The sequence below is a fragment of the Atractosteus spatula genome, chromosome 13 (assembly GCF_055471065.1).
Source record: "Atractosteus spatula isolate fAtrSpa1 chromosome 13, fAtrSpa1.hap1, whole genome shotgun sequence".
Lineage (NCBI taxonomy): Eukaryota > Metazoa > Chordata > Actinopteri > Semionotiformes > Lepisosteidae > Atractosteus > Atractosteus spatula.
The window spans coordinates 27,898,347-27,952,731 of record NC_142718.1 but is presented as its reverse complement, the minus strand read 5'-3'; the positions used below and the strand labels follow the sequence as shown (position 1 = coordinate 27,952,731).

General features: G+C 37.1%; 3 protein-coding genes across 4 annotated transcripts; 1 reads left to right on the top strand and 2 right to left on the bottom strand.

Annotated features, from left to right (window-relative positions):
• Positions 1-593: 593 nt before the first annotated feature.
• Positions 594-5,785, top strand: LOC148822023 (glucose-6-phosphatase 2-like). The gene is made up of 5 exons (XM_088930568.1): positions 594-1,257; positions 1,658-1,767; positions 2,268-2,379; positions 4,070-4,191; positions 4,649-5,785. Exons 1-5 carry the CDS (start codon positions 1,040-1,042, stop codon positions 5,158-5,160), a joined length of 1,074 nt encoding a protein of 357 aa, XP_088786694.1. The 5' UTR covers positions 594-1,039; the 3' UTR covers positions 5,161-5,785.
• Positions 5,786-6,755: 970 nt separating this feature from the next.
• LOC148822022 (bile salt export pump-like) lies at positions 6,756-33,184 on the bottom strand. 2 transcript variants are annotated; one of them, XM_088931201.1, is made up of 29 exons: positions 33,039-33,184; positions 30,769-30,875; positions 30,371-30,392; positions 30,243-30,272; positions 30,108-30,159; positions 29,152-29,396; positions 27,579-27,666; positions 27,035-27,168; positions 26,620-26,791; positions 26,399-26,523; positions 25,688-25,862; positions 24,836-24,949; positions 24,005-24,115; positions 23,637-23,762; positions 22,020-22,223; positions 19,809-19,979; positions 19,338-19,539; positions 19,136-19,211; positions 18,402-18,531; positions 18,128-18,286; positions 17,896-18,000; positions 17,639-17,800; positions 16,247-16,450; positions 14,507-14,748; positions 14,254-14,410; positions 12,722-12,919; positions 11,536-11,742; positions 11,147-11,293; positions 6,756-10,772 (listed from the first exon to the last, which is right to left on the bottom strand). In XM_088931201.1, exons 2-29 carry the CDS (start codon positions 30,842-30,844, stop codon positions 10,572-10,574), a joined length of 4,035 nt encoding a protein of 1,344 aa, XP_088787327.1. In that variant the 5' UTR covers positions 30,845-30,875; positions 33,039-33,184; the 3' UTR covers positions 6,756-10,571. The 2 variants fall into 2 exon arrangements, with proteins under 2 accessions (XP_088787327.1, XP_088787329.1); XM_088931203.1 differs by lacking the exon at positions 24,836-24,949.
• A 1,912-nt stretch (positions 33,185-35,096) lies between these two features.
• On the bottom strand, positions 35,097-53,971 carry LOC148822021 (bile salt export pump-like). Its single transcript, XM_088930456.1, has 26 exons — positions 53,893-53,971; positions 53,748-53,805; positions 49,940-50,181; positions 49,135-49,219; positions 48,279-48,412; positions 47,421-47,592; positions 46,372-46,496; positions 45,634-45,808; positions 45,232-45,345; positions 45,034-45,144; positions 44,744-44,869; positions 43,952-44,155; positions 43,088-43,258; positions 42,164-42,356; positions 41,990-42,071; positions 41,517-41,640; positions 40,781-40,921; positions 40,592-40,696; positions 40,297-40,458; positions 39,577-39,780; positions 39,228-39,466; positions 37,982-38,138; positions 36,716-36,913; positions 36,211-36,417; positions 35,826-35,972; positions 35,097-35,567 (listed from the first exon to the last, which is right to left on the bottom strand). Exons 1-26 carry the CDS (start codon positions 53,910-53,912, stop codon positions 35,367-35,369), a joined length of 3,897 nt encoding a protein of 1,298 aa, XP_088786582.1. The 5' UTR covers positions 53,913-53,971; the 3' UTR covers positions 35,097-35,366.
• Positions 53,972-54,385: the final 414 nt, after the last annotated feature.

Genomic DNA, 54,385 nt, shown 5'->3' with positions numbered 1-54,385 from the left:
CTTTTATTAAATTAACTAAACATGCTAGGATTAGATAAGATATATGCATGTGAAATATGATTTTTCACATTCATGTCTCTATAAAATGTTGAAAATACTGAAACACAAAGTACTTTAAATCTATTTTCTAAACAATGGATATTCCCAGTGAAGTGAAAATTGGACTTGGAGACTACATCTGAGCCACGCTTTTCAAGTACAATAGGAATGTCTGTGGTCTTTTCAAGGCTGAGAATTGGGCATATTTATTATACCATCAGCATATTCCTACAAAGATCTCCAAAAGATAGCAGTTTCAAATGTGTAAAGAATTCACTTTAATAACTGCTCAGATTAATTCTGTTGACTTACGGTAAAGGGTTTGAAAGAGAAAAGAAAAGAAAATAATTCATTAGAAATAATAAATAAAAAGTAGAAATAATTCCATACCAAAAGCAGATCATTTGTTTTAATAAACATTTATGCATTCTCCTTATCTAATTTAGTAATTTGACATAATTCTGAGATCAAAAGACGACACAGAAATGATCAGACATATATTTGTGTTATTATTTTTTATTTCTTTGTCATTTAAAAAAAACCTGCAAAAAGTAAAGAACAATAACTAAACAACACCAGTGGTTGTTTTACCTCAGTAACAAACCAAAAATTATCAGCAATATATAAAATGGCTAATGTTCCACAATTAAAAGAAATGGCTTGTGCAAACATTACTCATCTGTAATCTCATCTGCTGAGGACAAGTGATGAGCTTCCAAATTTTTCCCCATGAATTATTGCATGTCAGCAGATGCCCTTATGTGTAGCCCTAGAAAAAAATACTTGAACTTCTTGAACCTGAGGAAACACTACATCCATGCACACACCCTATGAAGTGTAGTCAGGCCCCCTGACACCACAAAATGGACGTCTTACTTTCACGCGGTATAAAAGGAGGTACGTAATAAAGCCACAGATAAATACTCTTTACATGGTGCTACACAACAAGCGCATTTGAAAGGAACACTGTTTCAGCTGTGAAGGACAAACAGATCTGACGATGGATTTCATTCACAGTAACGGAGTGTTGGTTATTCAGCACCTACAGAATAACTACAGGGATTACCACAGTTTCCTCAATTTCATGTCTTCAGTGGGTGACCCACGCAACATTTTTTCAGTTTATTTTCCTCTGTGGTTCCAGTTCAGCCAGATTGTGGGTACCAAAATGATCTGGGTGGCTGTGATTGGAGACTGGTTCAATCTCATATTCAAATGGTGAGCAATGTTATGGTACTGAAACGATGTATCAGTGTTATATGCTGTACACCCGAAAAAAGTAATAATAACTGTGAAGATTTGCTCTACCATTTGTTTGCAAGAAAAAGGCCGAGCTTCAGTTACCCTAAGATTGGAATGTATGTAAAATTATTTAAACTTATTAAACAAACTTGTTTTCATACATATCCGGCAGACATTCTATTTTTCCTTTTGTGCTGAACTTTCTCAAAAATGCTTAAAGCACAACAGTTTAATAAAGTATCTTAGGAATTTGATTTTTCTTTTGCTATATTTATTTAGGATAAAGAAATTACCTTAGTTATTTAGTTAGTTATTAGTTTAATGTGAAATACAGTAATTGTTGATAAACTCACTGTTTATTATTTCTTGTTTTCAGGATTTTATTTGGTCATCGCCCTTACTGGTGGGTTCAAGAAACTCACTTTTATGAGAACAATTCCCTGCCAAAACTTGAACAGTTCCATATAACCTGTGAAACAGGACCGGGTGAGTGTTCATTTTGCTATTCTTTGTGCATTAAATACAGATATAAAAGCTCGCTTTTAAGTATGAAATTTAGATAGAAGCTTCTTAAATGATGATTTCTTATTTACTCACGTCCTCCTCTCTAAATACCACATGTTAGTGACACTTGAGAACTCATTTTTTGCAACACACATATCAATGTATGTTATTAGCTAACAGGTTTAACACTTAAGACATGACAGTAAAAGTTCATAAAGCATTACAAAAAACATAACTGAGCGGTACTACCACATGTTCTTTTGAATATTGATCTTAAACTATTTCTTTTTTGCGATGGCTTGTTTTAATACTGTAACACAGACCCATTTCTTGTGGAACTTCTGAACAAAACTGGAAACAGAATATGGAATAATCTGATTTCTGGTTGAGTTCGTTATTTTATGAGAGCGACTACGCAATTGCACATGAAGTTACACAGATCCGGAAAGTAAAATGTGTGGCTGAGAATACTTCTGTTTCAGGCAGCCCGTCTGGTCACGCAATGGGGTCTGCGTGTGTGTGGTATGTGATGGTCACTTCTGCGCTGAGCTTCACAAGACCGCAAAGTGATAAGTCCCCTCACAAAATGCAAAGGTAAGAGCATTTAAGGAGCACTTCCAGTTCATGTTATGTGCTAGCAGTGTGGAGAAGTGGCTGTGGTTAGTATGCTAGACTTTGGACTTGTGACGTGAAGGTTGTGGGGTCAAGTCCTGTGTACACTGTTGTTATTCCCTTGAGCAAAGAACTTCACAAAAAACTGTTTCAGTGAAATTCCCAACTGTGTAAATGGGTACAAATGTAAACTGTTTTGGCTAAAAGCATCAGCTTTATAAATGAATAAAATTAAAAGTAAGCAAATGAAATGTTTTAGATTAGTGTTGAATAACCTAGAAATACTGAGGTGGTGGATAAATGCATACTCATTCATTTAAATAATTTCTACTTTTTGTTGAAGTTGAAAATATTCTGTATACCTCCTGGAGTAAGAGTAAGTTACTAAAGAGTAAGTTACCAGAGTGTGCATATGTTTGGTATGGAAAACAAATCAAAATTAAATCAAAAGACAATGATTTTAAATAAATTTAGCTTTAATTTCTAAATAAAGGGTTAATATTTGTATTATGTTAATATGTATTTGACTTTTGTAAAACATATCTCTCATCAATGTACTAGCTTTATTCTTCCAAAAAATTAGAAAGTAAAACTACTGTAGCAATGCAGAAAACCTGCATAAATATTTGTTCCATAAATGTTCTTATATACATTATATACCTGATAAATGTGTGTCACTTATGTACTGTAATCCTTTTGTTTTAGCTAATGTATTTGTTGCTACTTTTGACTATGTGCATTTTTAATTCCACAATTTCATTTTAGTTTAGAAACGGTCTTCTGTATATAGCTGATAATTTGCCCAGTGGCCTGGATGTGAAGATTAACTCACACCCTTTTGGGATAAATGCATAATAATACTAATAATTCTCCTAAATTTATTAGAATGTGCATATTTTGATCTAAAGCAACCATTTTATTTATATTTGAAGAGTCTAATAGACTGCATGAACACTTTGCTAAAATGCTACTGCACACTATTAAAAAAGCCAACTCACAGACACGCTTAGGGTAGATAACAGATTCCAAGATGTTATAGTGTAAAATCAACAGGGCTGAGAATACAGTATTTTATTGTTTCCTGAGAAGAAATAACTTCATTTGAAGAAGCAGAACCAAACATCACCAGTCCATTTCCACTGTGTATTGGATTTACATGTACAGTGTTTACTGTGGCTAGAGCCGCAGAAGAAAATAATCTCGAAATTGATTTGATTTTTGTGAAGTCTTTCTTAACTGCAAGTACCCCCTTGTCCTGCTTGTCCTGTCCTAACCCCGCACTGCTTGATTGATAGGACACCCTAGGAGACACACTTCATTTCTGGCTCACCAAGGTACCTTTGTAGAAAACCCACACAATTCCAGAAATATTCCAATAACCAGGGGTAACCAGCCTGAGTGATGAAATACAGAGAACAAATTCTGACCTCTGCACTTCATGTGGCTTTCCATGAACTAGAAAGTTTAATCTCTGTGCACCAACATACGGTATTTATAAATTCTAAAAATGTTTTTTTTTAATAAATATATATATACAGTAGAACCACCCACTATATGTCGTCTAAAAATATAAAAATCTAAATATGCAAGGCCACTTGCAGCAAGCTATGCATCTGTATACAATTTAATTTAATTTAGTTTTTTTAATGTTCTCCATTTTGTATTTTCCCAGATTTTGGATTGCCTGGTCTTTTCTCTGGACAGCTTTCTGGGTTGTTCAGATCAGTGTCTGTATCTCTAGGGTTTTTATTGCCACACACTTTCCTCATCAAGTCATTCTTGGGGTGTTAGCAGGTAAGAGTAACATACTCCCAGATACAATAAGCTGTTTGCCTAAAGAATGCCTCCATCCAAACTTTTGAATAAAAACAGCCAGGGTCAATATACTGTAAATATATTTCATACGTAAACAAAGTCATTACAAGTCATTAATGAAGGATTTTGTTTACTTTTACTTTTTTTGTTGCCACATAATTTTTGGAATACTGGAGATCTTATGCTGGTACAGGCATTTTCATTTATCAGTCACCAGTTGTTAATCAAGAAGAATATATTATTTGGACATATTAATCCGTTATAAGTTAGTGTTTTTGTGCATTAAGATCCATATTAGTACATTTGGTGCATTGTGTCTCAATCATTTAATGGAAAAATATGAGGACAAATTAATCAAGTTAGAATCAAGTATTAGAAAACACACCAAGAAAGTGAAATCTGCTGATATCATTAATCTGTAATTCTTTCTCAACAGGAATGCTGGTCGCTGAGGTGTTTGAACACATCCCCTCAATCCAAACAGCCAGTTTGAAAGTCTACATTACAACCAATTTCGTCCTGTTTTCCTTTGCGGTAGGCTTCTATCTGGTCCTGAAAATGATTGACATCGATCTCTTGTGGTCAGTTCCAAAAGCAAAAAAGTGGTGCATCAACCCAGACTGGATCCACTTGGACACAACCCCTTTTGCGGGGCTAGTGAGAAATTTAGGGGCTCTGTTTGGGCTTGGCTTGGCTATAAATTCACAGATGTTCCTTCAGAGTTGCAAGGGCAAAAATGGCTACAAGATTAGCTTTAAGCTGATGTGCATCACAACCACCCTGACAACTCTGCAGCTGTATGATTTCATAAAGATACCCACACACACAGAGGTTCTGTTTTACGCTCTGTCTTTTTGTAAGAGTGCAGTCATTCCACTTACTGTTGTTGCTCTCATTCCTTACTGCATTCACTTATTAATGGGAGACAGTGAGAAGAAATTGGATTAAATACTGTACATTCCAACACTCCTACAAAAGCCTGTTCGTACTGTAAAAGGAGACTACATCAAAATACCACATTATGCTTTTTTTTTGCAGATTAACCTAATACCCATGGCTTTGAATATAAAATAAGCATTCATTAATTCTAAAAATGCAGAACTATATGACAGAGTAAAACATATCTTATTTAAAGGAATGTGTGAATGACGTCCTCTCACAAAACTGCATGTCATGGTAACAGTTTTTTGAGAGTACTAATTATTTATCATATTTATAAAATGTTCCAAAATTTGTAGTTGTATTTTAATGGGATACATCTTTGCTTTCAAAATGGAAGAGCCAGTCAGGATTTTGGCTTCATCGCAGATCAGTGGCAGGATCATTGCTGTATCTCTGTTTTCCTTTTGAATTTGAATTGTGATTTAAGTCATTTTTTTTATTTACCCTGTGCAAGTGATAGGGGAAGAGTTTTATATATATGTGTGTGTTGTGATTTTAAAGTTATAAGTATTTTGAAGTCCTTTTTACAGTCCTAAGCTGTAAATAAAAAATACATGTACTTAAAATGTTTTTTGGCCATTTTAGTTCTAATTGAAATGTTCTTCCTTATAGTGAAGGCAACAAATTCAGATTTTGGTCGGTATGATTTGCACATATTTATTCTTTACTGGTGCTCATGATTGAAAGAGGTCTTTTCAACTTACAAAGATTAATACTCATAAATGGGTTATTGTAACTGGTGAGATGGCTTCTCTTTAGTACTCGTCCTGATACTACTGCACAATAACTTGATAACTGTTTCCCTAACTCTTGACGCTGTAAATTATAGAACAAAAAAGGCAAAGTGTGGAAAACATACTGTACCTTGCACTTCTGGGGAGCTATTAAAATGTGACCACTGTAAAGGTACTGTAGAAACAATATTGTCTATATCACCATTCATCTGAAACATTTCTAATGTACATGAAACTGCAATATGGCAGCACTGGGAATTTACAGTGCATTCTACTTTGGGGTTCTCTATAATGTAACTGTCAGCAAAGCTTTTTTGAGTGAATTTTTATTGTCGGAACTATACCTGTCACAAAGCTTAGATACTAATGAAAATCTAGCATAACTGATATACTGTATATTCTTTGAAATGTTAATCTGTTTATGGGTCAGGGTATTGCTATTAAGCAAAGCACTTTAGAAGCAGGACTTGTCTTTTGAAGCAGTTCAATAAAAGCTGAATGTAAGTGTGCCTGTGTTGTGTAATTATTTTTTGGTATGTTGCTTTAGTGTTAGATGAGTTGTTCATGTTGTTCTTAACTATTATGGAATAATAAACTCAATTCCATTCTGCTCTTGACCACTATATCATGTTTTCTGAGGAGAAATATTTTGAGAGGTCGATTTAAAATCTTTTGCTTCAACTCTGGAATGAGAAATCTTAATACCGATTAAAGATGTATTAGTTTCATGATTTTACTAATTTGGCATTTGATAACATTCTCCCTTGAGATGTATTTCAATGTCACTACCCTATAATTGATAACCTGAAACACTTGCACGGTTCTTTGACTGATATCAAGATAATAATTTAATCCTAATAAGGTCATTATTTAATTTTGGAGCTATTCTCTTAAATTCCTCAATGGTAGAGTGAAATGCACTGATTTTCTTTCAGATAAAGTGTACATCAATCAGTAAATCACACAGTTTTTGTCTGACAGTTTAGACAGAGAAGATCTTTTAATGATTGTCAGCTTAAGGAGATGGTTATTGCTGTATTAAACGACTGCAAGACATTCTTAGTCTGACGTCTGGTAAGTTAGCTTTGATGTTAACAAGATTTAATGAAAAATCTCATTGTTTCACTGTTTCACAGTTTTCAACTCAAAACTGAGTTGAAACCTCAATTTCTACTTTTGAATAACTGAGCATCAGTCAATGTAGAAAACGCCAATCTTTTGCCCAGTGGAGAAATATTATATGAACTAAGTGATGTTAATCACTTTTGTCTATCACAGCTCTTAAACTGAGGATAAGCAATGTCAATTTTTTTCCTTTATGAAAAAGTTTTTCCTTACTATCCATTAAATATCCTTAAATGGTTCCCAGCCCTTTTGCTACCAAAAAAGAGGGAGGAAAAACAAAAGTTACTCAGCTTCAAACAACATTATGAATGTTTAAAAAGTAGATTTTGGATTTACCAGAAAACAATCATGACTAAGAAGAAAACAGAAGACTTTCATACCCATGTGTTTTTGTCACTTGTGAGTTTTCTTTACTTGTTTTTGACATATTACCACAGTGGTTCTCAAGCTACATCCGTAATGTCACCATGTAATCCTCTAGGTCTTAACTAGCATGATCTTGTTGATCTCACTAATTGATCACTTTAATTAAAATCACAACTGTCCTGCTGCAGGTCTTTCTTGTGAAGCAGTTTAACAGACCAATCTTGAAATGTGATCTTTTCAACCTGCTTATTAGATCTGTGCTGTCTTACTAATGTCTAAATAAATGAACACGAATTAGAAACCAGTGGGAATGATACTGTATCATACAGATGTCCACCTATTCCGCTCCACACAACTGAATGAGAGTGGGAGTGAAACACAGAAATTGGATCAAAGCTCATAGTAATGACCAATCCCAAATAACATCTCAAGAGCAGCTGGTTTAACAAACACCTACAAATCAATTACCCTAATTAGCTCAGGTGAAACAAAAACCAGAATACAGACAGGTGCTCCAGGCTGACAATCCCTGTGTTTGAGTAAACAAGTACAATGAAAAATTTTCTATCATCAGATAAAAATAAATACTATTGTCTAACAATATAAAGTCTAATATTGATCTAATAATGTAAACCTCTATGGCAGCAGACTAGCATAAAATATAATGGATTAAATGTTTGAACACTTTTTTCCTTAATTTTTTTAAAATTCTAACATACTGTAGATCTCAGCACAGTATAGATAATTTATTATGGTGCTGGTTTCACATTTAAGGTCAGAGATGCTAGTTTAAATAGTTAATAGGGAAAAGGTTTGGAACCTTATAAGTTTTTTTTTCCATACATCTGATTCAGCAATTCTTTTAAGAGAATTTGTTCAGTAACATTTGTACTGTCTTATATAATAAAAATTACATGGTACAGTACATTTCAATCCTGCACAACAGGCTCAATGGATAATGTTAATATGTACAGCCAGACATCATTAATGATTCAATTTATGTTTCCTAGACAGTGACAAAACTGCTGTTGCCATATGTTCAGTTAACTCATGAATGGCATTTATGTAATCAGCTCAGTTATGCCTTGGCGTTTAGTCAGGTTAGTTTTACCCTGCCTTTGTTGCAATAGTAATCCTGCTCAGTTTGAGAGGATTAAAACATCTGGTGTGTATGCTTGGCTGAGGAGCCAATGACATGAAGCTTCTATACTCAGTAATTCTATAATTATAACTATATGGAGTCCTACTGTATATAATACTGTGAAATTATGACAGAAAAGTTTTAATTCAGAATCCCCTCTAAAAAACCAAAGCTCCTTAAATGATTGGTCTCTAGTCAGCAGTTGATAAATACAGTTTACGTACTGTAGATCAGTGTCATTAGACGTATTTCTTTAAGGTCTTTACTGAATGTATGTATGGTATGTACTCTTTAGCTAAATAAGGTCACACATCCATAACTAACAATATATATTATGTCCATCTTTAAATTAAACAACCAAAAATTAAAGATTTCAGGGTTTGTCCATTAAATTAAAAAACAAAACATTCCATTTCAAATGTCAGTTAAATTTAAAGATATAAACTTAAAAATATTACATTGTAAATATAAATGTTTCTCCTGTTTAAGAAAGAAATAAAGAGTGTAGTCAGTATATAATTTTAAAATATTGATATACTGTACATTTGACTCCAAACTATTCACAACCTTGGTACAATGTAATATGCTTAAATACGTTTTTAGGAAAAATGCAAATATTTATTTGGTATTGGTTGCAATTCAATTGCATCGTTTTCAGAATTGTTCACACAACAATAAGAATTTCATTGTCTCTGACATCCCCCTGTGGCTTTGAAAACATACAGAAGGTACTTTCTATAATCTTTTAATAAGTTTATTCTTTGATTCATTACCATTACTTTATGCAGCTCCTTCAGATTATGTGGTTTGTAAACATCTAACTCCAGTTGATACCATAATGCTGCATTGGATTGAAATGTTGGGATTTTAATAGCAAATAACAAAATGTGTTGCTTAATAATTTGGCAGTACATTTGTAGTTGTGCTGTGGGATCTCTTTCTGTGGGAAAATATATTTGCAACTATGTGTGAATATCAGAGCAGAAGATACTAGGTTTTTGGATGATACTGTGTATTAATTGGTCTGAATCGATTAACCTTCTACAATAAATTAATAATATGTATATACATACTTTGAAATTCAAGTGCCTTCAGTTTTAATAAGGTCCCCAACACCAGAAGATATAGAATAGAAACAATTTTCAACATACAGAATTCACTACTGGTAAAACTGTCTAAGAATTCAGCACAGTATATATTTCATCGAGCCACATAATGCAGTTCTGCTTTATAATGTCAAATATACAGTATGTTTAATTTATAATGTCATATATAAAAATACACGTCAAATTTGGCATGTATGTGTCTTTTCTTTTATATTGCTCTGTCACAGACATTAACCAGATTCATGCCATGATTGAACAGTAGTAATTAGAGACATTATCCCAATAGAGACACTTGCCATAGTTTTCTGTAGATTCACAACGGGTTGTTGCCCTCACGTTATAGATTTATATATACAGTAATAGTATGTACAGTGATTGAAGGAGATTAATCTTTTACCTTAGATTTTTTGACAGTTCCCTAATTTTCCTAGTGATGAGGCACTGAGTATAAGGTTTTACTGTTCATCTTTTGTTACCTTTTCTGAGCCTTTTGTGAAACGACCAGATAACTAAATAACATTAGAAGATTACATGGACAGTTATTATTTCCAACACATTTACAGGGAATGAACACATTTTGACATAGTGCGTTTAGAAAAACGGATTGTTTTTTTTAGTAATTGTATTTACTGTACAGTGTTCTGTACGCCTTTGTCTCCATTTTTAAAAGATTTCAATTCAGAGATACCGAAAAAATGTACCCACCTACATATTCTGTGCTAAATCAACTTTTATAGCTCAGTAAGTGTACGAATATATTTGGGGGCTTTTGAATCTGTCAACCATCACAATGAAATTACATCCTCTATAATGTCATTAATAATAATTGCTCATCACAGCCTCAGCAATTATGTATACACAAAGATGTGACGGACCTGCATAATATCACATTTTGTGGGTGCATAATTGTGTTATCGTGCGACCGCGACAATCGTAACAAAACGATTAGCTAATAGGTGCACCTGTTGTGACTAGCTTGTAATAAGCGCCTTTTACTGCCATGAGTTCATCATGGGTACCTTTCTCTATCACATATCCTCGAGACATCACAGCTATAATATTGGAATTCTGAATTGTCGACAGGCGATGAGCAATGACAATGCATGTCCTTCCTTGTCTGGCTTCGTCCAACGCGGCCTGGACAGTCTGCCAAACATAAAATGAAGGTTACTCTGATTATTAGTAACGCCCAGGTCTGAATTGGTACTGAATGCTTTTCGACATCTATAGCTTCCCCCTTACAGCATCTTAATTTTTAGATCCAAAACAGGACCTTCTAGGCTCCAATATGCTCCAACGTAGGTTGTATAGGTTGAAATAAACGTTAACACATCCATGCAGTTGCACGGTTTCACAAAGATTCTTGCACTTCATCCTGGTAAGGGATGGTGTCCTTTCAATAATCATTGAGTCTCAGTTTTTAAGTTCCATCATATTATAATCTTAAACAGTGATATGCTGTCATAATGGTATACCGTACCGCTCCTAGCAGTGGTAATATTCTAGAGAGTGATGATTACCTTTTCACTCTCTGTGTCTAATGCAGATGTTGCTTCATCCAGCAGTAAAATCTTTGGATCTCGAATGATGGCTCTAGCAATGGCAATACGCTGCTTCTGTCCACGAGATAGCTGTGACCCCTGGGAACCAACATTGGTGTCGTACTTCTGTAGAATACAAAAGGAGCCTTTAATTCCTTTAAAAATTAACATGAAGCACACTTTCCAGTAAGCGTGTACAGGGCTTTTTTCTCATTGCATTGCATATGTTTTGTCAAACTAATATGACATACTGTGGTTACCTACTGTAGTAATGTCTGTTTTGAAGGAAGCGGTGGATAAAGATCTTCATAGTAATGAATTGATATATTAATTTGACCTTTATTGGACAGTTTCCAAACATTTCTTACCTCAGGCAGGGACATGACAAAATCATGCAGCTGAGCTTTTTTTGCTGCAGAAATGACTTCATTCATGCTGACCTCAAGCATGTTGACGCCGTACTTAATATTTTCAGCAATGCTACAGTCAAACAATATAGGCTCCTGAGAAACAATTCCAATTTTGGACCTCAGGAAGGATACATTGACATTCCTGGTGTCATGTCCATCTATCCGCTACAATGACAAATACAAAAAAGCATTAAACCTGTAGAACTCGTATTTGTCCTTTCTAAAGCACATGCAAAATAATAAAATTAAGATTGTTCATACCTAAATCACTTTTTTAATTAGGGCTGGCAGGCTTTTTGATTTTCATGTCACCTGAATTATCTATGTAACAAACTATTGACATACTTTAACCTAATATGTTTTATGTCCAAGATTCCTATTTAATCATTTTCTTAGGTGAACTGTTTTATTTAACAATAATAATAATTGCTTACGTGCCAATGGGAAATTTGGCCAGGACACCAGGGTTACACCTCTACTCTTTTCAAGAAACACCCTGGGATTTTTAATGACCACAGAGAGTCAGGACCTCAGTTTTCCATCTGATCCAAAGGACGACACCTGTTTACAGTATAGTCTCCCTGTCACTATACTGGGGCATTAGGACCCACATGGACTGCAGGGTGAGCACCCCCTGCTGGCCCCACTAACACCTCTTCCAGCAGGAACCTTAGTTTTTCACAGGAGGTCTTCCATCCAGGTACTGATCAGGCTCACACCTGCTTAGCTTCAGTGGGCTGCCAGTTGTGAGTTGCAGAGTGATATGGCTGCTGGCTGGCTTAAAATTAATGTCAATAGAAGAAGATCACTTTACTGGCCATATACAATTTCTTGTATTAGGAATTTGTCTTTCCCAACTTGCTCTCCATGAGACACATGGACAGGGAGAGAAGCTTGGACAGGGGTTAAGGGGCCTTGCTCAGGGGCCCACCAAAGTAGGATCCCTCTGCCAGCCATGGGATACAAACCAGCAACCTTCCAGCCACAGGCTCAGATCCTTAGCCACAGAGCCACCACTCAGCCTCATCCCTAAGTGTCCCTAATCTACATCCCTAAGCGTCAGTTTTAAGGTCTCCTGTCTTATTGGATAATGGCTTGCCTTGTGTTAGTTTCATGTCAATAAAATCATCTTTATTGAACTTACTACTTTTCCCTCATCTGGATCGTAGAATCTCTCCAGCAGCTGAACACTTGTACTCTTACCACAGCCACTACTTCCTACAAAGGCCAAGGTCTGTCCAGGCTTCACAGACACACTCAAGCCATTGAGCACTGTGATATCTGGCCGGGCTGGATATGTAAATTTGCAGTCCATGAATTCAATGTCTCCTTTGAAGTTTGACTATTGGGAAGAAGAAAACTGTGAATAAGATATTTGACACTCATGAAGTTAAGTCACTGCCAATTTCTAGTGTATTACATGTCAAAACTGCCAAATCAACACAAATGTTATTCAAATTATTTAGCCTATACTTTACGACAGCTACTAAGATCCAAGGCAATCAGATGGTAAAAAGTAAAAATAGAAAAACAAAAACAGAATAGAATAAAAAACAAAAATCTTAATACAATATTTCACAATTATACTATAAATGACACAAGTTAACATTAAACCAAAATATTGTAATTCTGTATCAATCAGACTTACAGAACACATGATCTATTACTCTTAAGAACCAAATGTGTACAAAATACTTATTTTCATAAACCATTGAATAGATTGAAATACTGTAATTTTGGATAATGCAGTATACAGTAGTTCACATAACTATGTTTAAAGCGTAAAACATAAAATCAGAAAACAGATTATTTACTAATGTCTAAAATGCATGTCCTGTTCATTTCTGACAAGCATTGAATGTTCATGGTATATTTAACACAAGTCAGTTTGGATGCCAACCAAAAATAAGTACATAAAAGAACTGTGTTGAGGAGACTGTTTGCAGATTATGCAAGTGATCTAACCAGGCATTTTTAAGACACAAAAATCCCATATAACTGCTGCCTGGAAACCACTGGCATCTGCAATTTGGAGATGATAAATGCACTTCACTTAACACTACCCCAGCAAAGAAGAGAGTGACTTTTATGTTAATTAGTCCTTCAGAGACCATGAACGCTTTAGGCAAATTAACATGGTAGAATTCCTAATGCCATAGTAACGCACTTATAAACAAGCAGTTTATGACAGAGACACATTAACAACATCTGCCACAATAAGGTTAGCAATCTGTGTGCAATTTGCTTTGCAAATCAAATTTATCGCAAGTGACACTGTCTGACACCTCATGCTACAGAGATCATGTTGCAGATACAGTACACGTACAGTATAGTACCAAGAGTATGGTCCATCAGAGACCATGTTTAGTTATTTAGTTGTCTCCTATAGAACCTGATTCCACACAGCCCAGAAAAGCTAAAAACACTTTGTAGTTTGATATTATCAGAAACAAAACACTCCTCCACAGAACTGTGAAAAACTCTGGTAAATGTGTCTGCCATAATTAATAGAGATAGCAAATAATGGCTTATAACCCTTGTATATGTATCATATAAATTCACAGACTGTATACAGTAAATGTTTGAGTACTGTATAGTGCATTACATGTATATGCAATGTACACTATACACATACAGTACTGTATTTACTGTAAAACACAATAATACCAGTCTTACCCATTTTTCCCCTTCCTCGCTATAAACATTGATTTTGGGAACCTGGTCAAGAAGTTGAAAAAACCTTGCAGCTGAGATTTTGGCTTTTGCATAATCTGGTGTGTAGGACGAAGCTCTCCCCAGAGCAGTTCCACTTGTGACTATAGCCGAGATCACTCTAGAGCAAAGGGGAGGTAAAAAGAAAACATGAGCTTCAAACTGAAGTTGCCCAGTCAAAATCAGAAGGACATCAACTTCACAAAGAAACAGACACCTGAACACGTAGCTGAAGTGGAGTCCCTCTTCACTGACCAGGTATCCTCCAAACCTGTAAGATGCTGAGTTGGCCATGAACACCACACACTGAGCAAAACCATAGCAAGCTCCATATACATTGGCTTTTTTAATGGCCGCCTTATATGGAGCTTCAAGCTGCGCCTCGTACTTTTCGACAAACGCCTTCTCTTTCCCAAGGCCAGCAATTGTTCTAATGTTGTTCAACGCTTCTCCTGAAATCTGCAATGCAAAGAAAAAAAATGTTTTTTTTGTTGTGTTTTGGAGTCATAAAGGAATATAAGATTGTGGTGTGGGTGTTTGAGGCTCAGTATAAGACCTAATTTTGTTTCTGAAGACAAATATGAAGTATTTTTAATGCCTAATAAGCTTTTTGATTGGGTAATTTCAAACAATAGATTTGACTGAAGTCATTTTAAACTGTGAAAAAAAGCTTCTTAAATGAATGTTCACAAAATAAACACAATGTCGAGAGAGCGCCAGGATCAGAAGGATCATCTGGAGTGCCCTGTTCTGCCTGCTACTGTTCTGGGCCTTGGGAGGAAAACTAGAACAGAACAACAGGAAGAGACTCTAGAAGATCTTAAATGGGCAGATGACAACCTCAGCCCTGAAAACCGCAGCACTGAAAACAGAACCTCAGAGTCTGTGCACAAAAAATGAGCTCTTTGTCTTGATTGAGAGAACGTACTTGTGAAACTGGAGATTTTCTCTGTATTACTTCAGTAGCAGATTACTCAATGTGGGGTTTAGTTAGATCAAAGGTCAGACTGCTTGGACTAGGATTAGATTAGGGACCAGTGGGACTAGGAAAAAGTATTTTGCTTTACACGTAAGATTTTTTTTCTTTCTTCTTTTGAAGACTCCTGAAATCAGTAAGCTTATTGTTTTCTTCTATTTTGTACCTGCTTAGCCCTCCTTGGTATTGCCATATGAATCCTGTTTTAAAAGCTTGCCTCACAGATATGACCTTATCTGGAATCCAATCAACTAGTCGTTAAGGATCACCTTTGGAGCCTTCTCCAAAGGAATTAGCCTTGCAAGAGCATTAGGGGTGCTACACCAGCTCTGCCCTGGAGTCTTAGGGTTTGCCCCTCTAGGGGCAAGAGACTCAGTACAAGGCAAGCATCCACTCAGTGTCCTTCACAAGGTAACTCCTGTACTTTGCTAGTTGATCTTCAACACAGGCTTCCCAGGATGAACCCCCTGGTCTGGACCTCCAAGGTAGAGTGAGTCTGTGTGCCTCAGTGTAAACTCTCCCCTCACAACAGGGCGACACGATAGTGCAGTGGTTAACATTAGTGTCTGACAGCACTGGGGCCCTGGGATCAATACATCGGGTGCTATCTATGTGGAGTTTGTATGTTCTTCCTGTTTGTGTGAGAGTTTCTTCTGGGTCCTCTGGTTTATTCAAACAGACCAAAGACATACTGGTAGGGTAATTGGCTTCTGGGAAAGTTTGCCCTGGTGCGAATGCGTGTGCCCTGTGATGGATTGGCGATGGATCAAACATATACTGTAAAAGGAAGACTATTACCAACCATGAAGAATTTCCTAATATAATGCTGTTAAGGTGAATATTTCACTTTTGAAAAAAAGTGCAAATTAAATTAGACGTAGTAAACCCAACACTCACATATACTGTATTTGCTGCCGATTACTGTAGAACTCCAAAATTCTATTTCTTTTACAACGCAAAAAGAAATATTCATAAACCTACCCTTCCTGCTGCCTCCATCGCGTCCTTATCCTGCTTTGCAAAGCCTGTCAGCATTTTTGCTTGAAATCCACCAGATAATGCCAGGAATGGCAAGAAACACATGATGACTAAGCTGAGCTTCCAGCTGAAGTAGAATGAGATAATGATGGCAACTCCAACATTAGTCAGAGAGTTCACTATCATGCCTATCTGAGAGCCTGTGGCCTGGAATCAGAACACAAAATGTTACCACTAATATGTCTTACAATGCAGACCCTGCATATAGTGGGGAAACTGCAGTCATGTGAGAAAATACATAAAGAGAGACAGCAAGGGAAAAGGATGCCTTGGAAAAGTGTTCAGACCCTTGCAGAGTTTTCACATTCTGTTGATTTAAAGCATGTTATCACGACACTTTGAAGTAGCAGTTAATATGCAATTAATACGCAACCTACAGTATTACTTACTGTACATTCCAAGAAAAAATAAACAACAAAGAAAGAACTACTGTACAGGAAAGAAGTAATTAATATGAAAAAATGGAAAAGTCGTGATTGCATAAGTAGCAAACCCTTTGCTGTGGCAAACCTAAATCAATTTAGGTGCACAAAATGACCTTAATGAGCCACAAAAAGTTGAGCGACCTCTGTCAGTATGCAATAAAGTTGGTTCACATGATTTCAGAATAAATACATAAGGTAAGTGAATTTCATGCAAAGATTCAACCTAGAAGACTAAAGAGCTTTTAAAATAACTCAGTGCAATGTAATATAAAGGCACAGATCATTAGAAGAGTATATACTGTAAAAGCACACAGTGTCTAGAGTTTCAGTCTATTAAAGACTTAAAACTGAGAAATTGGAATGAGCATTCACCTTCCAGCAAGACAAACAATTGCAAAAAACAGGAAAAAACCTGTGGCTGTACTTGCTGCAATAGGTGTGTCTACCAAATATCGAATTCATAGGTCTGAATACGTCTGCATTTGGCATAATTCATAATTTGCTGGCGAAATCGTGAAAATTTTCATTTAAAAAATGTGTATTCATTATTTTGTGTTATATTCCCAAAATAGGACATCACAGGAAATGTCTGAATACTTTTGCAAGGCACTACAATTAAATGGAAAAAGGTATTGGACAATAGCAGAAACTGAGAAAGAAATACATTGCAACTGGAAGCAGCTGTGAAACACAGCAAGTTAGTGGAAAATGAATTATATCCTAGCATTTAATAAATGTCAGGCAACTCCCAACATTTGTTTCAAAGGCTAGTTGGGAACATGTTACCTGTATTTAAGTAATATTAATAGGTATTAAGTAATAGGTATTAAGACTTTACTACCACTCAATAAACTGTATTTCAGTAATACAGTAAAATCAAGGTTACTGGTATCTCCTATTATGAACTCACTCCCTGGACTTGGGAAGCATCTGTGGCAAGTCTTGTGGTCAGTGCTCCTGGACTGTTCCTGTGGTCATCAAACCACCCGATCTCCTGTCCCAGCATGGCTTGAAAGCCCAGCTTGCGAAGTCTTCTGGTAAGAAGTTCACCTGACTTGGAGAATGCATATCCCTGAGAGAAAGAGCGAGTCAGGATGTAGTAACTTGCTACAGAAAACTGCATGGAATTTTCAAATGCTAAGTTAAAAAAAAGGCTTTTCTTTTTACCTGCAGCATTTGTGTAAAAAACGAAATGAGTCCAATGAACACAAAAAACAAGCAAATTCCATCGATTTCTCTTTTCTGTTGTTCTGTATCAGGCATTGAAAATGTCTGCAACACAAAAGTCGAACCGTGGTTTAGAAATTCAAAGAGACAGGACAGTGCTTTTTGGCCAAATGGATTTCCTATCCTGGCAGAGGTCAACAGAGAGTTTTCATATCATTTAACCAGCACTTACTCCGAGAATCTGGCTGAACAGGAGAGAATACATGGGGCTTACTCCCCCATTCACGGCAGCCCCCAAAGTACCAAACAACATGTAGGGCCATTCTGGCGCATTGTACTTCAGTATCCGGGCCACAGGAGCTGGCTCCACTGGCTCCTCTTCCTCCTCAGTCTGAAGTACAAATAGGGGACAGGACGAGCGGGCAGATGAGTCTCAGTCACTTGAGAGAACTTGGGAGAACGTGGAGCATTTACAATTATTACCAGTCAGTACTGTTCAGACTAACCTTACTTTTGACATCCTGTGAAGCAACAGATTGAGTGTAGGATCTTGGTCCCAATTCACCCATAATAGGCACAGAGGACTCTGGTATGATGTTGGACATCTGCGATCTTGACCTCTGGCGAATTGAAGCTCTGAGGGGAAAGTAAGGGCTTACTGTATCAAGAATAGAAAACCCGCTGCAAGAACCTTCGGCCTTGTTTTTCTTTTGTGTCGTTTTCTCAAAGACGTTGAGCTAAAACTTTGTTCCACTGTGGTATAACTACTTACTACTGAGCAATATTATAATAGGTGCTGCTGAATAAACAGAAATTGTAGTAAAGGCAAGAATATATGTCTAATTACTGGGTAACACAATAATGTAATTACTAATGATACATTATGGTAATACAGTAGAGTGCCTTGCAAAAGTATTCAGACCATTCCTATGGTGTCCCCATTTTATGAAATTACAAAATAAAAGCATAAGTATGACCTATTTGTTACATGATTTTTTAAAGGCAATTCAACTATATGTCATTAAGGTAATTTTGTGCACCTAAATTAATTTCCTTTTGTTTGTTTTTTTGCTTTGAATGTGCGGAGAAAATCGTGTATGCAACATACTGTTTATTAATTGCTACTTAAAAGTGTCATGACTGCAAACTTTACAATGGTCTGCATTTTTTGGCAAGGCAGTGTATTTCACTTACTGTTAATGTAATGGGTGATTTGTTTGTGTAATTTTGCAGGACATACCGTAAACTAGCCCGGTAACTCCCTGCCCGCGACATACTCCTTGTCTCGCATTCTTCAGGCACTTCATCCTCAGCCACTTAAGACAAATTGATCAAGAAGTACAGAAGTAAAAGGATCAGCCATGGTGACACTGTATTATTAGTTATATACAGTAATTATCTTTATTTGCTGTGTTCCCTACAGTACTTGCCACAAGACTTACTTTGCCGAGCCTTCTGATTGAGAGCTTTGTCTCCTTGGGTTTGAAGAGTCACTAAAGTGAAATAAATCCCCTTTCTTTCCAGAAGCTCGTCATGCTTCCCCCTCTCCACAGCTTGGCCATGTTCAAAGCCCACGATCACATCAGCGTTCTTGATTGTTGAAAGACGATGGGCTATGGAAATAGTGGTGCGCCCCATCCGCACCTCAAAACACAAAATTGAAACTTCAAGTAAGAAAATCAAAAGCTTGAAGTTCAGAAGTCACAAAGTTACTAATTTTATATTTATGAACTTCTTATTGTGGTATTAATTAGATTCATACACATATTGATTTTTGCTCAAAATGTAGTTATTAGTTGCATCGTTATGTAGCAAATGATTGTGAACATAATTTCTTATGTTGTCTGATTTTCTTGGTTGTCTGCTTTGGAATGGTTTTGTGAAACACTGAATTTAGACAAAGAAGAGCAAACCTTGTCTAGTGCTTCTTGTACCACGGCCTCACTCTCGTTGTCGAGCGCGGAGGTGGCCATGTCCAGCAGCAGGATTCTGGGATTCCTGACTAGAGCTCGAGCGATGGCGATTCTCTGCTTCTGGCCCCCACTCATCTGTCCTCCGCCCTCCCCCACCAGGGTGTCAAATTTCTGAGTAACAAATGACGTTATGACATAGCACAAAATCATTCTGTGCCTTGCAAAAGTTTTCAGACCCTTGCACCATTTTCATATTCTGTTTCTTTAAGCAAAAAAAACAGAAAGAAGTAAATAAGGCTGGTAATATGAAAGAAAATGGCAAAAGGTTTGATTCCATAAGTAACCAAACCCTATGCAGTGGTAAACCTAAATTAATTGAACAAGTAATAGGTTTATTCCATGCTGAAAAAAAGAAGAAAGAGAACACAACGTTTCGGCTGTGGAGCCTTCTTCAGGTGTGACACCTGAAGAAGGCTCCACAGCCGAAACGTTGTGTTCTCTTTCTTCTTTTTTTCAGCATGGAATAAACCTATTACTTGTTCCTTTGCAGCCTACGCATGCTGACGCAGCTACCCACCTGAACTACTAAATTAATTGAGATGCACAAAATTATCCTAATGAGTCACAAGATGAGGTGAGTGGCCTCTGTCTGTGTACAATAATTGTTGTTCAAATGATAAATGTACTATCTCTGTAAGGTCCTTCGTGCAGGTAGTGAGTGTAAAGCAAAGATTCAATCATGAAAACCAAGCTACTTTCAGAACGACTGCGACAAAGCTGTGTTAAGGAATAGATCAGGAATAAGGTATACAAACTTTTTAAAAACCTTAATATTTCTTTGAGTTAAGTTCATCACCAAGAAGTGGAAGGCACTCAGATACTACCTAGATCAGGCGGTAACTTCAAACTGAGGGGTCAGGCCAAGAGGAAAGTGTTTAGGGATGCCAACTTGAGGCCAGTTCCATCTTTGACAGAGTTACAGAGTTCAGTGGCTGAGATGGAAGTAAATGTCCGTGGGTCAACAATATTCCAGTCCAGAATATAGTCACTACAGAAAGGGGGCTTGTTTGGAACTGGAAAAAGCATGGGATATTACAAAGATGTGACAAAAGGTCAGATAAGACAAAGTTTTAAAGTTTTGATCTAAATGCTAAGCGTTCCTGTTGATGTCAATGATAGGAACATAGATGCAGCAAAATACTGGCAAATCATAGCAGAAAATCTGCTTTAGACTTACTGTAAAACTGGGAAAAAATTTTACCTTTCAGCCAGGTAATGACCCAAAGCACAAAGTTAAAGCTACGCTTGAGTGGCTTAAGAATATGCCCTTGTGTCACGATCGTAAACCCCTCCTCTTTAGGACGCTCCAGCCCTTCCTTGTTTTATACTCATCTCCCACACCTGCCTCCAGTTCCAGCCTCCCGTGCTATATAAGCCAGATGTTCCTGCCTATCGGGGCTCAGCTTTGGAAGATGGACGCCTGGAAGCCTGCCTACCCGTAAGTCCAGGAGGGCTCGATGGCATAGGCTTCATCACGGCGTCCTGATCTACTGATTAGGGAGTGTCTGGTCCCGTGACCCCCCTTTTTATTCCCTCGACCCTCCGCCGGATCCCGCTCTGGCTTTTAACTCTGTCTGTCTGTCAGATTGGATTACCCTTGGACATTTGCTACAGTCCCGGATTTGCCTCGGACTCCCTTGAACAGTTTGCCTCGGCCACACCTCCCCCAAACACCAGCGCACCATGGACACACCCCCTGTTTTCCTTTCAGCCCCTAGCATGCCTCTTTCCCCATGTTTTCTTCACTCCCCCCCCCCGGATTGTGTTGTCTGCATAGGGTCCTGAAAGAATGCTTTGTGACACCTTGAGTGGCCCAGTTAACATTCCCATTGAAAATCTGAGAAAAGACTTAAAAACCACTGTCTGTAAGCAATTGCCAAGAAATTTAGTGAGCTAAAGCAAATTCTGCCAAGAAGTTTTTAGACTTAATGCAAAAGACTCGATTTTGTAATTGCTGCCAAAGGGACTTGCATCAAATATTGAGTTCACAGAGCTGAGTGCTTACGCAAATTGATATGTGTCAGTTTTTTTTTTCTTTTAAGTTCCAGCTGATGTTTACTGTAGCTTCTCTTACCCTTAGAATTCTTCAGTTTGAGCATTCAGGTTTTTGAATAAGACTTTCAAATTGGACTCCAAGGGAAGGGCCTGTACCTGTGGTAAGTCCATGATAAAGCTGTAAGCGTTGGCCTCCTTGGCTGCTCTCACAATGTCTTCCATTGACGCATCTTCCCTCCCGTAGCGAATATTCTCAGCAATGGTGGTGGCAAACAGGACGGGCTCTTGTTCCACTATGCCAATCAGAGAGCGCAGCCACTGGATATTCAGGCTACGTATGTCATGGCCATCCAGAGTCACCTTTCAACAGAGTATTACACAAGTGGTCAAAATTATGTGAATAGATCCATCCACTTTGTAACTCAACTAATAATAATTCAAATATGCAAAGCAATATCCACTAAAATTCACTGGGTGTATAATCTGAAAATTAAACTTAATGAAACTTAAGACAAATATAGTACATCACTCTTCCTGCTTTTATAATATCTTCTTGCAACAATGAAATTGGTCAAGTTGTATTGCTGAATTAGGGTTAGAATAACTATGAAATTATGTTTCAATTTTCATTATCTTTGCATATCAAGTGGCTAAAGAGAGTAAGACAAATAAATTATGGTTTCATTCAAAATTTTAAATACCCTGTATATTGAGTTATAGCTAATGCAAACCACATTACGATATCAATGAAGAGCTACACTGAAAATTAAATGTACTCTTAAACTCAGGATATCACTCTTCTTGAATTTCTCCTCCTTCCTAAAACACATTCATAACTTGATTGAATGTGTAGCTCTAAGGGAAGATGCAACACTGACCCTACCTCAGAGTTTTTTATGTCCTTTTTTCACTGTCTTCAATTATTCAGTTATTTAAATATACATTATTTAACATTAACATATGTTTGGTACACAGGTTGTTTCATTTTTAACTTTTTCATTTTATGTTTTTTTAAGTGTGAGGGAAACCTATTATAGTTCTTGTAAGCTATGTTAAACCATTATAGCTACATGGGAAATGGAGTTCTCTTAAACTAGAGCGTGTAATGTTCTTCCTTGCTGTTTAATATGTTCGTTCTGTGAATAATTCTGTTTCAAAACACTTGTATGAAGGCAAATTGGCCATGTACCTAATAAACATCTTCATAGGAGCTATCTCAGCCCAACTTCTAGTTCTATCACGAACCACCACAGACGTCTCTTAAATCAGGTATTGAGCCTACACACACTATACTACTACAATAAACTATTCATAAAACTGAAACTGATTTCACTGGGGACAAAAAATACATAAGAATTGAATGCTTTGTGACTGTTTGAAATACGTGGTGGAAAAGGTTTGGCTGGTTGGTTAGTGGGTGACGACCTGGTAACAGGATGAATAAGTTCGAACCCCACTCAGACTGAGTGAACCCAGGGGCAGCTGCAAGGTGGAGATGGGGTGGAGAATGGATGTTTGAGACAAATGTGAAGGGACATGTTTGTGTTCGATACATTTAGCTCATTTCCGTAACGATGGTGATTAGGAACAGCTGAGTCAGATTGTCGCTGTTGACCCTCCCAAACTTCACTTCTCTTCAAATACCAAAGGTACCATAGCTCTTACGCATAAAGTTCTGCAATCGATATACGGACACAATGATTTATATGGGTACAAATTTGTATTTGCGGTAATAACTTAGGTGTCCGCATCTGTGTGCTTGTATCACCATACCATGCCTTCCTTGGGGTCATAAAACCGCTGGATGAGCTGAACAGCTGTGCTTTTACCAGCACCACTAGGTCCCACGAAAGCTGTCGTTTCTCCTGACCTGATGACCATGTTCAGCTGATCTAAAATCTGTGGAAAAACCGCAATACCGTGGTTAAGGGAAATGATCATAGCAGCTGATCATAGCACTGCTAAGGGTGTTTGTTCAAAAAATGGGAAATACATTGCAAATCTTAAGTATAAACCATACAACGGGTTGTAATGTAACATCTAAAAAGACAAAATGTATGCTTAGCTTTCATACATATACAGTATAGCTGCATAGCTGGCACATAGAGGAGAAACTGTTGAAATAAACCAAAATAATGCACCTTGACATCAGGTCTTGAGGGGTAGTGGAAAGTGACATTATGGAACTCAATGTCTCCTTTAATTCTGTCTAATTTGTATCCAGCATCTGACATGCAGTCAATTTCTGGCTCCTAAAAATCAGACACACAGATCAAATCAAAATGTTACATTTATCTCACAAGAGGATTCATTTCCTAATTGTGAAGTTTTGTACGGCTAGGAGACAGCCTCTTCCCTTCGTGTGTGTGTTAGTGTAGGTGCAGCGCTGTAACCCCTGTCCCTGTGTGTGCACCTTTCCTCGGTTCTGGTTAATAAATGTGTTGTTTAGCCCCTTTTCCTGAGTCCTATGCCTGCTCCATTCCGTTCCAAAGCCCGTGGTCATTACAGATGTAATTAGCAATTAATAATGTTTTATACACAACATACTTCACACGCTCAAAGCAACAAAAAATAAAGAAGCAAAAAATTGATTAGCATGAAAGGGAAATCGAAAAACCACGACTGCATAAGTATTCAAACTCTTTGCTGTAGCTAACATAAATTATTTTAGGTGCGCAAAAATACCTTAAGGAACCACACAATTAGCTGAGTGGTCTCTGTGTATGATAGAAGTGCATGATTTTGGAACACCTGTCTCTGAGAGTTCCTTGCTCTGGCAGTGAATTTCAAGCAAAGAAGTAATCATGAAGACTGTAGCTTTCATAGAAAGTCAGGGAACAAAAAAATGTCAGGCTCTCAAAATCCTTGTAAGCACTGTCAAAACAGTGAAGAAACTGGAGGCCCATCCTACAGTACCACCCAGACACTACCTAGAAAAGGCAGTCAAGCAAGAAGGAAACCTGTTAGCTCACTCTGTCAATGGTCTCAAAGATAATTGTTGCTGCTCCACGTCCAGAAGCAAAGGCTTCTAAGCATGGGGAAGCCTGTCCCAGGTTTAAGGCCCCAATGAGCACTCCGAAAAACACCTGCAATCACAGCAGAGGAAACCCTATTTTCAAAATGTGGCAAGCATTGGCCATGTTAAAGAACATGAATTAGAAATGAAAAAAAAAGGTTTGATTTGTTCTCTACTATTGCAATCATTGAATTGCAAACTGATTTGAATATTTTTGGGAGAGTGTTCTGAGCGTTTGTAGCAGGAATGGATGACATTGTTCCTTGAGAGCCACAATCCAGTAGGTTTAATGATTCACCCTTAATCATCACTTTTTAAACTCTAGGGGCAATTTCATGCTAAAGAAGCTATATTGTTTTTATTGGAATAGTTTGGAATGTCTCAGGAATATATTGGGGTGGCCAACACCGGACATGTAGATTCGCAATCCAGCAGGTCTAAAAGGTCACCCCATGTCATCAGTTTTTAAAGATTTGAAACATTTGACTCTTAAGTAATTTACTAGTTTTGTTAAAATAGTTTGATTAAATGAAGAATGTGTTTTCCTTTCAGATCTCCACCCTTTACACAAGGGTAATTGCCTGATTCGAAGGTGTTGACTGAAAGCAAACATCTCAAAACACTTTCATAATTGCAACAAATTGCATAAACACGGTCATTTATGCTTAAACTGTGTTCTAACTAGGGATCGAGTGTACAGTTCTGACGAGTTCTGTTACACATGTTAGCACCATGTGTGGGGTCCAGTGAAGAAAATTACTGATATATCCAATGTTACTTGAAAAAGTATTAATTAAGAAGCAAATACCTGCAACAGTGTCCCTGGACTGTATTCTTGAGTGTCCACAACCAGATTGGATCCATACCAGAAAGCTAACGCATAGCAGAGAAAGATAATGAACCACATATAACCTGTGAAGAAGCCCATGATCAAGCCTTTCCGGATCCCCCAGGTCTGGGCGGAGATAAGATTCCTATCATACCTGCAGAGTGAAGAACACAGAGAAAAGAACAGGCTGTTGGCTATTCTCCAGTGGTCAATTGATGGAAGTGGACAAAGTACAATGAAATGTCACAAAGGAATAGTCAAGACTAGATACCAATGCATTATTTTTGCAGTCATTCGGGCATATCTGTATTAAAATTGAGATGATTTTAATGGTGAGTTTTGTGTTGTTGTGAGAACAATAACACGTCCATAAGGACAGATGTCATAATCACCGATATTAATAGGATGGAAGGTGAATATGGGTGGAGGCAGGGATTTTAAATTATATTATGAGTGATCCTACAGTACCTTACATCATGTAGTGACACCGATGTTTTCATGCCAAAACAGCCATCTTGCCTTTACCTGCCATCCTCATAATGTATTGATCAGAAGCTACAAAAGTTTATGCTTTTCTATAGTTTTGAGTAAACTAGTTCAACAGGTCTCAATAATGGGACAGATATGGCGATAATTCTCCTCAACTCCAAGAATAAAATAGGATTCGTTGATGTATTTCAAGTTGCTTACCTTTCAACCTCTTTCTTCTCCCCTCCAAAAGCGGCCACTGTCCTTATGGAAGAGAGAACCTCGTCAGCCACTGATCCTGCTTTAGCATAAGCTTGCAGTTCCCACCCAGTGAGTTTAGCAACAAACTGAAAAAGGAAAAACGGGGTGGATATGAGTGGAAAGTCTTTACATTAATTAAGATCTGTTGGTGCGTTTTCATGAGAAACTCGAGCTCTTCTTACCAAAGCCATGAGCGCTGCCCCTACTCCTAGCAGTGGACTGACAGCAAGAATCACTAGCGTGAGCTTCCATCCTCGGACAAACCCCATCAGGAACCCGCAAATAAAAGTAGTAAAGCGCTGAATGAATATCCCGACTTGGTCGGCAATGGCATCGTTTATTTTATTGATGTCACTGGAACAAACAGACACAAAAAATACACTTCAGGGTGCGTATTGTAAAACGAGCTGCTCAACACTATGCACGGACAGTAAGAAACAAAAGCTAATTGCAGTGTTTCATGATCATACAGGGTACAATGTAATATGTAGAAAGTTTCGATTAACACAACACTCAGTATCTCGGGGAATGTGAGTGCAAATATGATTGGCACCTTTGGCTCTTAATTGAGCAAGAGGGTTTGGACAGATCTCTTACTCTGACATCCTTGTGTTAAGCTCTCCCACGGAATTGCAGTCAAACCAGCCAATATCCATTCTCATCACCTTCCTGAAATACAACTTCCTGATTTTCTCAATCTGACGGGCGGCTGCCACAACCCAGAGAGAGATCTGGAAAAGAAATGCCAGTACGTGTCTTCTAGATTCATTATTTCGATTTTTTTAAAATTCAAATGGGATTTATTTTGCTTTAATCATGACAAATGCATAACAAAAATCATTTCCAAGATTAATCTTAATTCAATATTCTGGTTCTTGTAGCAACTGCAAATTGCCAATGGGATTTCCCTAGGGTTGGAGGAAGTAAATAAAAACTGCCACCAGTTGGTGGATTCGTGTTAAAACAAGAGAGGATGGGACAAAGATTTGCTTTGCCTGCATAGGTCTTCTGGAATTGATTGTATTACTTTCAGCAAAGCAGAAGAGAAACTCCTTGTAGCTCATTTAATAACACTTGGGCTCGCAAATTTAAAATAACACATTTACAACTTTTCCTTGTCTTGGGTATTACTGATACTTACTTGACAATATCCCAGGAGGAAGACCCCAGATCCAATGCCAGCATAATACAAAGCAAATTTGGTCATTTCTTTTTCAATGTCTAACAGCCTGTAATTAATACAGACAGTTAGGCTTCGATTTGTAAATTCACCACCACCAAGTTAACTATTTCTGAGAAAGTGTTTTAGTGTGGAGCTGAGTTAATTTTAAAGTTAACACTTTCATCCTTTCATTGCGCTTTTCAGCATGAAATTCTCCTCCTTCTAGTATTTTTGAGAAAACTACTTTTACAACTACAGAACGTTACACGCTAGTGAACCTGATACAGAAAAAGTACAATATCGTGCATTGCTAAAAATGTTTTTGGAAACATAACATAACATATACTAACATAGCTATAACATAAAACCGAAATTCTAGTTCTAGCATTGTTATGTGAATAATCATTAGTGCAATAAACTATATGTGCCAAGTTTAAAACACAGTAGGACACATTCTCAACTACTGCCTCCAGTCCAAATTCAGGTTATGGATCGATAATGCTTATCTTCTATATTACCATCGGCACAGTGTCAACCCAGGGAGACAGAAGTTAACACTAAAGGCACATTTGAACTCTTTAAAGTTGTTCCATTCCACATCAGGTGGTCACTGGTTCGCCCAGTAGCCCCTGCCAACACCTTGCACAATTCTATCCCACAAATGGACATAGCAGCGATAGCTTTTTCGTAATGTGGAGACCAAGACTGTACACAATATTCTGGACAACCTCTTCCTCGTGCCTTGCACAATTTTAACACAACAACGACTTAATTTTCATGCTTTTAAATATATATCCTAGAATCGTGTCGTTTTTATTGATTTCCCCATGTTGTCTAGAAAATATATTAACGATGTGTCAAAATATACACCTCAACATATAGTACATGCGGAGATGTACTGTACATGTCAATGACCTCCTCTGAAATAGTCCGCAATACTGTTTGTTTGTCTCTTGGATTAGAGACAACAAACTGTGGAGCGATGAACTCCAAGAGCTCTCCTACAGATGACTTGTGACTATTTCTGATCAGATCACAATAAAAAAAGTTATTTCTTATTGCCACTGAAAAATACTAAGGTGTATTATGTGTACGCAATGTGATATGCATAGGTGCTGAGAAATCCATGTCTGTGAAGGCTACAGAGTTTTTTTTTAATAATTAGTTCTGTAATTGATCTAATAATTGTTTGATAATTTTGCACATAACAAATGAACACATAACACAAATTTAACTCATTACAGTGCATTCATTTGTACATAGTTCCCAGAATGTTTTATTATTTTTATGTTGCACTTTTCCAGTGTGAAATATAATATAGAAAATCTACATTAAGTGTAAATACAAGGATTTGAAATGTTTCTCTATACCATCAGCATCATATGCATTAACAATGATTTTTCCATATTGAGTCCATATCGAATATTTCTTTAATCAAATAAAAATCACTATGTTTCAGTTTGTGATTAGTAGGGCATTTTTGGACTAGAATTACAGGTAATCATGGTATGTTTTTGTCCATGTTCTTATAAACAAAGAAAGATCAGCTTACCCACAGGATTTAGTCATGTTCATGTCCGTGTTATATTCAAATGTCTGATTTTTCCAAAGTATTGTATTATTAATGCAGTGCTTGTTAGGGTTTACAAGTTCCTGCACTTCAATGTCATATTCGATGAAAGTGTCAGTCAGCATTCCAAACACCAGCAACATCAAAGGCTGTGCTGAGCCATGCACAACTGCACACAAACTCCCCATAACCATCATAAATGTTTCTTTGCAGGTGGCAAACCGAAACTGAAAAGAATAAGAGAAACTTAAAAGCATAAAGATAAAATACTTGTTCTTATGGATGCTTGTAACTTAATATAGCATCTTCAAAAATGAAATAAACATTGTATTTTACAATTAATCTTTAATTAGCTGTGATTGACAAATGCTCTTCTGAAACACTTAATATGCACAAGAATATTTTTAGATTCATATCCTGCATTTTTTTTCATGGCCTAGCATGCAAAACTATTTTCAGTATATGTACCATCCAGTTGGATAATAAGCTTGTTTTGCATTGTCTATAAGGTACCCTCACAAACCAAATGTACTTGAATTCAGATCTAGAGAACAAGAGGGGCTGAATAAGAACCAGGAACCTCTATTTGAAATCACCGTGTCATCAAAATGTTTAAATTTGTACTACACATAGGAAAATGTTGCATTTACAGTACTATTCTAATTATATCAAGCCCACAGTTGTTAGAGCAGCTCTGTGAATTTGATAAATCAAATGATGCAAGTCCTTTCTTGAAGACAATGCACTCCAAAGATGTTCTCTCTAAATGTGCTAGACTGAAGAGGCAAAGAAATAAATAGAACATTTCATGAACTGTCCTTGAATCCCTTACAAACATTAACATTTTTCAAGAGAACTGAGAAAATACATTAGTCCAATTACATACTGTATAAAACTGATGTTTTTGATTTGCAAATACTGAAAGCTGCAGACTTTACCAACTGAAAGAAGCCAATCCTAATGGCTGCCTCTTCTTTCTTATTGTTTGACCTACGAAAAAAAAAGTAAATCAATCAAAATAGAAATAATGTTAAGGCTATGAGGAAAATGTTAAGGAACATTTTTTTACTTACTTGCTTTCATCTTTTGAGGATTTCACATCCCTATAACGCAAATACAAAAATGTTATCGAATTGCTTAAATTCAGTTCTTAATATTTGTTAATATATAAATATGTATGCTGTAAATCTTGAAAACTTACATATAATCCCCTTTGCTGTCAACTGATAAAGAAAACAAAACAACAACATTAACAAGTACACATGTGTTGCTTCAGTGTAATGCTATTTGTTTTAGAAAAGTTAAAAGATTATTTTGTTTTTTGGTGGCCAACCAAATTTTTATTTGCTGTTTTCTGTGGGCATTTTCTTCTGTTTTTTATTTTATCCTACAGTATAATATGTAAAAAAATGATCAACCTGAGACACTTACTCTTACTGGTATTTTTTGTCTTACTGATGTTTTTCCTGTTACAATACAGTTATTACTAATTACTGTTATAGTAAACTTTGCAGTGTAATCAGGGCCTGATTATGCAGATTTTTTCAAATAAATGGACATTTATTTTAAAATATCTTGTATTCTGCAAGATATCCTTACATGGATCAGAGAATTCATAGGCGTTGTTCTCGTGTCCTATTTTTTTGATGCTGCGTAATTTAACAGAACCAGGCATTGTCTAGTCTTGACTCGATCAGCTCAGGATTCTGGGAAAAAAAACAAGGCAAGAACACAGAATAAAATTCACAAAGTTAGCCCTGATAAATACTAAAACTTAAAAGTTGCTTCCTAAATGGAAAATCCTATTTTCAATTTTGTAAGAACTAGGCCTTGCTGGCACTGCCTTATTTTACACTTCCATTCTTGTTTAGTAAGTGTGGTCTGCTCACAAGTTAATCAAAGACACAAGAGTTTTTTTTTCCAGTAGTTTGGGCAAAAGTTGAATTTATCCAAACAGATATACAGTAGAAAAGAATAAATGAAGGATTACAGTTTAGGAGTAAAGACTGAATTTAAGTAGGTAGCTGTGTCAGCATGCGTAGGCTGTAAAGGAACAAATAAAGGTTTGTTCCATACTGAAAAGAGAAGAAAAGGAACACAACGTTTCGGCTGTGGAGCCTTTTTCAGGTGTGAATACTGAATTTTTGTTTACCTTCACCATGATAATCATAACAAGGCACCAAACTAATATAAGGTAAGTAGTTATCTAGCTTCCTGGCATTTGTATCAAACCCATTTTCTGTATTCTACGAAACCTTATTAGCGCAACTGAGAAAAAAATATTTTTTTAGTTTAAATGAGATGGAATTGCGTTTAAACAAGAAACGTATTGCATTTATACAAGATAGTATCGCATTTAAACACAATAGTTAATCTGCGAACAATATTGCTGACTATATTAATATATTGTATTATAAGGGAGCTTATTGGCGCCACAGAGAAAAAAATATTTTTTCAGCTAATATGGCTCCGTAGTATTCATCTTGATTTACCTACTGAGGAACAAAGTCAAACAAACTTGAAATTAAATCAAACCTGTTGAAATTAAAGCAGATTTGGGACAATCTCTTTCTTTCATTTATCCATGCTGTCATCAAAAGGCATCATTCAATCCAAATTATTATTAGACATGATATAGGTGGTTTTCGAAGAAAAGACACATTTATTTACATAAATTGTATTGCATATGACAGACATCAAACAGAGAAAAACAAAAAAAATAGGAATGACTTGTTTTGTATTAGCCTGTTAGTCTTCCCTAGGTTTCTCACACTTGTCTTGCCTGTGACTGGTATGGTGACTGGAGATACTGTGCTGTTAGAGGTGCCTATGGGGGTGATTTTACTAGGAGTGAACAATTCACGACTGCTGTCCTGGAGGGCCTGTCAGTTTTTGGACTTCTTTATACCTGACTTCCACCTTACCTATGTGAACTCATTATTTCGGACAATTTGAAGACTTAAGAAGCTACAAACCTGCTCACGTGAAGCTACAAAACTTGCTGAGCAGCAGCTCTTTTGAGGACCAGAGTTGAGAACTCCTGCCTAAATTCAAGGTCACGACTACGTGGTCATGAATGATCCTGTGGCAGTTTTTAAAAGACTAATCCCGATGTTAATCCCAATGTCGGGCTGAAATCCACTCTGTGTTAGTGTGATCTGGCCTCCCTAAAGTTCCTCCCTAGCAGAATTGGTGAAAAAAATGTCTCACTTCTCTGCTTGGTCTTTGGTGCACTCAATGGCCCCAGAGTGTCACCCAGACTTCAGTGATGAATAAAATACTGTAGGTCGTGCCTATACTGTATGTAACACACCCTGGGGCCTTTTGGCATAAAAGTACTACATAACACAAAGATATTATTATGTCTATTGTTTTTTCCTAATATTTGCTTTAAATTCCTGTTCCTTAACGCAATTGGTTTTGTTTCCTGAATTAGTTTTCAGTATCACGGTGTCTATCTAATATTACCTGATAACATATTGGTATTTTAGCAGGTACTGGGAGCTGATTTGAAATGTTGTTGTGGCTCATTATTAAAGCAAGACACTCGTCAGGTAATTGAAAAGGGTTGTGAGCAATTAGGAAAACACATTTAAAAACTAGAAAAGAATCCTATTGAAAACATCACAATTCAGTTAATTGCAGAAAGTTCTTCACACCTCTGCTGAGTTCAAGTAATGACATTATCAGTCTGTCATTAAAACAATCAACAACTTAATATATTTTTGTTCTCAATTCCTACACAGACAGTTTTTTTTTTTTGTAGTGGATAATCATAGAACACCAGGATAATCTCAGAACACACCACACACATTCTTAATGGTTCCAAAAAAGAAATACATTAACAAGGTTTCAACAGTTTTGCTTACCAAATACTTGTTCTCTGAAGATGTTAGTAAAATCCAAGGCAAATCCACGCCATATACTGTATGACCTCAGGTAATTAATATTGTTTTTACTTCAGTGCTTTTCTGGCAGTTTGGAAGGAAAGGCACTTTTTTTGAAAACCAACCGAAAAAAATAAAAGACTGGTATCAGAAATGCCAGAGTAAAAAAATAATCCACCTTGTTATAGCTGAGCAGCTTTTTGTCTTTGCTGAATACAGATAGGACAGGAAAGTTAATTTAACCTCAGAGGTACGTGTCCTGTTGGTCAGTGACGTGTAGGGGTCAATGGCCCACACAGTATTGTATATTCAAGAGGCAAGAATTGCACTGAAGCATGAACACCAGGGGACATGGGTATTTAGGAGAAAACCAATAGGACTTCATTTATAAATAAGAGGAAAATAGAAATGCGTTGGTCTTGAAAGAGCATTGTATTGTTGTTTCTTCTTATACCATGCTGGATGATTATTACATCATAAAGCTATAAAGGCTTTTCCAACCTACTGTAAATGAGAGGAAAGACAGAGATAAAATAATTCACCACTGCACATAATTCAGAGGGCTTTTCATTCTGGTATGAGGGCAATTCACTTTTACCCATACACTTCTTTACCACAGCACTCAATTTACTCTCAATAATACTATTATTGCTGTTGAATAATTTCGTTATGGCTACTAGTCATGAAAGCAATGGTTCAAAGCAAAACCAGCACAACATGTACAAAATAATAACAGTTAGTAAAAATGACTGCTTTCAAAATCCCAACCAAGGCTATACATTTTAGTCCTCAAGCACCATGATCTTCAAGGCTCATGATCCTCATGTATCACAGATTCTTCTGAGTGAAACTCCTCTGTGAGAGTATGCACACAATTCGGAGTGCTGTGAGCCACATCCAATGAACGTTAACCCTATTAAAAAGACAACATGTGTTATATGGTATCCACTTCATATGCCTTCTGGCAGTCCAATGCCATTCATTCTGAGTGCTACAGCAAGCAACAACTCGTTTTTGTACAGTATTCACATACTGTATAGTGGCAGTGAAGTCAAAAGAGCTCAATTTGATATGTTAATTTCACCATGATGTCAATAGGGTGACACAGTGGCTAGCATTTCTGCCTTGCAGTGCTGAGGTGCTATGTGTTTGAAGTTTGTATGTTCTCCCTGTGTTCGTGTAGGTTCCCTCTGGGTGCTCCTTTTTCATCCCGTAGTCCAAAAGCGTACTGGTACTGTAGGTTAATTGGCGTCTGGGAAAAGTGACCCTACTGTAAGTGTGGGTGTGTGCAAGTCTGTGTGTCTGTCCTGTGATGGACTGGTGTCTCGCACAGGGTATACCCTTTCTTGTGTCCATTGTTTACTGGGATAGGTTCCAGCTCCCCTTTGACCATGGACTGGAAACGGTCAGAAAATAGATGGATGTCAGCTACTGTATCAATAGCCAGTGGAGAAGAAATAAATTAACAAGGTTTCAACAGTTGACAAAATTTGCTTACCAAATACCTGTTACCAAATACACATTCTAAGGATTCCAAAGCTTGAAAGAATCATACAATGCTTTTAGAAGAAATTGTTTTATTTCAGGCTTTACAAATAATAATTTGGAGTGAATCTCAAGTCCTGTTCATTGAAGACTTATTAGGCTTATTACTAGAAAAAAACAACAATCCTTTCTAATGGCTTTTGCAGAGCTTTTGCTAGATGAGTCTTTGTGTTTGTCAGACACACACAAAGGTGAGAAAAAAAAGGTGATGCACTTTATTTTATTTTTTCTCATTAATAGTTTTTCATCATATTAAGCTTTTGTTTTCATTTGTGATTTTAGTATTTTCACTACATATACCTTAAACAGGTTGAGACTTGACAAACATCAAACATTTTAACTTTAATTAATCACACATTGGTATACAATATGCAGTGGAAACAAGAAATTAAACACTCAAGAGATTTTAAAGAGGAAATTATCATTTTTCACCAAAAATACCTATGTTTGATACTAAAAGCGACTTTGATAAATAAGAAATAAAACTATTTAGATACATTCTAAAAAGAAACAAATTCCAGCAACATGCAAAACTGTGCTGTTTCATACTTGGGTACCATGTTTCAGATCTGTATAAAAAAAGATTTTTTAACCCAAAGCTTTCACCTCAGTTACTTTTTCTCAGTCCTACAGAGACGTCTTTCAAAAATAAATAGTAACAAGGTGAAGTATCAGTTGTTCACAAAATAACTTGGCTTATTCCTACCACCCAATAAGTGCAGGTGTTAAAAAACTTTAATAAACCTGCAAGGCACAAGTGAATGATCAGCTGGTGGAAGCCCCTGTTGTTTTCAGTCTATAGTATGCTGATTTCTTGTCCATGAGTTCTTCGTGCGTCCCCTTCTCAACGATAACACCATGAGACATGACGGCTATGATGTCAGCGTTCTGGATTGTGGACAGGCGGTGGGCGATGACGATGCAAGTACGTCCCTGCCGAGCTTCATCCAGTGCTGTCTGGACAATCTGAATTCATTTTGTTTTTCAAAAAAGACATGCTTTGAGTGAATATTTGGGAAAAAAAAGAAATGCGCAAGCCTGAACTGACAAGCATGGAATGTCTTAAGTAAGAAGGTCAGCAGTTATTGATTCGTGTAGGGTCAAAATAAATTTGAATGAATTCATTTTAATTTAGAAATGTTAACGATCCTTTTTCGGTTTGCGAAAATGCACCTTCAAAAGAACAGAATTTAAAAAGATGTGGAAAATGGACCATTTCTGTACCTTTTCACTTTCTGTGTCTAATGCAGACGTGGCTTCATCCAGTAAAAGGACTCTTGGGTTCCTGATGATGGCTCGTGCCAGAGCTATTCTCTGCTTCTGTCCCCGAGACAGCTGGGAACCCTGAGCACCCACTTGTGTTTCATATTTCTGAGGAAACAATATATATATGCTTATATAAACATGTATTTGAAGTTACTGTGTGTCTGGAAAACAGGTATTTAGTAGCTATCTTAGGTAAAAAAAAATTACAGGGATTAAATTTCTAAATGAATCTCATAAATGAGCACACACCTGAATCTCAATCTGTCTCTGATTTTTATTTCAAATAACATTTCTTATTTTCTTCAGGCACAAGTGATAAAACGGCAATAAAAATAGAACTTACATCAGGCAGTGTCATTACAAAATCATGAAGATAAGCTTTCCTGGCAGCAGTGATTACTTCTTCCATGCTAATTTCCCGCGTGTTGTCCCCATATTTAATATTTTCTGCAATACTATAATCAAACAGCACAGGCTCTTGGGAAACTATGCCAATTTGAGATCTCAGAAATGACACATTTACATTTGGTGATATATGTCCATCTATTAGCTGTAAAGGAAAAGAAATGATTAAGCATGTATACAGTACATAATGGTTGCCTTACATGTTCTCAGTAGACCAAAAGACTGCAACAGCTTCTATATGGCAAAACATTTCTTACCCACAATTCTCCTCTCATCTCCCTCTAAGTAAATCCGATGAAATGCCATCATTGTATATATTTAAAAATCCCAATTTGCAATGAATCACGCTTATTTTGTTTAGGTCTTGTGTAGTTTGTTTCAGCTTTAACTTCTGAGTGAAGCTGAAGTTCAGAAGATAAGTTGAAAAAGATTAGACGACTTACAACTTTGCCATCTTCTGGGTCATAGAAACGTTCCAGTAGTTGAATACTTGTGCTTTTGCCACATCCACTGCTCCCAACAAATGCCAGTGTCTGTCCTGGTTTAACAGACACTGAAAGACCTTTTAGCACTTGAATATCAGGACGGGTTGGATAAGTGAACTTGCAGTTGTCGAACTCTAGCTCTCCTCTGAAGTTGTCCTGTGAAATGAATGCAACACATTTAAAAAATCTGATGGGAATAAATCATAAAGGGATTCTTTTCTTTAATGTGCTCGTTTTGTTTAATTTAGGTAAGAAGTCTTGTTACTTATAGTTGTCTGCTTCATTGATGAGGAAAGATTAAAACTGACGTCTAATTATTTTTCTGATCATGATGAGCTATACTCATAGCTCCAACTGAAAATAGCACTACAGTAGGTAGGCCAGGTGTGTACCCAAATAGCACAATATCTATTTTTCTCTTAGTTTGATATAGTTCAGATTGACCTTCATACTAACAAGGATCTATATGACCCAATCTGTGGGAGGGGAGGGTATTTTTAACCCTGTCTCTGTAAATCGAATAATTAAGGACACAATCATATTTGCGGTTTTGTTTATTTTGTTTGGAACATTGGTACGTTTACTATAAAATAAAAATGCTAGTGAATGTTTCTGGAGTAACCCAATATCTATATTTGAATAATGGCCCATGACTCATTTTTATGCAGTACCCTTATGCATCCCGCATTGTGCACTAAAGTAATGACCTGTAATAATAATATACAAATATTTTAAGGTTCTTCGCCTGATGTACAGTACAGTAAATCAGCTTCAGGATTCAAACAGTGTGTTCAGGATTACTTTTAAACATTAATCCAAGACCACAAAATAAAACAATATCCTCACTGTAAGTATTTGTGTAAAACTACAGGAAGAGGGTTATGGTAAACCTTCAAATTGTATAGCTTATCTGCAAGTTTTGTAGTTCTTCCAATATGTTATTTGTTTTGTGATATCTCACAAAGAATGTTCAGTCCCATTCTGCCAAAAATGTGTATTGTGTTTGTTTATTTGTATAGAATTACACATTATACAATATATGTCTTTATTCACATTTTATGTGAATCTGACTCAGAATTACAACATGTTGTCATTCTTTCCCATGGGCATATAGATATTATTCCACATTTGCAAGTTAAATCTAATATGGTACAGTGCTGTAAGGGAGCGTTTTGACTAACAGATCCATGCAAAATGAAGAAAGATGCACGAGGAATGTCTCACCCATTTTTCTCCAACATCGTGGCTTGTCTTTATTCTTGGGACTCGGTCAAAAAGTTTAAAGAGCTGTGCTGCTGCAGTTTTAGCCTTAGCATAGTCTGGAGTGAAGGAGGATACGTCACTAAGAGCAGTTCCACTGATCATTACTGTTATAATAACCCTATAGGGATGACAACAAAAAAAGTTGAAAAAACGTTTCTATTTTAAACACAAAATGAATTTTTATGAGTAAATACGATTAACAAACAACATTTAATCTCCATTAATTTTATACATGTAGATGTTCATATCTGAACAGCTCTCTGTGTTGGCAATCATCAGCGTGAATAATATAATATAATTATAGAGTACAATGAAAATATAATGCGTAGTTATATTTTAAACATTATATTCCATGATGGTTCTTGGAGTAGAAAGCTCTATGAACCATAGCAGCCTCAAACCTTCCACTTATAGTATGTGTAATATTTCTTAAGCTGCTGTTCATTCACTACGAGTCAGAATTCCTAATACAAGAAATTGTATATGGCCAATAAAGTCATCTATAATTATCATACAAGTAATACAATAATTAAATACTGTAAAAGAATATGTTATTTATGACATATTCTTCCTGTGACCACATCACCAATCAGCTTTGTAGAATATTTCTTCTTATTACATTGGAAAGATAACATATCTGGAATTGTTCAAAATTACTGGTCTTTCACCCCCTCCCCATCCCCCCCCCCCCCCCCCCACTTAGCAGATCAAGCAAACAGGTGAAATAGTTTTGGATTTTTTTTTCAATTAAATTACAGTTGGAACCTTAAGAAGTCCAGATTAGAGTTTCACCAAGGGACCTGAATAAGCACCCTTACTCTTTCAAAAAGTGTAATGGGGTCTGTAATGTCCAGATAGTCTGGTACTTAGACTAACATGTCATCCAAATAACAGGAGCTAGAGTACAATGTTCCCCAGTCACTAAATCAAAGCATTTAGTTTTTTTGGAAATTCTGGTCCAGAGGGAACAGTGCCACCTGCTGGATGACCAATATTGCCTGCAGTAGCAATCTGGTCCTCCTTGGAGGTCTCCCATCCCAGCCTTGCTTCCCTGGTGTGATCTGACAAGACCAGGTTACAGGGTGGCAGTGCAGCTGTTTGAAGAGCAACACTTCTAAAGCAGTTCGTAAGGACATTCCCTCTGTCCATGCTTTTCAATGTTGTAACAGAACAGACAAAAAAAAGATGAAAACTACATGTAACATACCTGAAAACTACTATGTAATGCAAACCATTGCTCACGAGAAAGCCACCATATCTAAAAGATGCAGCATTCGACATGAATACTATGCATTGTGTAAATGCAAAGCAAATCCCATAGACAATGGCTTTCTTTTTTGCAACTCGAAATGGGGCTTCAAGCAGCTTCTCGTACGATTTCACAAAATTGCTCTCCATACCCAGCCCAGCAATAGTCCTTATGCTGCTTAGTGCTTCACCCGAAACCTGTAAAATAAAGACAATCAATGACATTTCATACTGAGACAAAATTAAGGAGGGAAAATATGCTAAGCCCATGGGAATCTTGCAGCTCTTTTTAAGATAAGCGTGCTTACCTGGCCGGCAGCCTCTAGCGCTTTTGTATCCTCCTTTGCAAAACGTGTTAACATTTTTACCTGGAAAGTTCCAGACAGCCCAATCAATGTCAAAAAGCAAATCACTACCAAGCTTAATTTCCAGCTGAAGTAGAATGCAATTATAATTGATACTCCTATATTAGTTAAGGCATTAACCATCATTCCAATCTGTGTTCCAGTAGCCTGCAAAAGAAATGGAACTTCTGTTCATATGATTGCAAAGAACAAGAGACTGATATACGTCCCCTAGGACAATTAATTACGTTCCCATAACTAGTGATAACTAGTGATTAGGGGTGCACATGCTGTGTTGATCAATGGGTTTCCTTAACCAACCAAATGTGACATCCTTTATACTTATAACAACAGAAAGGGATTCAAAGCAAAAGGTTCACATTTTTTTAGCCTAACCCAGAGCTTATCTCTATTTTATCTTATCTCTATTTTAGTTGTGATATGAATGTTGAAAACACAAGACTCCTTCTGGATGGTACACTTTTCTATTGTGGGTAAACTAATTTATATACAGTAGCTGGGTTGACAGAAATAATAAGTTTGCACAGGTTTCCTCAAGGACACAACAACAGTATCCCTCAGTGCAGTGCTGGTAATTGGGACGGGAACTTGGCTCCTCTCATTGCTTATTACAGTAAATCAAATTACTGACTTTTGGAAAATTGACAAATGCATCACACACACCCCTTGAATCATTGAAGCATCTGATGCAAGCCTTGTAGTAAGAGTTCCTGGGCTGTTCCTGGGATCGTCAAACCAGCCTATCTCCTGTCTTAGCATAGCCTGGAATCCCACCTTGCGTAGCCTCCGGGTCAGCAGCTCACCCGATTTACCAAAAGCATATGCCTTCAGTGGGAGGAATGAGAAAGCAAGCAAAACAATTCATTGAGGCTGGAAAAAACTCTGGTAGAATTATTTGCTTCTGAAGTCAAGAGTGTGTCATTAACATAGGAATTGAACGTCATAAACAAAGACGTACCTGTAAGAACTGTGTGAAGAAACTTAGAACACCAACAAAGACAAAAAGCAGGCTAATTCCATTAACCTGCTCCCTTTGCTCATCCAGGTCTGGTCTGGCAAATGTCTACAGGGCAAGTAGATTTCGTTTTCAGAAGACAGCCAAACCAAGAGAAAGGGAATAAGAGGATGTGTGGCTCATGTTGCTTACCCCAAGAATCTGAGTCATCAAAACTGCATAAATTGGGTTCACACAACCGTTCAGAGCAGCTGTAAAAGCACCCAACAGCATGTAGGGCCATTCGGGTTTGTTGTACTTCAGAATCCGACTCACTGGTGCTGGTTCTGTCTCCTGTCACATAGAAATGAGCAACAGGTACAGGGAGCTGTGTTTTCATTTGTTCAGAAGACATATACCTTTTCTTGGAAGTACTGTATGCACTTCAGACTGAAGACTGAATGTAATGATGGAACCTTTAGACTCTTTAGACCTTTAGACTCTTCAAAATTCGCATAGGGATGCTTTAGTTTTTCCTGAGCACATGACAATTTTCCTGAGTTTCAGTTTTGCCACATGACTGCATCACTACCATTTGACTGTCTTCTTCTGAATGAAAAATGGTATTCAATACCGAAACAGAAATGATTTTATACCAAAATGTAGATGTATATCAGGACATTTTTTTTTTCTTTAGACATCACAGATATTATGATACATCACAGTAGATGCATCTGTAGCTTACTATAACATATTAGAGAGCTAGCTGTCTGTCGCAAAAATGAAATTGTTTTTTATTACTTAATTATGTTATTCAGTTCTGAAGAGTAAGGCAAGAAGAGTTCTAAGAAGACTTAAACATTTAATCAACGATATTTGCTTTGATTTATAATAAAGGCTAAGTGTTTTTTATATAAAATATCAAAGAAAATAAAATTTTGTCACATACCCCTTGCATTTCCTGGCTCTCCTTTCCGCTACAGTACTCCCCCGACACAGTGATATCCATATTTCCGGATACAGCATTGGGATACACATTGGTCAGTGAGTGACATCGGAGACGTATTGATTTTCTTTTTTAAAAAGTATGCAAAAAACAGAATACAATTATTACTGTTTCCACCAGCAAACACAATTTTAGGAGTGGGCTGTTGCAATACAGTATGTCACAGTATATAGAATTCAAATTAAACAAACATATTTCCCTCAGGAAATAAAAAGGCTTGGTTTGAATCGGAAAATGTTCTTCAATCTGGACAGGGCATTTTTATTTTAAACTTCCTGCATTGTTTATTTCATACATTAACAGGTAATTTATCACAAAATTGTGAGTTGTGATACACCTGCTCCACAGCACAATCACCATATTCATACTGCACATGTAAGTTTTCATTAATGAAGGTAAACACTCAGGCGACTTACCTCCTAGAAGATTCATAACTTGCTTTACGAAGACTTCTACCGTTTTCAGCAAGTGGTTCATTAACACTTTCCTGTTCGAGAACTGAAAAACAAAAGGAAATATTTTAGGAAGTTTCTGTTAGAGTCTAATATAAAGAAATGATCTCTAATTAAATATATAAAGTGATAACGTACTTTTATTTGACAGATTGTTAAAGTTTTGGTTCTGCAAGGACACCAAGGTGTAATAAATGCCTTTCTTTGCTAACAGTTCACTGTGGGTGCCTCTCCCCACAGCCCTTCCATGCTCGAATTCATAGATCACATCTGCATTTCTGATGGCTGATAGGCGGTGGGATATGGTGATAGTTGTTCTGCCCATCCGTGCCTGAAACAATACAATTACATAAAAAAACACCGGGATCATGCACATAGGCAATGAAAAAGTAAAAACACTAATAAAAAAACATTTCATGAAATTGTGGTTCTGATAGAAATTTCTAAAGACTCAATAAAGAATTTCCCACATATTTTATATGCTACGTAAATGTGAACACAGGGAACAGGATTGACTTAGAAAATAAAATGCCTGTTCTTTGGGTTTGTAAACAAATGGCGCTATGTACATTTGGGAGGAGGTCAAAATTCAAATGTCGCACTTCCGCTCCTATATATATTAAAAACTCCCTGGTTTCACACAACTCTGTGCTAATATCTTCTAGCACCACACATCCTCCATCACAACCTCACTGTTGTAGCAGCCTCCCTGGTTCATTCCTCTAAAGTGATGGAGGATGTGACAGCACTGATCTTCAGCCAGTGCTGTCATTTTTTCAGCCAGACACTTTAATGCCAAAGCGATAAGTACACTATCCTTTCATACTGATTTCATTACAATTCCAGATTGATTGAGCATATTGGCAATGATACGTTTGCATCAAACTGTATTATCAAGCTGTGTCTTACATGTCTATTTCAAATCGCTACACTTCATACCTTCCTGAAATGTTCTTCCCAATAATTTTACATTTTATTGTTTCAAATACAACTAAGTATTCATGTAAAAGCTAACTAAATCAAGCCTGTTGCTCCTGAAGAATGAATCAAAGGAGCACAGACCTTGTCTAGTGCTTCTTGAACCACTGCCTCACTCTCATTGTCGAGCGCAGAGGTGGCCATGTCCAGCAGCAGGATTCTGGGATTCTTCACAAGAGCTCGAGCGATGGCGATTCTCTGCTTCTGGCCCCCACTCATCTGTCCTCCTCCCTCCCCCACCAGGGTGTCAAATTTCTGGGTCATAGAAGTCATTTACGATAAGAATTGATGTTGTATATGTAAGAGTCTCATTGCTCTGACTCTACAGCATTTATTCTAATATGCCACAGGTGAACTGGAGGCAGAGCACCCAGAGGAGTGCTGTACTCTACGTTTTTTCTGAATTGTGCAGTAGCATTGTGTTTAATAGCACAATGTACACCGCTGCAGAATAATACTGAACATGATTAAATGTAATTGTTTTTGAGAATCAGAAATACGTGTAGGGTATATTTGTTAGTCTGAAACAGTGGTCAGCATAGCTGTCTTGCAGCACTGGGAGAGGAGGAGAGGCTCCTGAGCTGGGGTGCTATCTGGGTGGAGCTTGTATGTTAGTATGTTCTCCCCATCTTTGTGTGGCTTTCCCCTGGGTGCTCTGGTGACTTCCTACAGTCCAAAGACATACTGGTTGATTAATTGGCTTCTGGGAACATTGTCTGTCTTCCCTGAGGTGGGCTGGTGTCCCATCCAGGGTGTACCCTGATTTACTCCAGTGCTTGCTGGGGCCCCTGTGACCCTGAATTGGAAGAAGGGGTTAAAAAATGGCCGAAGGGATAAAACAGCTTTAAAATTCCAACTTGAAGGGAATGCCAATTACCAATAGACTAGACCAGTTCTCTTTTTGTTACTTTCAAGGACCGATGTATTCTTTCTGCGTTGATAATTCACCTGTGGTAGATCCATAATAAAATCATAGGCGTTGGCCTCCTTGGCTGCTCTCATAATGTCTTCCATTGACGCATCTTCCCTCCCGTAGCGAATATTCTCAGCAATGGTGGTGGCAAACAGGACGGGCTCTTGTTCCACTATGCCAATCAGAGAGCGCAGCCACTGGATATTCAGGCTATGTATGTCATGGCCATCCAGAGTCACCTGAATGAGAGCAATTCCTTTTGGGTTATCACAGGGCTCTTGGATTCTTTTCTACTTTGAATTCCATGCATTTGTCAGCCTTCAAGATGAGAAAGAAGAATGTGTTTTGATTAAGGCATGCATGCAGTGTGAAGGTGCACTAGTTGGCATTGCTGCCTTAGAGTGCTGGGGTCCTGGGTTCAATTCCTAGACCTGGGGTGCTATCTGTGTGGAGTTTGTTTGTGCAGGTGGGTTTCCTCCAGGTGCTCTTATTTCTTTTCACAGTCCAAAGCATACTGGTAGGTTAATTGGTTTCTAGGAAAGTTATCCCTAGGTGAAAGTATGTGTGCCCTGTGATGGACTGGCATCCCATTTAGTGTGTACCCTGCCTTGTGCCTGTGGCTTGCTGGTGTAGGCTCTGGCTCCCCTGTGACCCTGAATTGGAAGAAGCAATTAGAAAGTGAACTGTTGATCAAGTCCATTTGCAGATTCAAATATAATCCACACCTTTTTATCTCCTTTAACTTAAACAAGTAACAATTCATAACATAACAATTCTAGAATTGCCTTGTATCACATCAATTTTTTTCTGGGCTACTGATTTAGTACCATTCCTTTACTGGGGTTGTAGAATCTCTGGATGAGCTGAACCATTGTGCTCTTTCCCGCTCCACTTGGGCCCACACATGCAGTAGTTTCTCCATTTTTAACCAGTATGCTTAACTGATCTAAAATCTGAGCAGGGACAGAAGAAACAAAATGTCAATATTCTGTCAGGGTGTCAGTAAAGTACCTTATCAAAAAATCGAGAACTGCGTAACATTCAAAGGGTTATTTTAAAAGGAAAAGGAAATATGAATTTAACAAATAAAAAGAAGTAATAAATGCAAAATAAACACCTTTGCTTCTGGTCTAGATGGGTAGTGGAATGTGACTTTATGAAATTGAATGTCACCTTTCACTTTGTCTAATTTGTGCCCTTCTTCTGAGAAACAATCAATCTTGGGTCTCTAAGGGTATAGAAAGGAAAGGCAATGAGAATAAAGACATCAGTTCCAGAATTTACAAAAAAAGGAGATGTACTAGATTCTTCTTACCCTGTCAATTGTGTCAAAGATCAGTTTTGCAGCTCCCTGTCCAGCAGCAAAGGCCTCTAAGCATGTTGACGCCTGCCCTATGTTTATCGCTGCGATCATAACACCGAAGAACACCTGGGCATGGGAATTAAGGGGAAAGGTTATTTCTTTGCAATTTTTGAATAACTTATAAAACAAACTACAGAGCACATTTAAACTCATCAAAGCAAGTTCACCCTCTTATGGATGAAAAGCAAATTGCAGATTAAATGTCAAGCAGGCTCTTTAGCTCATTCTAAGAATTTACTTCAGTTCTTCACTGTAATGTAATGTTAAAATATATTAATAAGAATAATAATTTATATATAAAACAGTATAGCAGTACAATGCTACAATACTACAAACATTTAGAGTATTTTATACCTGAATGAGTCCTCCTGGAGAGAGCTCTCTGGCGTCAATAACAAGTTTTGATCCATACCAAAATGCCAGTGCATAGCAGAAGAAGATAATGCACCACAAATAACCTTGAAATACACCTATAATTGCATTTTTCTTCACACCCCAGTTCTGTGCCTTAATCAGGTTCCTGTCATACCTGTTAAAACACATAAGATCAGAAAGCCAGTCAATGAGAGAAGGCTATTCAATCCATCATACTCAAGCAGTTTTATTTAAACCCCCTTGTCCAACATCTCCCACCTTGACAGGAACAATTTAGAATAGCTAATCAAACCTGTCCAGCATGCCTTTTAGAGTAAACTGCAGTATCTAGCAGAAACCCACACAGATCCCGGGAAGACCACGCAGACTCCACACAGACAGGTGCCATAAGATGGAATTGGACACAGGACACTGCTGCTGTGAATCAGTGGCGCTGAACACCACCTCTTCTTGAAACTGCACGTCCAAATGTATATAAAATACTGAGAAACACTAGAATATTGTACCTGTTCTTTTCTGGCACTGGTTTTAAATACATTGGTTTAAGGTTTCATGTTTTGTCTCTGAACAAAGGGCTCCAAGGAGGGGAATGAAGCAGATAGCACATGGAAGAGAAGGACATTAAAGGCAAAGTTTCATGAACTCCAAACAAAAGCCCAGTCAATATGTCCCCGTGCCGCTCAATACAGGTCGTGTCGAAAATGTGAAGAACCCCACCTCTCCACTTCTTTCTCCTCGCCCCCAAACGCTGCCACTGTTCTCACAGAAGACAGCACTTCGTCGGCTACTGCTCCAGCTTTGGCATAGGCCTGTAGCTCACGACCAATTAGCCTGCCAGTAACCTACACCACAGATCACCAGAATTAACTCACAGACAGGCAGAGTAATGAAAAGGAAATTTTCCTGTTAGTAAATGTTTGTTTATAGGAAATGCTAGTTTGGCCTTTGTTATCCTCTTAGACACAGACATGGCTTGTGTTTATTTCACACCCTGAAAGGGTCTTGGGATCCACAGCTTTAGTTCAGGATGAAAGTGTAAAATTAAATGAAAACATTGAATAAAACCTAATATTCTCATGCTGGTACTATTAATTAATAGACCATGCATGTTCACAACACTGTTTATAATGAAACACTGTTTATATGAAAAGGAATATCACAATTTAATGTCAGGAAATAATGGCACACTCTTTAAAGAGCTATTATTAATTTAGGCAGTATTAAAGTGGTCTGAGTTTGCCATAGATCAATTAATCAAAAATCCAAAGTTTCACTTGCTCAGCGACAGCAGATGAACTAACCAGCGGAGTGAACTATTTTTATTGTAGCTGATTGATTAGCTTCGTGAATAATTACTCCAGCTTTATTGAAAGAAAGCAAAAATGAACTGATCATTACATGAAAAGCATAAAGGCTTAAAAAAGGCCAAGTAAAATTCTCATATCCTAAAATGTATTCATTTCCATTTTAAAAATCCACTGAGAGGCGAGTTATTCTATATTTTAGAAGTCTGGCAAAGTGTGCAACTTTCACCAGTTCTGTCACTATTATCATCTCAGCAACAAACAGTGATGTACAGGAAAAAGTCTGTAAAGTCAGGAATTAAAAATAATTACAGTTCTGTCTGTGCTTGATAGAGGAAACACAGGCATACGGTATATCCATAAGAACAGACCTGCAAAGCATGTTTGTATGCTGATACAAAAAATTTATAAAAAACTGGTGTGTATACAGTGTGGGAATAATTCATTTCAAAACAGGCTTACCACTGCCATCAGTCCAGCTCCCAAACCAATTAGAGGGCAGACTGCTATGATAACCAGGGTCAGTTTCCAGCTACCAATCAAACCCACCATGAACCCAAAGATGAAGGTGGAGATTCTCTCAATGAAGAAGGACACCTGATCAGCAATAGCAATGTTGATTTTATTGATGTCACTGAAAAAAATAAATACATTGTGAACAGGATGAACTTTTTTCAGTCGATTAATACACAATTAGGTTTCCTTTATTGCTACCTTTCTTCCTGTTTTTATATTATTGTTGTATTTATACAGTCTGTTTAGATACCATGTCTGTCATGACATGATGTGTTCACTATTGTAAATGGTACCATATTCTCTGTTTTTCCTGAAAAAACAATAAACAAATAAAAACAAATAAAAAACATAAAAAGAATATACAATAATACAAAGCACATGGTGCTTATTTTTGCTAGGGATCTTTTTAGAACTAGAATTAGAATTTGAATTTGTGTCAATGTTTTTTAACATAAAATAAAATACAGGAGTTGAATGATGAGATTTCATTTTTGGAAATAAAAAGACAGAGTACAGGTATGTCCTGTTCCAAATTGATTTTGCAGATTAGTTCAAACTAAAATGTTGTTGCTTTCAAATGTCTCATTTTGCAAAGAGCATGATTCATATAATTTATTGAAAGTGACGTTTTTGGAGTATTTGACTGTATGAACAAATACAGTTGGTTTGTCTTCAAGAGTTTGCTGAAAGGCTGTGCATAAATTTGTTTAAATATGCAAAAGCTACATAGTACTACATAGTACATGGGCTGGGCCTCAGAAAACACATTAAAAAGAACTATAGCCCTTTACTGTTCACACTTACTCTGAAATCCTTGTGTTTAATTCCCCAACTGAATTGCAGTCAAACCAGCCCATCTCCATTCTCATGATCTTTTGAAAATATGCTTTTCTTATGCACTGTATCTGACGTGCTGCAGCTGTTACCCAGAAGGAAATCTGAAACATGTGTGATGATGTGAGCTGCTTTATAGGTTAGTATAACAACAGCACTGTCTACAGTATTCTGAGGATTTACAGTATAAGGGTGCATGCAAACTTTTTCTGATCCCTCTTTTATGAAAATCTGCCAAAGAATGCTACAATTTCTAAATCATTTTGTATTTAGATATAATATATCCAAATTTCAGAATGTTTCTATATTAAGTTTGTTTTTTTTCCCCAAAACCTTCAAATCTTTGAGAGTGACTGCATCCCAGCCTTGCTTCATACAATATGTAACAAGTCATTACAGTTGTAACATTCCTTTATCTCTGTTATATCTACAGTTACACAGAAAGGGTGGTACAAGGATTTGGCATCCTAAACATAACACTAAATTCCAATTATTCTTTTCATTAAATCTGCAAAGCTTTTTCACTGAAAAATAACATTGATATAATAACAGCGTACAGTAGATAAGGCACAAGTATGTGTTGTTTTGAATCTACTGCCGTGAATGGCCAAACAAACAAATATTTTGTTCTTTTTACCAGAGTTCAATTAATCCATTTGATCTAGAATAAACAAATTAATCCTAAAGTATAATAGGATGAGAGTATACTTCACAATCTGGAATGTATTATATGCATTTTTCCATAAGTGCTCTATATGGAAAACATATTTTCTTAAACAGTCTATGCCCTGTTGTAGATCCCAAGGGATTACTAAAAACATCTTACCTGAAAATAGCTAAGAAAGAACACGGCAAATCCAAAAGCAACATAGTAATATGCAAACATTGTCATCTCAGCTTCGATATCAATCCTGTAAGAATGTTACATTTTTAGATTTTCAAAGCTCTTGTGTTAGTCAGCATATATAGTGGTAGAAAGCAGGTTTGTAAAATGAGGAATATTCTGGCAGAATTAATTACGCCACCTATTACAGTAATTGTATTTGTATTACAGTAATACAAAAATGACAGTATGGAAAGAAATTCACATGCACTCACTTCCTGAAGAAGAAAAATATGGGTCACTTCTCAAGGTCATTGAGAAGTTACAAAATAAGTCACACAATTAAAAAATAACTAGCATATTATAATATGCAATCTGCAAAAAAAACTAATGAACTTTTTACCTAGTTACAACTTTGGAACACTGAAATGAACAATTTAAACTTTTGTTTAATGTTAAAAAATGTGAAAAGACATACCTGATACAACAGATCAAAGTGTTAGCCACTTTTATTGCGAAAAAAATGTCAAGTACCAGCCGTGAGGTCATAAAAAGTAAATAATGTACCTTCAGACAAAAAAACTACAAGGAAACCTTTTTTATTTCTAGAATGTAAATGAGGGAAAGACAGAAATGTACTTTAAGACTGTCTAAACTAAACTACAATTCACTGTCTACAGTCAATTGGACATTTTGTGTATGAGAGAAAGAACAGAAAGATAATCAAATGTATAATCCATTTGATTTTTTTGTGGATAAAAGACAGCTTGTTCCAGGCAAATTCAGTCTAATCATGAATGTTACTCACCCACAGGTAACAGTTGTGTTTAGTTCAACTTCATATACAGAGCCATTTGTCCAGGTTATGGTACTGTTGGTGCAAGTTTTATTGGGGCTATTCAGCTCTTGGATTTCCAGTTCATATGCCACAAACGTGTTGATCATCCTCCCATACACTACCAGCATGACAGGAGTGGCAGCCCCATGCATCAGAGCACACAATCCACCTATGAACATCATGATTATGTCTGTGCATGCTGCATAGCGGAACTGTAAAAGAATGTTCCTCACCATCAGTACCAGAGCATGCAGGATCGTCTTAGACACAAATATGTCTAAGATATTAGCCTAGCAGGCTAATTGATATGTAAGATGTTGGCACAGGAGCTCCGGTGCTATGTGTTTAGATTTGAATTAGTAAATTAATGCAAAATAGACTGAGAGACAATACAAAACTCAGTGACATCCACTTAAGGGAAATCATATAACATATCCTCAGGACACTTTTACCACCTGTTTATTTAATTCAAATCAAATGTTCAGGGAATAGTTTGGTGTTCAAGAAGGATTGCAGTTGCATGTTCCTGAAAGTGCCTCTAGTGTGTAACAAATACATGTTATATAGGTCAATAGAATATTTCAAATATAACGTAACTCTATATAGTTCATGTAACTAGCTGTCTCAGCATGCCTAGGCTGCAAAGGAACAGGTAAAGGTTTATTTCATGCTGAAAGGAAAAGAAAAAAGACACAATGTTTTAACTCTGGAGCCTTCTTCAGGCTGAAGTAGGCTTTTACACATCTGAAGAAGGCTCCACAGCTGAAACTTTGTGTCTCTTTTCTTTCAGCATGGAATAAACCTTTGCCTTTACCTTATACCTGTTTACACATTTGTGCTGGACAATGACATCACGACAGACTTCAGGTATAATAATAATAATAATTCTTATTATTATTTACACTTACAGTGCCTTGCGAAAGTATTCGGCCCCCTTGAACTTTTCAACCTTTTGCCACATTTCAGGCTTCAAACATAAAGATATAAATTTTTTATTTTATGTGAAGAATCACCAACAAGTGGGACACAATTGTGAAGTGGAACGAAATCTATTGGATTTTTGAAACTTTTTTAACTAATAAAAAAATGAAAAGTGGGGCGTGCAAAATTATTCAGCCCCCTTGCGTTAATACTTTGTAGAGCCACCTTTTGCTGTGATTACAGCTGCAAGTCGCTTGGGGTATGTCTCTATCAGTTTTGCACATCGAGAGACTGAAATTCTTGCCCATTCTTCCTTGCAAAACAGCTCGAGCTCAGTGAGGTTGGATGGAGAGCGTTTGTGAACAGCAGTTTTCAGCTCTTTCCACAGATTCTCGATTGGATTCAGGTCTGGACTTTGACTTGGCCATTCAAACACCTGGATACGTTTATTTGTGAACCATTCCTTTGTAGATTTTGCTGTATGTTTGGGATCATTGTCTTGTTGGAAGATAAATCTCCGTCCCAGTTTCAGGTCTTTTGCAGACTCCAACAGGTTTTCATCCAGAATGGTCCTGTATTTGGCTGCATCCATCTTCCCCTCAATTTTAACCATCTTCCCTGTCCCTGCTGAAGAAAAGCAGGCCCAAACCATGATGCTGCCACCACCATGTTTGACAGTGGGGATGGTGTGTTGAGGGTGATGAGCTGTGTTGCTTTTACGCCAAACATATCGTTTTGCATTGTGGCCAAAAAGTTCGATTTTGGTTTCATCTGACCAGAGCACCTTCTTCCACATGTTTGGGGTGTCTCCCAGGTGGCTTTTGGCAAACTTTAGACGAGACTTTTTATGGATATCTTTGAGAAATGGCTTTCTTCTTGCCACTCTTCCATAAAGGCCAGATTTGTGCAGTGTAAGACTGATTGTTGTCCTATGGACAGACTCTCCCACCTCAGCTGTAGTTCTCTGCAGTTCATCCAGAGTGATCATGGGCCTCTTGGCTGCATCTCTGATCAGTCTTCTCCTTGTCTGAGCTGAAAGTTTAGAGGGACGGCCAGGTCTTGGTAGATTTGCAGTGGTCTGATACTCCTTCCATTTCAAGATGATCGCTTGCACAGTACTCCTTGGGATGTTTGAAGCTTGGGAAATCTTTTTGTATCCAAATCCGGCTTTAAACTTCTCCACAACAGTATTACGGACCTGCCTGGTGTGTTCCTTGGTCTTCATGATGCTCTCTGCGCTTTCAACAGAACCTTGAGACTATCACAGAGCAGGTGCATTTATACAGAGACTTGATTACACACAGGTGGATTCTATTTATCACCATCAGTCATTTAGGACAACATTGGATCATTCAGAGATCCTCGCTGAACTTCTGGAGTGAGTTTGCTGCACTGAAAGTAAAGGGGCCGAATAATTTTGCACGCCCCACTTTTCATTTTTTTATTAGTTAAAAAAGTTTCAAAAATCCAATAGATTTCGTTCCACTTCACAATTGTGTCCCACTTGTTGGTGATTCTTCACATAAAATAAAAAATTTATATCTTTATGTTTGAAGCCTGAAATGTGGCAAAAGGTTGAAAAGTTCAAGGGGGCCGAATACTTTCGCAAGGCACTGTATACAGAATAGCCAGGACAGTCCATTCAAAGTGCATTACAGGTAATGGAGACTCCCCTCCACCACCACCAATGTGCAGCATCCACCTGGCTGATGTGCAGAGCCAGAATGCTAACCACATATCAACTATTAGTGGGAGGGGAACAGAGTAATGAAGCCAATTCATAGATGGGGATTATTAGGAGGCCATGATTAGTAAAGGCCATGGGAAATTTAGTCAGGACACTGGGGTTACACCACTAAACTTCTCGAGAAATGCTCTGGGATTTTGAATGACCACAGAGAGTCAGGAGTTCAGTTTAACATCTCATACAAAGGAGGGCAACTTTTTACAGTATAGTGTCCCCACCACTATACTGGGGCATTAGAACCCACATAGATGGCAGGGTGAGCACCCACTGCTGGCCCCACTAACACCTCTTCCAGCAGCAACCTTAGTTTTTCCCAGGAGGTCTCCCATCCAGGTACTGAGCAGGTTCACACCTGGTGAGCTTCAGTGGGTTGCCAGATGTGAGTTGCAGGGTGAAATGGCTACTGACAGGTACACTATGTGTCAGGGCACAAGGTAATCACAACCATTAGGTATCAGTGAGTCTTAAATGTTTTCCTGATGTGTAGCCAGTCCATAGCAGACTTGCAATTCTTCCTATTTCCTCTTTATGTTATATTGAAAATTAAACAAAGCAGTGGATTGATTATGAACCTGGGGTACAGACATAAAATGATTTCAGGTCTTGTTTTACATTCAGGATTGTAGTTTTCTTGCACCTCAGTATGTCTTTCCAATTTCTCCAATATCAGAGCTGTATTTGAAAACATATCTTCATGCAAGAAAAGGAAAGGTTGACCAACAATTAATCTGTATTATGTCATGCAAAATATTCCCTTTTTTAATTTTAGATTGTGTTATTCCTTTCTTTCTTTTTTCCTTACTATCACTCTACTCTACTCTACTACTGCTTACTATTGCCTATATTGAATCTTCAATTTTTCAACCATGTAAGTTAGAAACAGTTTTTTTTTTTCAAATAAGCAATGAAGTTGATGTTACATCTGAGAGTTAAGAAAATATCTAATATCAAATATATGTTTATTATTTTTCTCATAAAAGTCTTAAAGGGTTGACTTTTCTTCCCTTCTCCAAAAAGTTGTTTCCTTAGTATGATGGAAATTTAAAAAGAGAGCATTTTTGAAACGTTTTACTAAATGATTTCTATATTCAGGAAAAAAAAAATCATTACCATCTGAAATAAGCCAATTCCAGTCCCCGTTTTGCCATTTTTTTCGAGACGTAAAAGTCTAAAAAAAGAGAAAAAGAAAAGGCATGAATTCAAGTGACATGCTTTTTCCAGGTCATCAGACTTGTTTACTGCTGAGACTACTTACTTTTCATTCTCTCTGTCCATTTCTCCTGAAGAAAAATTAGGAATTAACCTGGCAATATCTCTAAATAGAGGTAATGATATTGATTGCAAATAATGTGAAAGACTGAAATTCCAGAATTTATTGTTTCCTCTTGAAGTGTAGAACAAAGTGCCTCTTCTTACTGTGTTACCATCTGAAAGAAATATACAAAGAAATATCAATAAGCCTCCATATTTTCATCTACAGTATATGAACTGCATAACATATCAGTCCAGCAGGAAACTGTTTTTATCTTTATAATTAATTATATATTAATTGCAAATATGCAATATTCAGTATTGTGATATGATGTATTGTAGACTTGTTATTGTGTTTAATATTGAGACTATACAACTTTGCTATACCTATTATTTCGTAATCCTTTAATGAGACTCCTTTACCAATTCATAAACCATTAAAAAATAAGGAATAGTGAGATCCTAAAGCTATTTTTTACCATGATTTTTCCCAAGGG

Coding starts and splice junctions, on each gene's coding strand:
- LOC148822023 (XM_088930568.1), top strand. CDS start 1,040: ATGGATTTCATTCACAGTAACGGAGTGTTGGTTATTCAGCACCTACAG. Junction 2,380..4,069: donor TCCCCTCACAAAATGCAAAG/GTAAGAGCATTT, acceptor GTATTTTCCCAG/ATTTTGGATTGCCTGGTCTT. Junction 4,192..4,648: donor CATTCTTGGGGTGTTAGCAG/GTAAGAGTAACA, acceptor CTTTCTCAACAG/GAATGCTGGTCGCTGAGGTG.
- LOC148822022 (XM_088931201.1), bottom strand. CDS start 30,844: ATGCCTGGTTCTGTTAAATTACGCAGCATCAAAAAAATAGGACACGAG. Junction 30,393..30,768: donor CTATGAATTCTCTGATCCAT/GTAAGGATATCT, acceptor TTTCTTTATCAG/TTGACAGCAAAGGGGATTAT. Junction 17,801..17,895: donor TTTTTACACAAATGCTGCAG/GTAAAAAGAAAA, acceptor TCTTTCTCTCAG/GGATATGCATTCTCCAAGTC.
- LOC148822021 (XM_088930456.1), bottom strand. CDS start 53,912: ATGGACAGAGAGAATGAAAA. Junction 43,259..43,951: donor TTATTATGGATCTACCACAG/GTGAATTATCAA, acceptor TCTATGACCCAG/AAATTTGACACCCTGGTGGG. Junction 36,914..37,981: donor ACGATGTTGGAGAAAAATGG/GTGAGACATTCC, acceptor TTCATTTCACAG/GACAACTTCAGAGGAGAGCT.